General features: G+C 41.5%; 1 protein-coding gene across 1 annotated transcript; it reads left to right on the top strand.

Moving 5' to 3' along the window:
- The first annotated feature begins 44,221 nt into the window (after positions 1 to 44,221).
- On the top strand, positions 44,222 to 46,255 carry Adrb2 (adrenoceptor beta 2). Its single transcript, XM_027949377.3, has one exon. It carries the CDS (start codon positions 44,459 to 44,461, stop codon positions 45,707 to 45,709), a length of 1,251 nt encoding a protein of 416 aa, XP_027805178.1. The 5' UTR covers positions 44,222 to 44,458; the 3' UTR covers positions 45,710 to 46,255.
- Positions 46,256 to 72,089: the final 25,834 nt, after the last annotated feature.

The following is a 72,089-nucleotide window of genomic DNA, read 5'->3' as shown; positions in this document are numbered from 1 at the left end:
CTCAATGAATATAACTCAACCATAAAGAAGAATGATTTTTTTTGATTCATTTTGTTTGAATCTTATAATAACACTATGAGATAGGTATTATTTTCATCACTTTTTAAGGGTGATGAAATTAACCTTTAACAGGATTAACCTTTAACTGTATCAGTGGCCAAGTCTCACACATCTGACAAATGATGGAGCCCAAAGTTTAGTCCAAGTTGGTCAAAGTCCAATACCTGAACTCTTCACATTGTATATAATAATGCCTTGTTTTTTTTTCTAAATGATGTTTTAAAGTCATGTTTAAAATTGTCTACATCTGTGTATCACTTCTTCCAGAAAGCATCCCTGCACCCATCTAAGGAAGGTGAGTTCAGCAAGCATAAGATATTTCATTTACCATCAAGTTTCATGTCTGAGGGGCAAGACATTTATACTCAAGTACATTTTATACCCAAGTCACAGCAAATTCATACTTGTTCCAACTATATATGTGTATCAATGTGTATATATATATATATATATATATATATATATATATATATATATATATATACATGAAAAGGTTCTGAGCAAATATACAAGAAACTGGTGAAAGATTTTGTCTTTAAGGCAAGGGACTAAGAATCTTCAAGGAGAAGAAGGTGTGATTTTCATTGAAAATGTTTCTGTATTATCTAAATACCATACCATGTATGTGTATAATTTGTACAATATCATAAATAATCAAGCCAATTTATACAATAAACTTATCAAAATGTATTTTTAAAATAGTTGACTTAAATTATAAATGATTGGGGCTCAAATTAATCTTATGCAGAGACCCAACTTGAGCTTAAGTTGTGTTTTCTTTAGGATTCAAGAAGACAAATTGTGCATCAGGTCTAACAGAAGTTTATTTTCATGGAATACTAAGAAATCTCCTGAGAAATGGCAAGAGAAGGATATAGGAAGTGATTCAGAATTATAGTGTAAATAAGAGAAATAGCTAATATTGAACCAAGGCAAAGATCTAAACTCTTTACATGTGTCATCTCAATTAAGTAGCCTAGTGAATAGAGATGCAGCCACTTCATTGTTTATAGCAGCTCAATTCACAATAGCTAAGCTATGTAATGGTTCATCTAGGTACCCTTCAACAGGTGAATCGATAAAGAAAATGTGGCATATATACACAATGAATATTACTCAACCATAAAGAAGAATGAAATTATGGCATTTGCTGGTAAATGGGTGGAAACATGATTATTTCTCTGGGAACGGAAGCTCTGAGAAGTTGAATAACTAGCAAGTAGCAGAATTAAGATTTCATTCCAGGGAGTCAAAAACCAGAGCCCAAGCGTTTTACTTATACATTTTGATAGCAGATGCCCTCCAGGTAGCAAAAGCAGCTCCATCAGGGACAGCAGCAATCAAATATCAACAACAAAAAAAATATGCCCATCTTCCTTGGCCTCCTCTTATCCTAGTCTTTGGATTGAATGTGAGACACTTCTTGAACTTCCAAAACTACCTGAAAAAGAACTGGTGTTTTCACAGAGAGAACAGAAGGGTAAAGTCAGAGAAATATTGTCTTGTATTTTTTCCCATGAACCTAGTTTTACTTCCTGAGGACTGAGAAACACTTCTACATAATGGTGTTTAAAAGAAATGGGAAATGTCAAAACAGAGGCTCCCTTCCCTAAGTCTTGAGAATAGATTATCTTAATTTTTACAGTGCAAAGTGAGCTGTAGTTTACGTATGGAGGAAGAAAAATATGTGCCCTGCAGAAGTCCTCAGTCTGCTGTTGCTGATTATCAGAATCTAGAAACATGGGTTGGAGGGGCTAGCCACCATTCTGATGCTCTTCAGTTTTCCTCTTGGAAAATATAGTGGAAAGTGGGCTTTGCATCTCCCAGGACTTTGCAAATAATGATGTAAATGATTGCACTTCCATTGACTATGAATCTTAACACTGAGCCCCACAGGAACTGAATATGCAGAATGTCAAACAACTAGAGCTAGAACAAAACTTGAAGTTCATGTAGTTCAGAGATTTTCACTTGTGTTTGTTGCTCACTTTGTTTTTCCAAATGTAATTTTACATAGAACCCTACCACAGAAAAACTGATAAAGGCTAACTGCTCGGGGGAAATGGAAGACATACAGCTCTGCTGGCTCATGGTCCCTGGTGCCTAGCCTCTGCACCTACTTCTTGTAGAGTTTTGAGGTGGTTCCAAGTAACTGAGTCACATAATTTATTGTCCAAATCTGGGTACTTTTGAGCATGTAAGAAAACTCTGTTAATACATTGGTGCAATGACAGGTATAAATTGGGACTGTTCAGGCCAAGTCAGGAAGTACAGAATACAGTACAGAACCTTTTTGCTTAATCCAAACTCTGAATGGAAGAGATGCACATTCCATCTTCCTAGATGAATCTTCCTAGAGTCATATAATGACTTAGTGCCAAGGGCAGCATCAGAACTCGGTGGTCTTGGGTTGATGGGTGGCAGTTCATCTTGGCACCCCTCCACTAATTTGACAGTTGGATTAACCCCCATGACTTGCTCCAGTAGGGGAAATCATGAAATCATGCCTGATGAGAATCAGGAAACCACAGAGCATATGATCCATCTAATTCACTAGATCCAGATGTTCTACCCCAAAATAAACAAGCAAGGAAATGACTAAATTTTTTTTTCCAAAAACTGAGTTAAGGTTGGACATGCTGAACCTCAGTGATCCCAATACTACCTTTGTGCTTTCTTAACTGCATGTGATCTGTACTTTTATTTACCTCACATTGTTTTTCAAAACAAGTCACATCTTGCTCTCAGATATCTACTTTACCCTCACCAAAGTAATAGCATTTGTGATGTCATGGAGCTTGTGTGCTAGAACCACTTAATTCACAATACTCATTAAAATTCTAATATTTATTGCATTCAAAATTACTATTAGATTGTTACTATTAGATCTGTGCATTTCCAAATTTACCAACATGGCACATTTAGCATGTCTAGTGAATTTGGGAAGCTACTCATATTTAATAAACAAACATTTCTGAATTTTAAGAACCAGTCATTTTACACTATCAGCTCCACAATTCTGGTCTATACATAGAATATAATTTGACATCTGATTCAGCGCAGCTCACATGATTTGATTTTTATGTTACATTTAGGGTAGCAATATGCAATCCTGTTCTATAAAAAGCATTATGATTTCTAGGAATTCTGAATAGTACTATTATTTCTAGGAATCAGTGAACTTCAAAAACACAATGGGCACTTTGCTCCATCTAATTGAGCCTTTCTAATATGGGCCTCAGTGTTCTATTTGATGCCTGCTTTTTCCCTGTTATGTATTTGTTCATAGATGTGTTTGTGTACTGTCTGTTAATACAGAAAGTTCTTCCCAGTTATTTTTAAAAACGCACATCTTATATGTGAGGAATAAAGCTACTGACATTTAATAATCCTACAAATATTTATTGAGCATCTATCGTGGGCCAAGTCCTATCTAAGCTGGGATAGTCAACAGCATAGCGCCTGGCTTCAGGCTCCTTCACTTGAGTTGGGCAGATAAGCAAACAGACAGATGCAACCCACAGTGCTGCACGCTACACTAAGGAGGGGTTTGGAAAGCCTCTTCCTGCTGATCAGCTTGGGGGGATGATGCCTGTGTTTGGAACAGGTATGAAAACTATCCTCAGGCAATCAGATGGGCAGGGTATTCGGCACTGTAAGGGGATGCAGACATGTGAGATGTGTACTTGAGATGCTCAGGCACAGAGCATAAATGTTGAATAATACAGATGTACAGAAATGGATATTTCTTTATTTTTCTAACAGAATTCTTTTTTTTTCTTTTTGAGTCCTTCTCTCCCCCCCCCAAAAAAAAAATAGTTACAAAAATTCTAGTTCACTTTAGTTTATCACTTAGCTTCCCAACCAAAGTATAAGCTGAAGTCACGTATAATTGAAACTCTGCATTAGGATTCTTCCCCCCCCCCCTCAGGGTTTTCCACTCCAGTCCTGTCCTGTGATGGCATCTGCATAGGGGGAAGCAGCAATGGATGGCACTATGAGACTGGGGAATAAGAGTGCTCATCCACGAACTGGGCTCCAAATCCTCACAGATCTCCACCCCAGGCTCTGGGTACCTTCCATTGGCTTTGGCTGAATGTGATTCCCCTGACCTATGTTTGGGGTTGTGACACTGGCCTCCACTATTGATATCCATGAACTGTTGGACTCTGATCATGACATGTCTGCAGTATAGGACCTGCTCAGCTTAACCACAATCCCTCTGATCTACCCAACCTCTCAACTCTTTCCTATCTCCCTTTGGGTCTGGGAACTCTCACCATGCTGAGGTGATCAGGACTCCCCAACTCTCAGACCAACCCACCCACTCACCTTCTCAAGCATGGCTTTTCTGCTGCTCTCTGCCACATCAGCCACAGTGTCTGTTCCATGCCAAGCTTATACCCTTCTCACACACATTCTGCGATCTACCCTCTGCTCCTGAGTACCTCTAAACCTTCTGAGGTGCCCCTACAACCCAAGTTTTGATGCACCACCACCCAGTCTTGCAGGTACTGCCCTTCTTTCAGGCCCTTATCTTTCTTAATCCATAGTCAATATAAAATCTGTGCCATGACTTTCCTTATTTTCTTCATATGTAAAGTCCAGATTTGAATGACCTTTTACTTTTTTCTTTCTCAGTAAGATTGTTTTCCCCCAAATCAATAATGTTCCTATGCATGTATTACTTAAGTATGAACTATAAAAACTCTAGGAACCATTAGGATTCTACTGGGAATAAAAACAATTGGCTTAATATTTTTTTAAGAAAAAAGTTATTTCCACAAAACATTCAAAATTATCAACGCAGTTTCCTCATAATCATTTCATTCTAACCCCTGTCTAGCCTTTCTGCATTTAAGAAATTAAGGGGAATTAAGGGAAAAGGCAGAGATAGGTAAATTACCTTTTATTGAATGGCACTGATGCCAAGGCACAGTTCTAGATATTTTATATTCCTCATCTTAAATCCTCATATTATACCCTGTGTGTACATATAACTATCATTTTACAGAGAAAGACATTAAGAGTTAGAAGATACTATATAACTTTCTGAATTATCTGGCTAGAAGTGATGAAGTCAAACTCACATCTGGACCTACTACCTGCTCTCCAAACTCTTTGAATTTCCTTTTTCTTCCTCCATAGAAAGCAAAATACCACCATTGAATGTCAATCTAACAGTATAGTTAAGTTTCAGGCCATGGCGTTATTTATAGCATATGATGTATTTGCAGTAATCAATGGATATGATATCTTTATGACTGTTTTCCTGGGATTTTTGTTTGTTTTGCTTTGGTTTTTTTGGAGGAAGCATGACGTACTAACCTTGAATGTCAAGGGCAGTTGATGGCTGTGCTCTTTTTGCATTTTAGAACTTTGGTTGGTCCTACTTTGTATGATGTAGAATCTGTAGTTACTAACAAAGAATCAATAATAACATGATTGGGGAAATTAAACCTGTGTTTAATGACTTATTTTTCAATGCATTTTGCAAGAGAGATTTATGGTGAAGAAAGTGCACTGAAAAGAAGACTCTGGGTAGTCCCAACTCAGAGGAGAAGTTGCAAGTCCCAGCAAGAGAAGAGGACTTGCTGAGTCTCTGATCTCACTGAGAACACCTTCATGTGGCATTTAGTAAAAAGGCTCAGCTGACATCCTGGTGACTGAGCCATGAGCATGCCCAGGGCTGAAAGTTGCGCAAGTAAATATCACTTTCTTACCACGAAAATCCTCTCAGGCACTTCTGGGTTGTCTGTGACATAAATCTTACCAACGGAGGCAATGGCATCAGTGAAGTATTTCCTGAAGAGTTGAGAGCTAAGACTCCCAGATCACAGACAAAATAACCGGTCCAGATTCAATGATGAGCAACTCGCCTGTTTCCCAAAAGGGAATTCAATAGCTTATAACATAGGCAAAGAGCTGAAATTGTATATGTGCTCTTCATATATGAGTGTGAGCCAAAGTTTAAATTGAACTCATATTTAAGCATCTATAGAACTATAGGTACACAGGTACGCATGTGCATTGCTGTGTGTGTGTGTGTAAATCATAGTTTAGAACAGGGCACTAAACTAGGAGTCAGATTTAGAGTATAATCTTGGCTTTTCTAATAACACAGTACCAGTCATTGAACTTCTCTGGGCATCAGTTTTCTCAGATTTAAAGCAAAAATAGTAGACTTCCTTTAGTGCCAATCAACGCGTATTAAGCATAAGATATGCTACATGTGCTTACACTAAGCCACTGTCTTCAGTTCTCCCTGAAAACCAGGTTAGATTGACCTTCCAAAGTCTCCACTTTTAAGTGCCTACATACCACTTATTGAAGGTAAAATAAAATAGTAGTTTTATAATTTGGGGGTTAATATTTTTTAATTTTTTTAAACTCACTATCAGTCACAAGAGGACAGGGATTACACCTTTGCTGTTCCTCACTGTATCTCTGCACAGGATTTAGTACTAGCTAGTGTTTTTTTGAAAGAACAAATAGCTGATAAAAGACAAAGGGAGGGGGCATGGGGGTAGAAAAGACAGTGGAATGAGATGGACATCATTACCCTAAGTACAGGTATGAAGACATGAATAGTGTGAATATACTTTGTATACAATCAGTGATGTGAAAAATTGTGCTCTATATAAATTGTAATGCATTCTGCTGTCATATATAACAAATTAGAATTTTTTTAAAAAGGCAATAACCTGTGATAAGTCCTGAGATTTTGTCAAATGACACCTTAACTCAGTAACAGGTCTGTGGCACTGTCCTCATACTTCAAGTCATCTCTGACATCAAGTGTGTAATCCAAAAAGCCCAAACCCTGGTGTCTTGATCCCTTTACATGCCTCGGTGGTTTTCAGCTCTGACCACCAGCCTTGTCCTCTGGGTTTCTTCCTCCTGGCCTCTGTGATAAAAGCCCTTCACAATCCTTCCTGTGTTCCCAACCACTCCTCTGTCACTTCCTCAGACTTCCCCAACCCCATCCCCTTCTCAGTATCAGTATTCTATATGGTGAGCATATTGCAATAAATACATCTGATTCACCCCTATAAGATATGCACCAAAAAGGTGTTCAGAGGTAAACATTTGTTGAATGGATTTCCAATTAATATCTGTAGCTTCGATCATCACTTCTTAACATTCCCATCCACGTTTCCAACTCTCTGCCTCTTTCTACAGTCCAGATTAGTGTTATAATTTACCTGGGACAGTCACAACAAACTACTACACATTAAGTGGCTTAAGATATCAGATATTTATTCTCTTTCAGTTCAGGAGGTCAGAAGTTCAAAATCAAGGTGTCAGCAGAGTTGGTTTCTTTTGGAGGCTCTCGGGGAAGAAACTACCCTATGTCTCTGTCCGGGTCTCTAGGGGTTTCCAGCAAATATCAGTATTCCTTGTAGGCACATTAATTCGTTCAATCTCAGACTCTGTCTCGTATCACTTTCTCTGTGTCTCCTTTTCTGTGTCTTACAAGGTAACGTTCATTGGATTTAGGGCTCACCTTAATCCAGCATGTTCTCATTTCATCCTTACCTTAATTATATCTGCAAAAGCCCTTATTCTAAATAAGACCTTGTACTGAACTTCTAGGTAAGCACTAACATTGTAGAATATCTTTTGGACCCTGAAAATTTATGTCCACCCCACATGCACAATACATTCACCCCATCCCAACATCTGAAGTCTTCATTCCAGAATCAACTGAGTCTCAAATCTCACCATCTAATGCAGATAAGAGAGAGATCTGAGTCTCTGTGGCCCTCTAAAACTGTAAAACAAGCAATCTACTCCCCAAATGCAGTCTTGGGGAGAGAATAGACATTTCCATCCCCATAGGGGGGAAACAGGAAGGAAGAAAGGGGTTTCTGGTTCCAAGAAGCTCAAAAATGGGGTGGGGAGATAAATACCATTCAGTTTCAGGGCCTACAAATAATCTGTGGCTTAATGTTTAATAAATAAAATATAAAATGTCTGCATAGCAAAATAATGAGAAAAACTGTAAAACAAATGACACACTAGGGGACATACAACTTGTGTAATAAACCACCTATTGTTTTCTTAAAATATAAAGAACTTCTGAAAAATGACAGACCAATACCCATTATAAAAAGGAACAAAGGAAAATTAGATATTCACAGAAAAGGAAATTCAAGTGGCATTTTGGCATCCTACAAAAAGTTGTCCTAAAGCACTCAGAAAGATAAATACACTTTCAAACTTCTCCAAGAAAAACAATGTAAGTTAGACTACTTCTTTGGAGGGCAATTTGATAGTCTCTAAAAAAATGATAAATTCACATGCTCTTTGGCCTAGCAATAGCATTTTTTTGGAAATATATCCTACATATCCATTAGCAGAAATACAAAATGTCAAAGAACAAGGTTACTTACGATAGCCCTAGTCATAATAGAAAAAATATTAGAAAATATATGGGTAACCATTAACAGAGAACTGTTTAAATAAATCATGGTTTATTATGCAGCCACTGAAAAATAAAAAGGTTCCTCACATAAAGATAAGAAATGTTCTCCAACATATATTATTAAGTGAGGAAGAATCAGTGTGCAGATCTCTGTGTGTAAAAAGGCAAAACTAATGAGCCCATGAATTTGCATATCCATGCATAACATATTTCTGGAAGGCTGCCAAGAAACTGTTGACTTTGGTTGTACAGAACTGGTTGGCGTGGTGCCCTGGTGGAAGGGAGTGTTTTCACTCTAAAACATTTTGTACCTTTTGAGGTTTGGACACTAAGAATGTTTTGCTTATCATAATTCATTCATTGATTCATTCATTCATTCTTTGAATTTTTTTAAAAAACTATTAGATTATCTGTTAAGCCTTGCAGGTTATGAATATGATTTATCTTCCTTCCCCCATAAAACCCACTAACTCAACAGTAAAGGATTTTTTAAAGTCCTATGTCAGCAAGGACAAAAGAGAAGATAGTCTTTGACATTTTGTGCCAACAAAATCTTGGAAGAAAAAGGAAGATGTGGAAAACCTGTCTAGGAACAGGGACCCCAGGATTTCTGAGAGTAGGGTACAGGGCAGAGCGAAAACACAGGTAGATTACTTCAAAAGGTAATGAAAGTATAAAGGTGTTATCCAGAAATGTTGTGATAGATAATAGACAATAGAGTTAAAAAAGTTGAAAGAGTTTCTCTCTGGGGATGAAACTAAGATATGGAAGAGTACATGTACTATAGATGCAATTTTCAAACTATATGTATATATCATTACCTTGAAAAAATGCCTTAAAGTTATTCCTCAATGTCATATTAATGCACTTGAATTTTCTTTGACATGGAAGGATCTTTATAAATGACCAAAATTAACCCTTTGCCCCAAAGAAATGAGAGATATGAACCAATTTATGAACTAAGGAAGAAGCTGGAAGAAAGTTTAAAATAACTGTTATTATTATTTTTACCATTGCAAAGATAATTATATTATAGAAAAGTGGGGGAGGGGATTTTTTTTCTTTCTTTTTTTTGGGGGGGGTCAATTTTCACCAAATAAATGCCATGTTTTTGTTTTTTGGCACTGGGGATTGAACTCAGAGCTTTATACTGAGCCACATCCCCATCCCTTCCTATTTCTTATTTTGAGACAGGTTTCTTGCTAAGTTGCTTAGGGCTTCACTAAGTTGCCCAGCCTGGCCTTCAACTTGCAATACTTCTTCCTCAGCCTCCTGAATTACTCAGATTATAGGCATGAGCCATATTTTCTGACAAATGCCATTTTTAAAAATAAGAAAATTGCTATATGCTAAGCAATTCATTTCATTATGGGATTATTCTAAACAGAATCTAAGAAAACAGAATTCATCCATAAACTGAGAATTATTCTCTGTGACTAAAAATTAAAAGCTTATCTTACTATTACAAAACAAGGAAAAGTTCAAAGTAAACCACACACAATAAACAAAAGCAAAAACCATGAATAAGACTTTCAATAAAAATTTCTATCAATCTTTGACATAAACCAGACTAGTACTGAGGAATTTTTTACACAAGAAAAAATAAGATGTGTGTTCTGTCCTTTAGGGATTTGTATTTTATATTAAAAGGGGGTAAAAAGAATTCTTATTTAACGCTCAAAAGAACTCTTCATCAAAAAAATTTAAAATATTGTAATGACTGTTAAAACCATCCACTCATTGAGCAAATAACTTTGGAATGTCCATGAGGCAGACAGACATTCTTGGGTAATCGGTTGGATGGAGATGAGTAAGATTGTGGCCCTGATCCTGGACATTTCCAGAATACGTTTCTCCACTACTCTTTATGTGATGAAGCTGGAAATCTTAGCGATCCTGACCAGAGGTTCCTCAGCTACTGTGAATTAGCCTAGCCAGACTAGTAGGCCATTGGGTCACAGGAGGGGACAGAGGGAACTGGGAGGAACCTTCTAGTCAGGGAAGAAGACCCAGTTTCTCTGCCTATTGGACATCCCAGCTCCAGAGCCCCACAGGGGATGGGCTGAGGCAGTTGTGTGAGAACCCCACAGCCCACGCCCCCCCTAATCTGCTTCCTTCCTTTTACCCCAGCTGTCGTTCCTAAGAGCACTGCAAGCTAATCTCCATCTTAAGGTCCATTTCCGAAAGAGCCCAGCCTGGTTCCTGCGGAAGAGTCCCAACTGCAAAAGGAGCAAATGGGCCAGAGCAAAGACCACATAGATAAGAAAGCTGGAAGGAACCTGTACAGCACCTGCACACCCCCTCCCTCAATTCTTCTCTTCTCCAGAGTCTTCTGACCTTGCATAATTACAGTGGATTCCAACCTGATGATTCGATGTTCAGACCTAAATGTAATTGGCCAAAGGTGGACTTGCTGGGCCAGCATAAGGGAAGATTTTATACTTGTTTTACTTCAATTAATTCAGCTGAAATTTAAGTCAGCTTTTAAGTAGCCCAAAATTCTCTTGCTTTATTGGAATTTGTGTTCCACAAACACTCCCACATTTCTTCAGTCAAGCCAACTCCCTCTCCCTGCATCTAGACATCAATTCCCCTCTCAAAGAACTGCCTACACTTTATGGCTGGTGATATTTCTTACAGCTTTTGAACATATGCACCAAATATGAACAAAGACCTGAAAGGGGTTGAGAGGAAGAGGAGGTAGTAGATGTTTTGGTTGTGGCGTAGTGTATGTGTATGTGTGTGTGGGGGTGCAGTTTATAGTATGAAAACAGTAAGCATATAAAATACACTTTTCTAAAACTGCACAAACTATTCACCCATCCTTATTCAGCCTCCTTGAGAGATGCAGAGGATATTTCTTTCATGACAGCTTGATGTTCTTATTCTTATTTGGAACTGTGTTTGGTACCTATAACAAAAGTCCCAGAGACATTCATTTTGAAAATCATGTGACTATGTCTGAAAATCAGATGTCCTGGTGATTCGATCCCACTGAGAAAAATTGAAGTGAAGACAGATTTGAGCAAATTTATTTTCTTTAATTTCTAACCATAAAAGCTAGGGAAGAAGGGTGAACATTCCTCATTCTCCTGACACTTAACCCACCCCAACCCTGCCTTAAGGGCCCCTGATAGACATTGCTAATCAAACCCAGCACTCTTCCCAAGAGCTCCTCTGCTGCTCCATTCCCAGAGGATCTTCTTCCCCTGGGGCCCAGATGGTGCTCCATATTTCTTTGCATATCACCTCAGACACATACTACCAATTATTTGGTTCTGGATAACTCAATGAACTGTATTTTCTTTCCCTACTCTACTCTCCTAAAGGGAGTACAATTAAGGATCCAAATTTGTGTCATGGTTAGTGATTGAGCTTCAGCTCCTCATTCCAAATTCACTGCTCTCTTCCTCTTCCCCTTTCTGAAAAATGTCCAGTCATCTCAATCATCACAACCCTGCAAACTGGCCAGGTATGCAGAATTCTGGGCCCAACCTCAACAGGTGTGTCCTCCATTACAGAATGGGTACGTAGCCATTGTTCAGCATGCTTACACCATTTATGGGAGCGCTGAGGCATCTAGAGGAAGAAAGGGGGTCGAGCCAAGCCTCCAGGATCCACAGGACCTGAGACACTTCAATGATATTACTAATAAAATGTTGACAGATAGAAACATGCTCTGTACCCACTGAGTCATCGCTCTCAACTAATCCCACAATGGCCCCGCCCCACTGTTAAAAACATGAGAGAGAGAGAGAGAGGAAAAGTAAATTCTATGTCTGTTTGGTAACCACAACAACCAGCCATAAATGGGAAGTAACTCCTGACAAATGGTTTTGTGTGAAGTCAAGACCAACTCTCTGACTCCTGAGTTGTCACCAGAGGCCCCGAAGAAACAAGTAGCCTTCAAGCTATTTGGACTCTTAGAAAATGCTAAATGTCTCTAGTCCTAACACCATTTTCCTTATACCTGGGGGATGGTAAAGCTTCAGGCAGGATGGAAAACCACCCTCTGGCATGAGGTGCCCTGGGAGCCATTCAGAATTTATAGGATGATGTGTCAGGATTCAGGAAATGACAGATGTAAGGAGTGGATCATTCTTTCTCCTGGGTACAAAGAACACACCTGAAACTCAAGCCATTATCAATGAAGGTCTGAACCTTAGAAACACCAGAAACAGTCATAATGGATTTTTAGAATGAAGACCAGAGAAGGAGGAGATCTAGCCAAAGTCACACAGCGATTATGACTTACGTTTCCAAACATAGGTTCTTTGAGAACTAAAAGGAAACGAGCTAGAAACATGTACACATTAGGAACAATCGCAAACGGAAAGGATCCATCCAGTGAAATACCCCTTGGTCTCTACAGAGCTCTCAACACAAGAAGCAAAAGTCCCCTCCCCTGACAATATCCTGCTACTGTGGGCCCACAGGTCTCCCTCTACCCCAGCAATGACTCTTACCAAAGCAACATGTTAGCTATGAAGTGACTCATTTTGGAAACAGGCTTTGTGACTCAATCTGTGCTCTCTAACCACTAGCCTAAGCTCCTGGAGAAAAAGGAGGTTTCCTTCATCTCCTAACAAGCTCGCCTGGCGGGGTTGGGTGGGGTCCTCCTTGCATTACAAAGACACAGGTGGCTTGTGGATCAGAGACAGATCACATGAAATAAATGCAAAGCAATGCCTAATTAACTAAACTAGGCCCAGTGCCAGCGCACTAGCCCTTTTGTCTTCAGGATACCCCTGTGGGTGAAGATGACTGATGGGCAGTTAGTTTCAGAAGGTAAGGGTCAGAACTGACAAGTGACTAGAAAGGCAGCACTGGAGGGATTGGGTGACTTGCCCAGGTGGGCAGAGCCAGGAGTCAAAGTCAGCCGCCCTGGTTTTGTGGGCTCCTCACATTTGCCTCTCCAATGCCACCCCCCACTGCAGCACTTTTCATTTGGTTGAGGTACAGCTTCCTCTATTTTTTTTTTTAAATCGACCCAAGAGTTCAGTGGAGAGTTGGCAGAGTATTTGTCACATTTTTTAAAAAGACAGACTTTGGAGGTGGAACACCCATAGGGCTTATGCAGTATATGAGCCTCAGTCTTCCTCATCTGCACTATGGGGGTAAAGAGAGCTTCTGTCTGATAGGTTTGCTGTAAAATGAGATGAAATCAAGTAGCCAAGTGTCATGTCATTCCTTCCAGGTGCAGAGCACAGTGTCACCCACTCAGGAGCAGAGGGAAGTGTGGCAATTCTGAAAGGGCCAAGGGCCACCCTGCTGCAGAGGACCCAGCCCTGCCACCGTCTCCCCACTCCGTGCACTCGGCCAAGCCCCTTGCTTCTTTCTCATTTTTCTCCCCAACAGATTTTCCCACAGTGCTTTTTCTGGACTTCTTCTTTCCTTAAATCCTCAACTCACCCCGGAGGAGCCTGCCTTCTTCTTTCTCCCTAAATCCGCTTCCCAATTTTCCAGCAAGCCTGTGAGTCACGCTGTGAGTTGACTGGAAAGGGCGGCCCCAGCCTCCGTGGCTGCCCTCCTGTGCCTGGGCAACCAGGCAGCATAAGGGTTAGAACCAACCGGGGTCCACATCCAGGCTCCACTATTAGGGGTTGTGGGACCCTGAACGCACAACTTGGCCTTTATATCAGATTAAGTGACCACTGATCTCCAAGGACCAACATGCCATGAGAGGAAAAATACTTGACGGAAGCCTATGGCAGAACACCTGCATTCAATGTGCTTGGGAGCAAGACTGATTCAGCCACTGTCTGTCCTTCTCCCATCCCACCGCCCATCTCTTTTCCTAAGCCTAATCCTCCACATACTCATGCCTTCCAGCCTCCCCTGGGAACCCAATCTCAGAGCTACTCTTCCTCCACATCATTTACTTCCTCTCTTCACCCTCCCCCGTGCCTCCTCCTGGATACCCCATCTCTGCTAAAGACCCCACCACTGCTGTTGGAGCAATGACTGAATCATAAGTTTTGAACTGTCCTGGGACAGAGGTGATGCCCCTCCAAGAACTCTTGGTGCAAAGATGCCAATCAAGATAGCCCAGTTGGGGAGGGGGCAGGGGGTTAGAAATGATGCTGGAATGTGATGAATATTATTATCCAAAGAACATGTATGAAGACATGAATTGGTGTGAATATAATTTATATACAACCAGAAAAAAAAAAAAAAGATAGTCCAGTTGCTATGGTGACGCCCTGATCAATAAGAGGTTCTGTGCCAGACACAGAGATATTCAGTTCTTAATCTTGAGTTTCAGACACCCACTGCTGGGGGTAGAAAGTTAGGGGTGCAAGTTGATAATCATAATTAGGCTGCTCATACTCATGACCTTGGCTCTGCTTGCTTTGAAGAAACTTTCTCACATAACCCTTTTAATGATAAATATATATATAATAAATGTGCTGAGCTGTCTCATGGTCATTGCACTCCACCAGGGTGGAATGTCCACCAGGTTCCAGGTTTTTATCTTGTTGTGTGTCTGTGTTTCTAATCCCCCATTGTCCCTCACCCTGTTTCGTTTTCTTGAATTAACTGTCATGCAGATCACAACACACTGTCACAGCCATGGCAGGGCACCTGATGGCCTGATTTCGCCTCCAACCCCTCCCTCCCACAGTAGCCACAGTCCCGGGATCCTTCCGCATTGTCTCCCTAGCTTCCTGCTCCTTGCCCTGGTCACTGGCCTCCTTGTTGCCACCTCAAGCCCTTGCCCTTTTCTACCAGACCACTACCTTCCTGACCGTTCCCCTTGACTCCCTTGATCCCTATCCATGAGGGCCCTTTCCTCTCCCTGCATGGTAGGTAACATTGTCCTTTGAATCATGACCAATCTAAGTTTCTCATTTCCAGTAAGTTTTCAATTCTCATAGTCTGCCCACTTTTCAAATTATATTATTATACATTTATGCTTTGTCCCTGTGACACAAGCATCTCCAGTACACATCTCACATGTCTATGTGTTCCCTTATAATGTCTAATAGAGTGTCAGGGACAGAGAAGACCCTCAGAAAAATAAGCATTGATGGACTGATAATGAATCAGTCTTCAAGCTTTAGGAAAGCAGATACAAGAGTTAGGAATTATGTTAGCAATATTTACTCAGTCCCTACGATGTGCTAGGCAGTGGATTTAATGATGGAAAAAATAAAATGAAATGAACACTTTCACTGATTTTTTTATTTCATCTTCACTATATCTACAAGCTGGAAGTTCCAGCAGTATGCCCACTTTGTAGTCAAAGAAACTGAGACTAGAAGAAGTTAACTGACTTGCTGGTTTAGTGTATTTTGTGCTGCTATAACAGAATATCACATCCAGAGTAACTTATAAAGAAGAGAAATTTATTTTTTTACAGTTCTGCAGTCTGGGAATCCAAGATCAAGATGCTGGCAAGGACCTTCTTCCTACATGAGTATACATGCACAGAGGGAGAGATGGAGGAACACACTGGGGAGGGCTGGATGTGCTTTTCCCTCAAACTCCACTCCCACAATAAAATTAATCCATTCATGAGGGCCAAGCACTCGGGACCTAAGCACCTCTCCAAGGTCCCACCTCTCAATATTGTTGTATTAGGGATTAAATTCCCAGCACATGAATTTTGGGAGCATATTCAAACCACAGCACTTGCCCATTGTCACACCAGAAATGACTGTCAGAGCTGGGTACATTCCTTTTACTGAGGAATTCAACTCAATGTTTATTAAGACCTCCCATTTTCTTTCTTCTTTTTTGTTTAATTTCAAGACTAATTCAAGATCTCTAGAGTTCTGGAAGTGATTTCTAGACACCCAGAGAAGCCATGTACATGTACAGCCAATGGCTCTCTCAGACCCAGTGCCCATGCCCCCTCTGCCTGTGGATCAGGATATGCCTTAAATGGAGCTTGCAACTAGATTTGGAAGCAATAGAGGCTGTTTAGATTCTTCATAAAGATCAAAGTTGATATTTGGGTGGTTAAAGTAACATTTTGCCTTGAAAATAATAAAAGGGCACAAAAGGGTTTCACTGCTATCAACCAAATACTCTAAAGAATGCTGGGTACTGGGCGTGGTGATCCACACCTGGAATTCCAGTGGCTGGAGGCTGAGGCGCAAGGATCCCAAGTTCAAAACCAGCCTCAGCAACTTAGCAAGGCCATTATTGTGACCCTGTCTCAAATTGAAAAATAAAAACAAGGGCTGGGGATGTGGCTTGGTGGGTTAAGTGCCCCTGTGGGTTCAATCCCTGGTTCAAAAAAAAAAAAAAAAAAACCCACATATTTCAAAATGTTTAATAAATTGCTTTAATCAGAACAAGAGAAAATCAATTCTTTAAGTACCTTTCATTTGTAAAGTCCTACATTTGTGCCTATGAGCCACAGAATGATAAATAAAATATTTTATTTTTTTCTTTAATTTACATTGTAGCACTTAGGCTATTGAAATGAATGGAAGAAATAATCAACACAGTCTCACTAAAACAGTAGCTCTGTAGGAGGGAAATATAAATAGAGGTTCAGTTATTCCACTAAATCATGTAATTAACCATTATTTGAACCTTAACTAGACATTTTTTCCCTTATTCAACATATATTTCTTGCATTCCTACGGTATACTAGGCATTCTCCCAGGCTGGAGATATGATAATGAAAAAGACAAGCAAATACTCGCCCACACTTGGGTCTCACATTCTAGTGAGGGATACAGATGAGAAAATAAGTCATCCATTGAGTATGTACCAAAACACAGGGTGTTAAGAATAGAGAATAAAGGCAGCAGAGGATAGGGCCAGAAAGAAGCAGATTAAGAATGATCTCTCAAATGGGTGGTTAAAGTAACAGGAGGCACAGGATGACATGACCAGGAAGGTGATATGTATAAGACGTCTGACTGAGGGGAGGGAATGAGCCAAGGGGGAATCTGGGCTAAGAACAGCCATATGAAAGGGAGCAAGTACAAAGGCCCTGTGGCTGGGAAGAGCTTGTCATCCTTGAGGAGGGTCAAGAAGCCAGTGTGACTGGAGAAATGCAAGCAAAGAGTGGTGTGGCAGAAAATTAAGTTAAGAAGCAGAAAGGATCCTTGGGTCCTAAGAGTCTATTTTCTTCTACATGTTTGGGGAAGATATAGGAGGGTCTATCTGAGCAGGGGATGACATATATAATTTGTGCTTCTGAAAGACTACTGTCTAACCCATTGTAATATGGACCTATGGTTTCTGAAATAACTGGAGTTTTGTGGCTGGTCCTGGTTCATGTGGGGTGATTTCATGAGGGAGTGAATGCAGATCTGAGCAAAGAGAAGTCGATCTGTTTCCCCAGAAGGGGAGAACTTTCTCGGTGATGTGAATACATGTGTGGTGATGTAGGCAGAAGTCAGGAAGTTATGTAAGCTAACATTTCCCAAAATAGCTTCTGTGAACACTGGTTTCAAGGTGTGTGGATTCGTGTTACACAATGACGGGTTGAATCAGCGTGGGAAATGCTCTGTGGAGCAAAGCTAGCCAGACCTCTTTTCTGGGGAATTGCAGGATCTCGGGTGCTCATTTCCCTCTGGTCTCTTCAAGATGAACTGAAGTTGACAGGGCTTCTAATTCTTATTGGGCTGTAGGACCCTTTTCACATAAAATACACATTGGGAAACCCCAGTGTAAAGACTTCAGCCTAAAACCAGCTAAGCTTGCTCAGAGATTAAGACAGGCATGTGTTGAGTATAGACTTTGAAGCCAGGGATGTGGCATTCTGGGTTCCTATGAGGCCAATGCACATTGACTTATATGATAAATTTCAAAAAAAGACCATAAGAAGGTCACTTTTGTTGTCCTGCTTAGAAATGCAGGATAAAGCCGAGGTCTCCAAACATCCGAAGGAGTTTATAAGATGATTCATCAGAATGTGGGAAGAAAATATCATGTTTTTTCATCTGTTTATATTTGTATTGTTTTTAAAATTATCAAGAAATTCATATTCTAATAGTCCGCAGGAGTTGCTAATTCTAATATTCCACATGAGCATGGTTTATGAGTACATACCATAGCTTTGGGTGTTCTGAAGTGTCATTTGATCACAAAAGTCTGGAGACTGCTGGATTCCATGACTTGGAGATAGAAGAGTGTGCTTACCCCAAGGCTCAGGTTTGGGGACGTGAAGAAGGAAGAATAAATCAGGAACTTGGTGGAAGTGGGATTTGGGGGGAAAGGGTACTAAGGAGCTGAAAGTGGTCATGAGCAAAAGCTAGGACAAAATGAGTGTGGAATGGAATGAATGACAGCTCCAAGGCCAGGAGCTCTGCAGAGGGGCTGCAGTCTACCACTGACTGTGTTGGCAAAACTAAGGTGCAGAACAAGAATGCAAAGCAGCCATACTATAGCACTAATTGTAGTGTGCAGCCAAGTGTCTGGGACATAATAAGTGCTTGATAAATGTTTGTAAGATGAGAAGTGAGTGAATGGATCAATGAATGAACAGATAAATGCAGAGGACTCAGCAAAGAAATGTAGAGTTGGAAAAAATACAGATGAAATGAAAATGTCCTTCCAGACCAATATTCCACAAAGTGCCATTTCCTAAAAATAAAAATAAATCATAACCCTTTATCTGTCCATTTGTTTCCAACGTAAGATTGATGATATTTTCAAAAGAGCAATTTCTTGTATGCGTCTCTGCAATGTTTTTATGACAGTCTTTTGAAAATGTTGTCATATATGTTCACTGGAGAAAATAGAAAATATAAATAAGCAAAAAAAGGAAAAAGATAAATCTTATCATACCACCACTCAGATATGACGCAGGAATATATTTACAAAAATAAGGCAACAGTATATCTACCACTTGGTAATTTTCACTAAATGATATATTCTCAGTATCTATTCAGATCAATAATATGATTCTATGAATTTTTTGACATCTGCATAATACTCTTATCAAATGTAAGTTTTAAAATATACTTAATCAATTCTCTATTATTGCTCCACCAGGTGATTTTTTTTGTTTATTTTCATTATAAAAATGCTGCCATAAATATACTGTCAATCACATCTTTGCTCCTATTCTTAATTAGTTGCCCAGGCTCAATACCTGAGTCATTTTAAAGGCCTTTGATATGCATTCTCAAATTGGCCTCGTGATTTGGAATGAGATTTCATAACACATATGAACTCCTTAAACTGTACTTTGCTTCCACTCATACCTTACTTGATTTCCACAGCAACCTCTTTAGCAGCTTCTTGTCCCTGTTTCACTGATGAAAAAGAATTCCAAAGCAATTAGAAACCTTTTTCAAATTTATGGAGCTTCAACAACAACATACTATGAGGGCTTTTTCCATACCACTGGATGGATTGCCAGCTTGTCAATGGATGGTACCAGTACCCTGGTCTACAGTTTTCTCCAACAGCAAAATACATAAAATCAAGATTCTAATGAGGGTGTTACAAAATTAAACAATAGTTAGCTACTGCTTGTTTGACACTAAATTATCCTTCCTTGTAAAAAATACTTTCTGACATCTTGTCAAATTGTTAACTTTGCTTTTGCATAAATCTCTTTGTTATATAGTTGCTTATAACTGAAACCTGGCTGTCGGTAATATTTATGATTTTTGGGATATTCTTGGTTTCCTATAAGCGAAAAAGGATCAGAGAAATACAGAACTCAAAAGAGCCTAGAAGATCACTTCAATTCCCTCTCAGCTAGTGGAGGTAAGGAATCCTGTCTGTGTCTAATGCTGTGGTTTGAATGTCTCCACCAAAACCCATGTTGAAATGGAATCCTTATGGTGAGACATTAAGAGGTGGGACCAGGTGATGAGGGCTCTGACTCATGAATGGGTTAATTCATTCATGAGTTAGTGGGATATTGGGCTAACTAATGGGTCATCTCCAGAATAAGTCTGTTATGAAAACCAGTTTGGCTCTGTCCCTGGCATACACGAACCCTCTTGCCCTGTACTACCTCGAATCTCTAAAGAGAGTTCCCACTAGTAAGAAGGCCTTTACCAGATGTTGCCCCCTGACTTTGGATGTTCCAGCCTCTAGAATTGTGAGCTGTATAAACCTTTATATGTAAATTACCCTCTCTGCTTTAATTCAGCTATAGCAACAGAAAACGAATTAAGATAGGAAGTGACTTGCCAGCATCACAAACTGGGCAAAAGGCAGAGGTAAACATCAGAGGGAATATCCCCTGATCTCCAGCTACAATTCTGATCAGCATCACAAAGTTTTGCAATTAGTTTGTAGCTTAAAGTCATGGGGCTTAGCCACATAAATTCGCATTTGGAGAAACTGGAAACTTGGAGAAGCAACTTACTCAATAACACACAGCTTAATAGTAGAGCTTAGATGAAAGCTCAGCTATGAGGTTGGCCCCAGAGCACACGCCAAAAGGTCAGGACTAGGGTGATGGAATTTGCAATGAAGTGCAAATCTTAATTTGTGGCTAAGTAATATCTTTTTTTAAAATTTTTATTGTTGGTTGTTCAAAACATTACATAGTTCTTGATATATCATATTTCACACTTTGATTCAAGTGGGTTATGAACTCCCATTTTTACCCCGTATACAGATTGCAGAATCACATCAGTTACACATCCATTGATTTACATATTGCCATACTAGTGTCTGTTGTGTTCTGCTGCCTTTCCTATCCTCTACTATCCCCCTCCCCTCCCCTCCCCTCCCCTCTTCTCTCTCTACCCCCTCTACTGTCATTCAGAGTAGGGACGAAGAGCATGAGAAGAAGATTAACATTAAACAGGGATGAGAGGTGGGAGTGAAAGGGAGAGAGAAGGGAAATTGCATGGAAATGGAAGGAGACCCTCAGGGTTATACAAAATTACATACAAGAGGAAGTGAGGGGAAAGGGAAAAATAATACAAGGGGAGAAATGAATGTAAGTAATATCTTAATATGATATTTTTTGAGAGGGTACTGGGGATTGAACTCAGGGTCACTCAACCATTGAGCCACATCCCCAGCCCTATTTTGTATTTTATTTAGAGACCAAGTCTCTCACTGAGTTGCTCAGTGCCTTCTTTTGCTGAGTCTGGCTTTGAACTCACGATCCTCCTGCCTTAGCCTCTCAAGGTGCTGGGATTACAGATGTGCACCACCACAACCGGCTTAATACAATAATTTTAAAATCAAAATTAATACAAAACCTCCATAATGAACAGAACAGTCAAAATTTTAATTAGAGAGACAATTTATTTATTTTTAAATTTTTTAAATTTATTATTTAAAAATAAATGACAGTGGAAGGCATGACAATTCTTATTACACATATACAGCACAATTTTTCATATCTCTGGTTGTATATATCCAAAGTTCATGTATGAAGACACGAATTGGTGTGAACATACTTTACATAGAGAGACAATTTAGCCTTTCACTGGTATGATTCTCCTCACTCACTTCACCCTAATTTTGACCTTGTCAGATCCTGTCTTTACACAAACCTTTGATATTTTGCTCCTAATATATTTATATTAATTTTTGTGCCCAAAGCAGGCACTTAATTATATCACCATAAGCCCAGCCCTGTCCAGAGAACTCCAATGTGTGGACCATAATGTGCTAGGATGGGACAGATTGCTCCCAAAAAGCTGCAGAGGATACCTGTCCATGTCCATCCCTAGGGCTCATGGGTTTGATCTCATGGCTAGAATTTCCCTCCAGCTGGGTCCTGGGGGGTAGGGGGTCATGAAGAAGAGGAAATTATTTATGGATCCAAAGCTTGTAATGACTCAAGTTCTCATGATAACAACTTGAGCCATTCAAATATTAATCATTAAGGAATCTGTGTATTGTGTGGCACTTAGTATCATAAAAACAGCTGTTCAAGCATTTGATATATGAACTGGCTTGTCAACTAATGTGAAAAAGATATGGACCTTTTAATTGACCACAAGCTTAACATAAGCCCATGATGGGAGGTGACTGTCAGAAACACTAATGGAATCTTGGGCTGTACTCATGGGGTGGTGGTTTTCAGGAGCTGGAAGCCTCATTCCATAGGAGCCAGGCTCAGAAGATTGTATTCTGATCTCTCTGTAGGGAAGGTTCAAGGTTGTTATTTGAGGCTATAAGAATGCTTTCCATTGGCTGATTTGCATCCCAAATAAAAGATGTTAATGTTTCTTTAGTTGCTTCCAGTACCTATAAGTGTCACCTTATTTGGATATAAGAACTTCGTAGATTATCAAGTTATGAGGAGATCATCTATATCCATTACGACTGGAACCCTTACAAAAGAGGAAATCTTTATGGACCCAAAGTTTATAATGACTCAAGTTCTCTATCCTGTCTATTACAGGGCCTGGCGCATGGGAGACATGCAATAAATATTCACTGAAGAAAGAAATGAATTTCAAAACAGTCCACTACTTTCAAAGGAAAAAAGATATGGAAACACCAGATGACCTTCTTTCAACTTCTCCCTTATACCAAGCATGAGCCATGTTATCCTGATCTATTTGGGGGGAATGAATCATAGGATATCAGACCATCCACCATTCACACCACAGATGAGGAAAATAAGACTTCATGAGGAAAGAGTTTCTTTCCATATGTGTGTCTCCCTCTCATACAAGGAAACCCTTTCCTCTTTTTTTCCACCCATCGTATAATTTACATTACTGTCATCCACAGCTTAAAATTCAAATGAGAAATTATTTAACCCTAAAAGAAGTCAGGAAGGATCCAAGACCCACTGGTAGATCTTATAAAGGAATAGCAATGTCTAATTTCTATGGAGAATGTATTCGGGGCTAGGTCCCCTACACAAAGTGCTTTAATTAAATTATCTCATTTTAGATTCACAGAAATGCTACCAGGTAGTTTTTATTTTATACTTGTTTTATAGGTGACCCAAACATGTTCAGAAAAGGAAAGCAATTTGTCCAAGTGGTAGAGTTGAGATTTAAACCCGATCTGATTGTTTCTGATGTCTATGTTCTTAATCTACTTTTCTGAGCTGGGGTTGGACAAAGTTGGAAGGCAACCTGAAAAGAAGTTTGGGATGGAAATAGGGGAGTCCCAGCCACCAACCTACTCTGGGACCCTATAAGCAAATATAGCAAATAGCCTTACCTATCTAGTACATAATTTCCTCATCAACAAATTGTTATGAATGAATTAAATTGTAGATATTGAAGTTTTTCAACAGTCGACCATAATTTCATTCATTCATTCCACAGTATTTATTGAGTGCCTCTAACTTGCCAGGGTTACTATCCCAGACACTAAGAATATAGCAATACTAAAAAAAAAATCCCTATAATTATAGAATTTGTATTTTAGGGGTATTGGAATAACATAAAGTAAGTAGGATAAAAGTTTTAGAAAGAGATATAGTACCTATAAAGAAACTAAGCAAGGTAAAAGATAAAGCAAGGTAGTCATGTAAGGTGACAGGTACAGGATGACCACCCTATTTTACATGGGGTGCTCAGGAAAATCCACCCTAGGGGGCAGGAATCTTTGAGCAAGATATAAAAGAGGGAAAAGAAGACATAGGAATGAGCATCCACAGGCCATGCAGAATTAGTACTCTTGGCCCCATGAGGGTCCATAGCTGGTGGCTACTGAAAGTGATTCCAATTTGTCAGATGCATATGGAAGCTTTGTTGAAGCCTCATCCCTCCAAACACCACATTGTCAGGAAATCTTTTAGCATGAACCCAATTTTATAAGGTAGCTTCAAAATTACATAATTTACTCAAATTCAATTGCAATTTCATATTGTGCTAAGCTGAATTAGGTGATTCCTGACCAAAGCAGGCTACAGCAAAGACCTGCAACAAGGCAGAAGATGTTATCTGTGATATGTAACCTCATTAGGGGCTTTTTTTAAAGTTTTTATTAAAATATCTCAAAGAACTCAAGGGTCATTAATACTGTATCTGATCCATTTTTACATGTCAAAATGCTCAGGAAGAAATGGCAACTAAGGTCCACTGATTTCCCCCTCACAGTGCTTTCCTACCAGTTTCTTTCTCTCCATTGTGTGTCACTACTACTCCAGGCTGGACGACTACCATCCTTATCTCTGTCCTCACTCTTGCCCCTTCCAGCCCATTCTCCATATGGTAGCCAGGATGACAGTTCTTTTTTTTTAAATTTTAGTTTAAATTTATTTATTTATTCTAATTTGTTATACATAACAGCAGAATGCATTTCAATTCATAGTACACATATAGAGCACAACTTTTCATGTCTCTGGTTGTTCACATAGTAGTCACACCATTTGTGTCTTTATAACATGTATTTGGGATAATAATGTCCATCTCATTCCACTATCTTTCCTACCCCTATGCCCCCTCTCTTCCCCTCTGGGTGACAGTTCAGAATGGAAAACTATACCATGTCTCTGCTCTCCCTAAACCTTCCAGTGGCCATGGTTCCCAGCTCATGATGGCAGATTTACTTTGACTGTATATGTTTGTCAAAATTCACAGAGTTGTATGCTTAGAGTAAATTTCATCATTCGTAAATTTAACCTCAGTAAACTCAGATTTTAAACACGATAGGCATTGCTCTCAAGATAAAAGTCAAACCTTTCTCAGGGTAACTATTATGTAATGGCAAAATGTTTATTCCCAGCCTAGATTCCAAGCCCAGGCTCACAACAACACTTATTAAATGACTACACTTGACCATGCCACCTAAACTCCCTATACCCATCCTCCTTACTTGTAAATATGAGATGATGATAGTTAGTACCTATCCCACAGAGCCTTCATGAAGCTTAAATTAGTTAATACCATAAAAGCCCTTAGAGTCCGGTGTTTAATAAGTGCTTGTTAATCATGGAGTTTTACTAATGAGCCTCATAATATTCTTCATGACCAGTCCCTGTGCTAGTCTGCTGGTTTGTATTAGCTCTGCCTAACAAAGTCCTTCACACTGGGTGGCTTAACTGATGGAAGGGTTTTGTCTCATGGTCTGAAGGCTAAGAGTCTGAGATCAAGACATTGTGAGGATTGGTTCCTTCCGAGGCCCATGAAGAAGGGTCTAATCTGCCACATGGATCTTTCTCCTGGATTCTGTGGCTTGTTGATTGTCTTTGGTGTCCTAGACTTGTAGAGACATCATTCCAATCTCTGCCTTCATCTACACGTGGTGTCCTCCCTGTCTGTTATCTGTCTCCAAATGTTTCCCCTTTGGTAAGGACATAATCATAAATCAAGTCAAATTGATTTAGAGGACCACCCTATACTTATGACCTCATCTTATCTAAGTACATCTACAATATGTCACTTCCCCAAATGGTCACCTTCTGAGATACTGGTGGTTAGGACTTAACTTACAAATTTTGGGGTGGAAGACAAAACTCAGCCTGTAACAGACCTGGACATTTCTCTAACATCTCTGCTCATAATATTTCTTCCAGCATCCCCTGTGCCCACGAACTTGTTTGAGAGAGTCCTCCCTAACATTGTGCCATCTCATCATTTTATATTAGGGCTCCTTCTCCTGTCCCCTCAGTGTCCCATGTACTTATATCTCTCACATTTACCACTTGGCACTATATCTGCCTGTATGTGATCTTTCTCCCTGCAAGACTTCAAATTCATTGTAGTCAAGGCTGCTTACTATTATGTTCCAGAACCTATGAACCTAGGTTAAGATCTGTTGAATGAATAAATGCTAATGTCTTCTGGATACTACCTATTTTATGGACCTATGGATAAGGAGAAAGCTGCAAAAATTAAAAAGAAAAGCTTTCAACTAATATATCAGTTGAAGTTCAGTTTGAAGATGAGAAAGCATACCAAGTATTTTTTGTTTTATTTTTTATTTGTTATATATATATATATATATATATATATATATATATATATATATGTGTGTGTGTGTGTGTATGTGTATATATATATATATATATGTATATATATGTGTATATATATATATATATATATATATATATATATATATGACAGTAGAGGGTATTTTGACATATTGTACATGCATGGAATAAAATTTATTCGAATTAGGATACCAGTCGTGTAGTTGTACATGATATAGAGCTACACTGGTTGTGTATTCAGATATGAACACAAAAAAAGTTATGTCCAATTCATTTTATCCTCTTTCCTATTCCCATCCCCCTCCCATTCCTTCATTCCCTTTGTCTAATCCAGTGAATTTCTATTCTCTCCTCCTTCCCCCTTATTTTGTGTTAACATCAACATATTATAGAGAACATTTAGCCTTTGTTTTTTGTGGATTGACTTATTTTACTTAGAATAATAGTTTCCATTTCCATCCATTTACCAGCAAATGCTATAATTTCATTTTTTTCTTTATGGCTGACTAATATTTCATTGTGTATATATATATACACTCCCCATTTTCTTTATTCATTCATCTGTTGAAGGACACCTAGGTTGGTTCCCAGCTTCACACTAAGTATTTTAAATAAAGCATATTTAATTCAGGGAATTAAGAAAGAGTTGTTGGAAGCTTATTCAGACAAAATGAAAATGCTTGGAAAATCCAGATATGAATAACTATAGGAAATAGCTACCACCCATAGGAATGAGAGAAAGAAAAGTTACAGAAAGTAGGAAGTCAGAGGAGGGACCCACACCTGGCTGATGCTTAGATCTCAGACCAAAAGGGGAGACCACACAGTTAGAGCTTGAAGTTCTGAGCCAGGGGACAACCAGAGCTTATCCAGGGGTGCTGAAAGGAGTTGGAGGATATACTCTCTGCTTCCATAAGGTAATATCAAGATTCCTAGTAAGAAACTCCAGGAAAGGTAGCCAGCAACTTTCCAGCATCAACATCACAGACAAGGGGGCAGGAAGGTTGCATAGGAGCTGAAGAGGGAGTCGGTACAGAGCAGGCACAAGAAAAGAACATGACATGACACGGAGGCATAAAGAAGTCCCAGAGTTAGGAAAGAGTCCTGATGATGGATTTCTATCCCTGGCTGTGCCACAGGTCCTCTTCTGAGATTCAGATTCTGCATCCACTACAGAAAGAACTAGAGGAGGGCCTTGCCCAGTAGGCACTGGGATTTGACAGGAGAAGCACCAGGGAGCTGCAGTCACTCTAGAGGACCCTATCTCTGGTTTTAGCCATCAAGTGAATGCAGCATTTCCTGTTTCTGGTTCTGTGGCTACTGTTTACATGCTCCAATAAAGGCAGAGGAAGGAAGCCAGGACTGTATTTCTCCAAAAATACAGGAGCGACTCTCTTGGCCAAACTGATTTCAAAATGAGCCATTGGGGGGACTGTTTCACTGTGAACTCTGAGCAGTAAATGGACAAATAACCCAAATGGCATTGAGAACGAGGAGCAAGTTGAAGAGCATGAGAAGAGAATGCGATTCCAACATTCAGGGCCTGAACTTGCTGTGCACCTGATTAAATACCTTCTCCAGCCCTCTCTTCCTGGCACTGCCACTCTGCCTCCCCTGGCCCTTGGGGACTTTCATCAAGACATGGGAGGTGAGGTTCAAGTCTCAGTGCCTCCACGTACCAGGTGGGAGTCCTGAAGCATGGTGTTTCATTTTGCCTTCTGTCAGCTCCATTTCTTTGCCTGAGATCCCACCTGCCTCTCATGAAGTTCAAATGAGCTAATAAATGCAGAAGTTCTCTCTTGATCTGGGTTTCATTTACAAAAGTATAGTCATTTTACAAGTTTGCTTAAACATTAAAATACGTTTACAAAAATACTTGAAATTTTCACTTATATGTATCTGTTATACTACAATAAAGCAATTACAGAAAAAGATAAAAGTGCGATTTAAATTTGTTTTAACTGACACAAATGGTAATATCATGTGATAAGAGGCAACCTACTTAGATAACAGAGCCAATGATAGCAATAAGTAAAGGGGAAATTCCATGTTTTATATACACAGCTAAAATTCTGTTGGTGTATCCCCTACTTAAATTGTAGCTTTGTAAAAGGAAAAGTATGTATATATTGCAGAAATTTTTTTAAATATAGGAAAACACAAAGAAGACAATTAAAAATAATCATAATTTTAGCCTTCACACACAAAATAAAAGTGATCTGTGAATTTTAAGTGCTAATCAAGTATGAGAGACTAACTGATAAAAAACTTATTTCTCTATTTTTTTTCCTCTCCTTTTTTTTTTTTTTGATACCAGGGATTGAACTCAGGGGCACTCAACCACTGAGCCACATCCCCAGCCCTATTTTGTTGTATTTTATTTAGAAACAAGGTCTCACTGAATTGCTTAGTGCCTTGCCATTGGTGAAGCTGGCTTTGAACTCGAGATCCGCCTGCCTCAGCCTCCTGAACCACTGAGATTATAGGCGTGTGCCACCACACCCAGTTCCTTCTCCTTTTTGACATGCTCAGAAGCTGAGAATTCTTATAGGTCACATAGGGATAGCAACACAAGGGCCTATAGCAGGCAGGAAGTTTGCACAAATAGAACACTCCGATGAATCATAAGCAAGTGCAAACTTAATAGCAGCTGACCACTTAGCCTGAAAGTCTAAGGACTTTAGGGAGTGGTGGAGACTGCAGCAAATTGGAGACCATGTGCCCTAAAACATCAGGCCCTACTCAGCTCTAATCATTATTTTTCTATTCCCTGTGTGGCAGGTCTCTGATATTTTTAAAAGAAGCTAGGCATCACACAATTTCACGTGAAAGCCCCCATTTTTTAAATGTTAGAGCCTAATTCATTTTTTAAAATCTGCAGGCCAAACTAAAGACATCTGTAGGCCAGATGTGGCCTATGGATGCCAGTTTGTAACCACTGCTATAGGCAAAAGGGTTGGGAGGAGAGTTTGTTGAGGATCTCAGTCAGGGAAGTAGCAGGAGCAGATCTGCAGTTCAGGAACTCTCTGAGGCAGCTGGGGCAGAGGAGGGCTGGAGTGGGGGAGAGGCTGGACGTGGTGGAAAGAGTGCATTCGGAGTGGGCGAGGATGACAAGGAGTAGAACAGAGGGACAGTGGTGAGAAGAGGAAATGTGGTGTTGGAAAGTTGATGCAAGAGGGGTGTCCATGTTGCAGATTTGCCTGGAGCCCTGGGGACCCACTGTGCAAGTTTGAGGAAGGAAGTGCCTTGTTTGACAACAGACAACGGTAGAGGAGGAACTGGTGGGTATTGGAGATGCCTCCTCCCAAAATAGCAAAAAGACTAAACAGGCCACTGAGTGTGGGGCTTGAAGGTGGCTGCGAGGGAAGGGAATGTGGGCAGGGTCAATGGAAGGGAAGAGAACGAATATGAAACCAAGACCTACACCTCGGTGGGACTGGTGATGCGTCATCTGAAGAAGAAAAGCCACAAGGAAAATGGAAGCCTGCTTACTTGCTGGCAATAATTATTTATTGAGCATCAATATTTCAGGAGTTCAGCTGGTGCTAAACTTGGGGGATAGGGGTGATAAGCAAACGCAAATGAAATCTATGTTGCCTGTGCCCTGGAGAAGCTTTTTGGAAAAGATAGGAGTGGAATAATCTCACAAATGAAAGCAAAGGTGCAAAGCTGAGATTAGTGTTGGGAAGGAGAGGAGCTCAGTGATCTAAGAGTCCCAGAGGTGGAGACCCAGACTTCCAGAGAAATGAGTACACTTAGAAGTAAGAGAAATGGGGAAAGGAAAAGATTTTAGGCATAGAGGAAAATATGTGCAAAAACCTGCCTGACTCATGGGAAGGACTGAGACCACTGGCGCTGGAGCACACATGGAGGGGCAAGCAAGATTATTTTCAAAGACCCTGGGTTCCCTGAGGGGAGGAGGGACGAGCTCCATTCCATTCCCATCTCTGCAAAGGCATCCATTAGAGGTGCTGCAGATACACTTTCTCTAAGAGACATGCAGTGGAGTTGTTTGGGATTTGTCTTTAGCTCATTAAAATAAAGAGCCTCATCTATTCAGTTTCACTGTGTGCCAGGACCCAGTTCTAAGTAGTTGTCTCAGGAATCCACACAGTAGTCTCAGGAAGTTAAGTGTCTCCCTTACCTATTGCTCTGTGACGAATAAATCCCAAACTTAAAAAAAAAATATATTATTTTATTATTCTCTCTCTTGGTTTGGGAAGAAGGTTTAGCTGGATGATTCTTGCTTGGGGCCTCTTATGTGTTTACAGCCAGATGGTGGCCTGGGAATGGAACCATCTGAAGTCTGGGGTTGGAATAGGCAGGGAGATTTCTCTGCAGGAGTGTGCTCTACCACTTGGCTCATCTGGGGTTTGTTCAGTGGAAATATCTGGATAGTATTCTCCCATAGTGAAGGTCTTTACATAGCTCAGGGGAGACCGGCAGCTGTTGCCAGTCCTCTAAGGGACTAGCCCCAGAACTGGAAGTCCATTGTATTCATTGGTCAGAGCAGTTGTAAGTCAGACCAGATTCAATGAGATGGAATATTACACTCCACCTCTTGTTAAGACAGGTGCATACAGGAAGGAAGCACTCACTGAGCTACCTTAGAGGAAAGCCATCGTGGTGATTAGTTACCTTCCCCAATTTACAAAGGAAGGGATCAAGGTTAAAAGACAAAACTTGCCTCAGATCACAGCCACAGCCATAGGCAGGACTGGAATGCAAACCCAGGTCTATGTAACTACAAAACAACTTGTGTTTAACCACTGTGACATTCCTTTTGTGAGGTAGGATGAAGCAGTGGGAAAAGTGCTAGGCTGAAAGTCCTGTCTACTGAGCTCAGCATAGCATCTGACTTGCTATGTGACATTGATAAGCCCCTTCTGACCCGTGGGCCTCAGGCTCCCCACTGTGCAGGCAGGACCAGGCCCCTTGATCTTGCATGACAGCTAGGCTCTGGGATTCTAGAGTCCTGAGGGTCTATGCTGCACCTCTGGGCTCCTTGGTCACTCACTGACTGGCTGCTTCACCTACTTAGTACATCAGCATGTCCACCCCCTGCAAGGGGCAGGAGCCTCTGCTTTGCCTCTTGCCAGTTCATCTTAGCAATCTGCCACTTTGCTCCCCTGGCTACTCTGTTTACCTGACCTCTCATCCACTTTCCAGTAAGCAGCAAACAGTGCACTTACATCTCCCCATCAAAAGGCTTCCTTGAGCAGCTGGTTCCTTCTTGACTCTGAACTTCATGGTGGCTGAGATGAACATCTTTTGATGTGAGACAGGGCACATCAGGCTCTGTTGCACTTTGCAAATAATTGGAAGCTCAGAAAAGTTCATTGAATAAGTGAACAAACATTCATGTAAGTGATTCCATGCTTTTGTTTTGTGCAAACTGCCCAACTGTATTCTAGACTACAAACGGTTGAGGACAGAAATGTCTGACATGCTCATCATTGTGTCAACAGTGCCTTAAAAAGCAACTGACCTAGAGTAAGTAATCAAACCATTATATGTTTTGGTTGCATCTGCAAAATTTGTCTAAGTCCTGCCATTAATTTTTTCCAACTTCCATTTTGTTTCAATTCACCCATGAAAACATTTGAGCACAATTTTGCTCTTTTGTCTATTCTGTTTAGTTCTTGGTTTTATTTTCTTTATTGGTTTTAATCCTGATTTTCCACCCCTAGGAAGATTCTAATTTACATTAAGCCAACAAAATTTAAACTTGCATTTAGGCCTTTTCCTCTTCTTTTCCGGCTAAAATTAAATGAATGGAAAAAAAAAAAAACATAAAAAGAGATTTAGGTTCTAAAGCCCTGAGTTCTAGACACAGTCTTCCCAAATTCCTTCTTCTGAGATGTTTTGCATTTGTCCTAAGACAGAGTTGGAATAGCAGTGGATAATTTATTTTTTTAATAATGGAAGATATACACAAATACAGTTCTAAGCAGACACAGCTGGAAGTGGGGCAGTGCTGGTTGGGGTGCAGACACCAGGCCTCTCATTGCCACCCTTGCTGTCTGTGGCCTCCTCTGAGACCCCTTTGCTGAAGTGGAGCTCTGCTGAGCAAGGTGATCCTTCAGGGCACTCCAACTCTGAGATAGAATGATTTATAGCCCTGTTAATCCACTGGACTGTCAAAAAGGACCGCATCAGCAGACACATGCTGAGATAAAGCACTTCCACACACACACGAGATGGAACAGTGGCTCCAGAAGCTGTTTAGCAAGCTCAGTCTTTTCTCTCATAGCTTCCTCATTTGTTCAAGTTTTTGCCCTCTTTATTTTCATTTCCTGGTTTCTTCTCACATCCTTCCTCTTCCCTCCCCAAAAAGGGTTACCAAAAATTCTAACCGTTTCCATTTTTACTTTTTTTTGCTCTTGTTGGTGGTGCACTCCCTCCACACCCTCATCCTGGTCTGTGCAGATACAGATTTATTGCTGAGTTTATTAACTTTGGCTTAAATCACATCTCGATTTCTCCACAAAAGGGGGGGCAAAGGGGAAATGAAGACTTTTGTGGCCATGATAGTATATTCTAGAATTTCGTTTAGTATTATGTTTTGATTTGTTTTTTACTCAATTGAGCTTTTTAATAAGACTCAGTAAAAATTCAAACAGAATAGATGAGAACCACAATATATAACTAAAAGAATACTTCTCAGCTTGCCTCACCCATCCCAGCTCCCAGTCTCTATCCCCTTCTATTTGACATATGCTATTAACTACTTCTGAGCATCTTTTACATTGTTTATGAAAAAAAAACTTATATTATTTATTCAAAAAGTTTTATATTATACAAAGTTTTGTTTAAAATTTCACTTAATATCCTGCAGATCTTAATGAAACAGCACATGTCCACCTCAATCTTTTGAACAATAAAGTTGCACTGTACATTTATACTAATTTATCAAATTAATGCACACATCTCCCTATGGGTACACATTGAAATTGGGTAGATTCCATACAAAAATGTTGTTTTACGCAAATGGAAATGTGCTGCTTATATTTTTGCAGTTACCTATTTTACTTTATGACATGTTTTTGGTTATTGCTTCATATCAGCTAATACAGAGCTACCTTTCTTATTTAATAAAGGACTTTATTTTTTTAGAGAAGTTTCAAGTTCACAAATGAGTGGAAGGTACAGAGTGCTTGGTGCTTGCTCTGTAGCTATTGCCCTCACACATGCATGTCCTTTCCCACTGTCGACATCCCCCACCAGAGAAGGATATTTGGTACAATGGATGAACCTATATTGACACACCATAATCACCAATGTCTATCATTTACTTTATCTTTTACTATCTTTCTTGGTGTTGTATATTCTAAGGGTTTTGATAAATGTATAATGACATGAATCTACCATTATGGTATCCTACAGAATAGTTTCACTTCCCCCCTGTGCTCCTTCCTATCCATCCCACCCTGTCCCCAACCCATGACAACACTTGATCTATAGAGTGTCTCCATGGTTTTAACTTTTCCAGAATGTCATATAGCATGCACTCTTTTCAGATTAGCTTCTTTTACTTTAGTAATATGCATTGAAGTTTCCTCCATGTTTTTCTATCACTGAATAGAAGACTTCCATTCCCTGGCCATACCACTGTTTATCCATTCACCTACTGGAGGCCACCTTGGGCAATTATGAAGTAAAACATCCTTGTTTGCACAATTGTTCATCATGTGTTAATACATTAATCTATTCTGCCATTCTCCATTGACAAACATTTAGGATATTTCTTGGGGTAGTGTCATTATGTCAATACTGTCAAAGAACGTCCTTTACACATAACTTTTATTTATCTGTGCACATATATCTGCAAGAGTAGGTCTTGGTAATGGAATTGCTGAGTCAAAAGATATGTGCATTCTACATTTTTGTGTAACAATAACTAATGGAGTGTTGGTGTCTGATTCTGATCCTGAGTTTGTGTTAGGCATTAAACTTTTCCAATGTGGTAGATATACAAAGATTTTCTTGTTGTTTCTGGATTTTGCACATTGATCCACTCACTTCTCTTCATCCCTCATTGCCCAGATGACCACTCCATATGCTACCACAGCTTGCCATGCCTCCCTCCCCCAGGTCAACCTGAATGCTACCTTACCTGAGATCTGTCCTAGATTTTCGTGCCACAATAGTCATAGTCCCCTAGAGGAATGCGGCCCCTTTTCTGGCTGTCAGCCCCAAAGCTGCACACACATTTGTTCATTTGATTCTCACCACCATTCTGAGAGCAGGTAGGAAAAGAGCAGAACTCTGCTTTACAAATGAGGAAACAGAACTGGCACAAGCACAGACCCACGGGAGCAGTGCCATATTGCTCTCCTTGCCAAATTCGCGTCTCTCCTCATCTGCTCCTTTGGCACAGGGCTCCTGAGCACATCTCTGTGAAATAGCCTCGTTTATCTCCCAGCCGGCTCTTTTCCAGATTGCAGCTTTCCCTGGCCTGCTCCACCTGCTTCTGCGGTCTCTCTGAAGCCTCAACCCATCATCTCAGACATCCAGTGGCTTTCAAAATTTACAATCCACCTACCCCTAAATGTTCCCTCCTCCCACACCCAGTGTCTGAGCTCTCCTGCAATATTCACAGTTTCTCAGGCAGAGTTGAAAGTCTCCCACTTTTACACATCTGCACGTGCTATTGTCCTGGACATTTCCTCCTTTCAAGCCTGACTACCAAAGATCTGTGCAGCCTTCGGGCCCAGTTCAATGGCCACCAACTGAATGAAAAAACTTATAATGCATTCTTATCTTTCCTGATACAACAAAGAAAACTATCCCTCTGAGTGCAGATCCCTTTTTTATACCTTTTATAGCCTTTCTCTCACACAGTCCATCAAATCATAATTATGTGTCTTACTGATGCTATGTTACCATACATTAGAACTTGCAAGTAGTCGCTTAGCAGAACCCAAGCTTGCATGCTTTTTTTTTTTTTTTTTTAACAAAATTAAACTGGAGTCATTTTTCTCCTGGATGACAAAGTGAGGGCAACTTCCCGAGTCAGCGCATATAGGTCTGCCTACTCCATCCTTTTTAGTAGTTATACATCACAATACCATATATGGGTTTCTTCTAATCTGTTTAGTCATTTCCCTTTCTGAAATTTAGTTTTTAAAAATCTTTCTTTATTACAAGCAACCTTCCATCAAAACTTCACATATATACCTGATATTTAAGGAACAAATTTCTAGTCATGGAATTTCCAAGTGAAAAAACATTTTATATGCTAATGAATTCTGCTAAATCACTCTCCAAACAGCCATGACAATTTATTTTCTTTTTAAAAATCCCATTATTATCTTGGCTAGTGATCCCTTGTTATCTGGTGCTTACCTACTCTTCATGGAAAACTTCCTCATGCCTCCTCCCCAGAGTCTATTTGGGGAGATGGGTACCGAATGGGTCCTTGATCACTGATAAAATCACATCTATAGACCCAAAACAGTAGTTACTGTTATACATGGAAGTCAAGTTTCGGTACTTGTGTGTGCACTATTTAAAGGTAATGATCTTATCTCCTTATTCATTTTCTTATATCCCTTAGCCTCTCACACAGTGCTTTAAGAATATCTTAAAGAATGTGTGTGTACATGCACAAAATATCCCCTTCCCCGATCATGTGGTACTACTTGCCTTTTTTATTCTGCATTGGGGTGTTGGAGATACAAACAGGTAAAGAGGTATCAGCAGCCAGTGGGGGGATAATAACACAGGTGAGCATACTGTGGGGTGAGCATTCAGAAGAGTCATCTAACTAGCCTTGCAATTACTAAGTCTTCCTGGAGAAAGCTGTGTGTGTGTGTGTGTGTGTGTGTGTGTGTGTGTGTATGTGTGCGTGTTATGGGTTAGAAACCAGTGAAGGAGGTGAAGAGAGTGGCAAAGCAGGTAGACGGGGGAGAGGACTGTGAGTAGAGGAGGTGGCATGAGCAGAGCCCACAGCCTCAAAGCGGGTGACTACCAAGCTCCAACATCCTCTCTCTCTTTTTAGAAATCATGACCAGGATGCTGGTCCTCGAATCTTGGTCATTTGGCATGTTTCCCATCAGTGATTGTAAACTGCTGCCTCTTTGCTCCAGTAGTCTGGTAAAACTCAAAGGTGAGACCCTGACAACCAGAGAACTTCCTTCTCGGCAGGCTGAACCTTTAGCCCTCTTACAGAGCCTGGGCTGCTACCTCTGAGTCCTGAGTTAGTGGATTAGAGCAAGGCTTGTGTGCAGAGGAGGTCAGAACCCCTTCCTTCTTCTTACCATAAAATCTGGGGCAGGCTGCTTCATTTCTCTAAACTTCTCATCTGTAAAATGGGAATAACTACTATCTCATAAGGTTGTACAGAAATGAATGTAGAATATAAGATGAGAAATGAGAATGATGTGCACATTAAGCCCAGTGCCTGATATGTAATATACAGAATAAACAAAAACTACACCTTTTATCTTTTGCGTTCCTTAACAACTGTCAATTAAATACAAGGTTCTGATATTAAGGACTTGATTTCACCTTACCACTTTACACATGAGGAAACTACAGCCCAGAGAGGGATAGTCACCAGTAGGAGGGAGGCCAGGACATGTTCCACTGCCTCATCCCCATTATGGCAGTGATTAGACTTAGCTATGCATCCCGACCACCTCTCCTTGACCCACAGACATCTTTCCCTCTTGATCCTCAGCAAAAGGCCCTGCTTTGGAAAGTGGCCATCCCATTTTCTTTTCCTGAGGGTCTTTTCTTCCTCAGACTTTTCCTATCATCTATTTTATCTCCAGTGGTTTCCCATTAACCCTGCTTCCTCCCTCCTCTTCTCCACCAGATACTGCTTGATCCTCACAACTATTTCACTTCTTTCTTCCAGGTCCCACAAGATACTGCGCTTCCTTGCCTTGTGCCTCAGTGTGGGATAGTTTGCAATTAGGGGTTCTTCAGTCCAAGAAATTTCATGTATAGCTTTCCTTATGGGATGCTTCATGATTGTCATAGCTATAGACCTTTCCACAGCTCCTCTGGATTTAATATCAATAGTTAACTTAGCACTATGTTGAGGACCAATCATGACCACGTTACAGATGTTAACTCATTTGATCCTCATAGCAACCCCATGAAATTTTGAGATATTATCAACAGCTCCAATTTACAGATAAGGAAAGCGAGATGCAGGAAGATTAAGTAACTTGATCACGGTTTTACAGCTAACAATTGGAGGAAGCAGTTGGCTCCAGAGTTGTTCCAAAGCTGCTCCTAGACTCAGGCTCTGCCTGGGTCTTTGCCTTTGCTTCATCCCCTCCCCGGGCTGCTTCTTCCACTCTCTGCCTGGCTTCTCTAGGAATCCCTTCCTTTCCCAATCATTTGCACACAACTCCTCACCCCAGACACAGTTTCCAGTGAATCCAATGCAAGACATCCCCTCAAATCTAGCCCCAAACTTAACACCATTAGTAGTTGGATGTACACAAAAAATGGTTTCCCTATTGGATTAATTTGTTTTTCTTAAATGATTGTCCTTAGAAAAATTCACATAGTTTCCGGAAATGGAAGCTGCCCTAGACAACCCAAGATGATGATGACCCTGATGACAATGACCACGATGACAATGATGATGATAAACACCTCTTCTGGAAACATTGTGCTAAGCTCCTAAATGCATGACTTGGTTTGACTACCCAGCAACTTCTGAGAATACTGATATTCTCTATTCAGGGAATGCCTCCATCATAATGGCCACCACCAACAGCCACAGCACTCTAAATCTATTTATCTTCTAATCATTATGATATTTTTAACTTCCATTTTGATGACCAACAGAAACCTCAAATTTGATACAGTCATATCTGAATTCATCACCTCTTCTTGCCCTACGGCCACAGTCAGACCACTATGCTTCTCTGACCCTGTTTGGTAATGGCCCCACCCCTTTGGCTCATTTCCTCCCCCCACCAGCCCTTGCAAGTTATGCCAATCTGTTCCCTTATCACATCTCTGGGTTCTCTCCCTTCCTTTCCAAACCTAGTGTTTTCTACATTCTTTCTATTCCCTCAACAATTATTTAAGACTTTGTCCTCATCTTGCATATGAACATTCTGAGACCCAGAATGCTAAAGCATATTGCTTGAAACACACAATACTTCGAAGGCAGAGCTAGGATTGGCACCCAGATCCATCTGTCTCCAAGCCCTTGCCCTTTCTATCATGGCACTGGGTTCCATTCACAGGAAAGTGTCTCACTAGCAAAATTCTGGGGCTGAGATACCTTTAGGTTTCTTAATAAGAAGAAATTATTATAAATAACTCAGTATAGCATATTAAGTAATACTCACTATCCAGAAGTTATTTCCTTTTCAATTTCTTTCAGTGTTTTTAACATAGGTGGAGAAAGTCCCATTTGGTACTAGAATATCATGAATATCTCTATAGCACTTGCTAATCTTCCCTTTCAATAAAAAGAGGGCATGCCTCAGGCACAGAACGTTGGCAGGCAACAAAATCAAACTAAAATGTACTAACGTTGTTTTGTTTTCATGGTTACTTTCTATTTATGGCAAATGACACTTGTTTTCCCCCGTGTGGTAATGGCAGTGATATAAATTTTTTCTTTAAAAATAAATGCTTGGAGTTTTAAAAGTGAGTCAATAATCTAGTAAATCATAGTACACCTGTTACTTAAAATAGCAGAAATAGTGATGGTAAAATGTGAAGAGCAGAACATGACAGTGGGAGGGGAGGGTGACCAATAAACACGTCATTTTGTAGGATACAAAGTTATGCCTGCCAACTCCACAGTGGCTCTTCAGAGTCAGGAACTCCTCTCCTCAATAACCCTCAAGGCACTTCCTCCCACTACAGCCTTGTTCACTTTAGAATGGAAGGCCCTTGGATGTCACCAAGCCAAGCTCTCATTCATAGATGAAGACTGAGGCTCAGAAAGAAGGAGACTTATTAAGATTCCCCGGGACATGATAGCTGTATAGGGCCTAGAACCTAGGTCTCCTGGTCCCCCATCCATGTGCTGTCAAACTGCTTCCATGGCTCACAGACATCCCAACACACACTCTTCATTCCCCTTCCTGAAGGAGACTCCTAGCAATCTCTCTCCTACTCAGCAAGAGAACTGAACCCTGTGCCCTGGGGCATCCATTACATTGTATTTAATGGTTTAATTTCTCTCTTATGTCCCTAGGAGGGCAATAGTTTTGTACCACCCTTGGGAGAGTTGGGAAGAATAGTCACTCAAATAATTTTCTGTAAGGTTCAGTTCTCTTGCAAAATCCCAGCTGAGAAAAGCTGCCAGAGTTTAGCCCCTTTGAATGATTAATTCTCTTCAGGCCAAGGAGTTCTTTATATGGCCAAGTGAAGTTCCCTGGCTTTAATTTAATGTCATCTCCCTTTGTTCATTGCCCCTTCCATGTGGAGGATTTATTAGCATGTCTCTCATAAAACTCTAGCATAGCAGGAAATTAAATTCATCTGGTATAATCAGCTACTCAGAAAGCTTTGGTGGTTGCTCTGCTTTACTTTATGGTTGCCAAGGTGATTGCAAAGTGATTGTTTGATAACTTGTTCTAGGATCTTTCCAGGTATTGATGTTAAGTTTAGACATCAACAAACCAAGCCATGAGGCCATGAGGCAGAGCCAGACTCCTGATTCCTACCACCTTGCACCGGACACTTCTTGTTTCTCTACCTCAGGTTCCTCTTTTGCAAACTTGTGTGTGGGGGGGTGATACACTGAAGAAAGGGTTCATTAAACTCTTTCCCATTCTAATTGCCTCTCACTCTAAATTCTAAAGAGGTCAGAGAAAAGAATCTTGGTGAGAAGACAACATCTTGAAACTCCTACCAGTTTTGAGAGAGCAAGGGTGTGGGGTGTGGGGTGGAGAGAGAGAAATACCACAGCTTTCTTTTTATTCATTTGTCAAGGCTGGTGGGCAAAGTCTTGAATAGAAGACATAGAATAGAGATGAAAAGAAGAGATCTTCTGTGATGGTAAAGGGGCTCTAGACTCGGGAATACTAAACATGAAGAGGAGAGGGCTCAGGAGAGTTTCCCAAAAGCTGAAAGACAGGCTTAGAAGAAAGAGGGAAGACTTGTTTTCAGTGACCTCAAAGAGGCAGACTTAAGATCCTTGGGCAGAAGTTGTAATATAGATTTTAGTTCAAAATCTGGACCTACCAAAGGGGCTGTTGAGTTTGCAGTCACTAGAGATGGTTCTCTAAGAATTCGGGGATGCACTATATAGGGAGCTGCCTAGAGATTGTGAGATGCTTCATCCCCAAACCCCTGTCACTCCATCTAGATGTAACTCAATGTTAATGGTTATTTTCAGAATCATTCTTCTTTCTGAGGAATAAAGTTTTGTTCTTTTTCTCAATTGCTTTTCATAGCAATTTAAATTAAAATAAATTACTCATTATCCATGTTCAAACAGTCCTTTCACACATGAAATGGTGCAAAAAGTGCATTCTTTATGTACATTTTAATTCAATTATAATGATAACATCTATCTCTTTTCTAAAGCAGCATGCTAAACAATTTACATGTATTAATTTCATTTACATTTAATGAGATAATGCTTTACAGAGATATTATTAAAGACATATGTTTAAAACCAAAGGAATCTGTAGATGTTACTCTACTCAAGGATCATAAAGATGGAGAGACTCTTGCATAAGCCAAGACCCAAGATAAGATTCACGTAAGCCATCCGTCCAGTTATAAGTGTACTGGCATTCTCTGACACCACTGAACTTTACTCCTGTTCAAACAATCATTAGGGAAATTAAACTGTGGTTTTTATTCCTGTTTGGTGGCAGGAAGTGACAGATAAGTGTCTTAAGGGATTGACACAATATGCAATTAGATACTATCAATCACCATAAAAGAGCCTGCTTTTTCTTACAACAGATGAAGGTGCATTTTGTCTACCAAGAGCTTTCTAGTTCAGCTGAAGCATTAACTCTCTAAGGCCACAAGTTCAGTAGGCTGTTCTGGTCAAACTATTCCACTGGGAAATGAAATAACATATGTCAGGCAGTGAAAACATGTGAGGCCATGAGGCAGAGCCGGACTCCTGATTTTCCTACCACCTTGGACCGGACACTTCTTATTTCTCTACCTCAGGTTCCTCTTTTGCAAACTTGGGTGGGGGGATACACTGAAGAAAGGGTTCATTAAACTCTTTCCCATTCTAATTGCCTCTTATTCTGAATTCTAAAGAGGTCAGAGAAAAGAATCTTGGTGAGAAGACAACATCTTGAAACTCCTACCAGTTTTGAGATGTAGGAGAGAGAGCAAGGGTGTGGGGTGAGGGGTGGGGAGAGAGAGAAATACCACAGCTTTCCTTTTGTCCGTTTGTCAAGGCTGCTGGGCAAAGTCTTGAGACTTCCTAGTTGACATAAGCAGTTTCCCCTTCTTGATTTAGTGCCTGTGGGTTTATAGAAGGGTGTTTCCCCAAACATTCAGTTAAATTTTTTAGTGACTTATGTGTGCATCTAAATAAATGATCGATTAATGTTTGTCTTAAAAGGGTTTTCTTAGTTCTTTTTTGTTGTTTTTTTGGGAAAGATTAAACAATATGCTTATTTATTCCATAGTTTCACAAACAGGAAGGGGGTTTTAAATGGTTTAGTTCCACAATTCAGTGTAGATGTATATTTAAAGAAACATTGCATAACATGCACCACCTCTTCCTAAAAATGCATCATACCAGAGCCAATTTTGGAAAACACAAATATGGGGTGGGTATATTTTGAAAATTATGGGAACATAATAGATCCTTAATTGATATCTGTGGCTTTTATGGGAAATATTTGTTTTTATGAGGCATCTGTCTTGCAAAAAGACAATTTCTGCTATTGACTGAAGTTCATGGAGACATAGATTGAGTTTTGTTTCTGAGCTTTACTTCCAAAGTGAACATTCCACTTAATTCCTGAAGTATTTTATTGTTCTGATAAAGAAGAGTAACAGTATATTCTAAGTGACTACTAAGTAATTTATGTAAACTTCACCAATAATCCATATTTGGGTGACAAGAGCACTTTCATGTTCATTATAGCACTTGATTCTCACCCCAATGAAAGTGACTTTATCCCCCACGTTTTAGAGATGAAAGAAATTAGACTCCCTCCTTGCAATTTTCCCAAGGCAAGTGAACAGCAAAGTTCCCTGGCAGATGATTCTGGAATCTGGGTATTTAATTCCAGCCATAGTGCTTCTCTCCTCTGCTCTTTATGCATGCCATAATGCAGTACATTGAAAAGATTTTAAAATGGGCCCTAGTGTTAGGCAGATTTGGGTTCGAATCCAGCTTCTATCACTGCCTGACCATTGCCCCAGGGCAAGCTGTTTGCTTCTTTGAGCTCCATTTGTGAATTAAGCTAAAAATAGCCCCCCATGGGACTGTGGGAAGGATTAAATGCAATAATGCACAAAAAGCACATAGTGGAATGTTTCATAAATGTTACCCATTGTTATGTTGTTATGTAACCTGCAAAGTATGTTTGGTTACACTACATGAATACTTTCAGTTTTTCAAAAACACCACTAATACATGAGAAATCAAACCCTGAAAATTAAATTTTTTCAACAGTAAAGTCATATGCCAGATGCAAAGGATAATATTTAATGGACAAAGACCTCAGTTTTAAGGCTTGATCCAACTTTGTTAGTGGAGAATTCTTTTGCTTTCTGTAGTTTCAAAATGTTCTTCATGCCAATACACTTTTAATCATATGAATTGCATGAAATTGCCATTTTTATAATTTAAATAGGGAAAATGGTGGCTATTTCATATGGCACAGCCCAACAGATGAACAAATTATCCATCAGATGAAGGGTGTTTTTTTTTTTTTTATGTTTTAGTTACAATGGAGTTAACTGAAGAAATTAAGTTTGAAAGGAAATGTACATTGTTTTCATTTTCAACACATCTCCAGAGGAACAGATAGCAAGGGAGTTAAAAACAAGAATTAAAAACAAAATCTCTTGTCCCAATATATATATATACACACACACAACTCAAGCTCCTAACAAAACCTAAAGGGTAAAATTATGTGCTCAATGCCTGCAAATTCCCAAGGAGGGCACCAAAAACTCCTGACAGCACGCGTGCTTGAGGAAAACGACAGTTGTTTAAGTCACCTCCTGAGATCTTGCCAACGCGTTTGAAAGGGAATATACTGGATGTCAGGGGATGGGGGGCGGGGGAAGAGATGGAACAGAAAGTGTCATTTGTGAATGCTGCAGATGAGGGCAGATGTGAGTACCTGGAAGGGGATATCCATGGCTGAGTCCGCTTGCCTGCCTCCAAGCGAGCCTTCTGTGTGTTTATTTCTTTTTGTGTGTGTTCATGCCTTTGAGCTTTTGGTTGCTTCTGTGTTTGTTTACGGATACCTCTCTGGGTTGGACAGCAGTGACTTTGTGCCTGTAAGTTGCTGCGTGAGCCCGCGCAATGTGCATGTTGGTGCGCTGGGCGGGTGTGTCTCAATGTCTGTGGCTGTGGTTCGGTATAAGTCTGAGCTTGTCTGTCAGGGTGCATTTGTGCCAGTATGTGTGTGTCTTGATGGGCATTCTCTCAATTCCGAAAGTGGTGGAGTATTCGGATGCTGCTCTCTGCGCTGAGACCTCTACTACCCAAGGCAGACAAGTAGCAGCCACAGAAGAGCCCAAAGCTCCTGAGTTGACTGGTAAGCACAACCTCTCCAGCTTTATCCTTCTGGGGCCAGCTAGGGTAGCCTGGAGGGAGTGGTGGCCCGCCCGCCCTGGAGCAGCTGGGCCCCGCCCGCCCGGGCTAGCTCCAGGATCCGGCGGGCGAGGGGAGGGGAGGAAAGGCTAGCGGTGCCTCGCCCCTTTGGGACTGCAGGCGCGCGATTGGCCAAAAGTTGCCGCACGTCACGGGGAAGGCAGTTCCCCTAAAGTCCAGTGCACATAACGGGCAGAGCGCACTCCGAAGCGACTTCTCCAGAGCGCGGGCTGCAGTGACCGGCTGCGCGAGGTCAGAGCACCCCACAAGCTGAGTGGGCAGGACGCGCCCCCACCGCACCCACCCTACGGCTGCTGAATGAGGCTTCCAGGGGTCCACTCGCTGCCTGCAGCGCCCCGCCGGAGGTGCGCCCGTTGAGGCGCGGCCAGTGAGCAGGCAGCCTGTGCGCTCACCTGCCAGCCTGCGCGCCATGGGGCAACCGGGGAACGGCAGCGACTTCTTGCTCGCATCCAATGGAAGCCATGCGCCGGACCACAATGTCACGCAGGAACGGGACGAGGCGTGGGTGGTGGGCATGGCCATCGTCATGTCGCTCATCGTCCTAGCCATCGTGTTTGGCAACGTGCTGGTCATCACAGCCATTGCCAAGTTCGAGCGACTGCAGACGGTCACCAACTACTTCATCACCTCACTGGCCTGCGCTGACCTCGTCATGGGCCTAGCGGTGGTACCGTTTGGGGCCAGCCACATCCTCATGAAAATGTGGACTTTTGGCAACTTCTGGTGTGAGTTTTGGACTTCTATTGATGTGTTGTGCGTCACCGCCAGCATTGAGACCCTGTGTGTGATAGCAGTGGATCGCTACTTTGCCATCACATCTCCCTTCAAGTACCAGAGCCTGCTGACCAAGAATAAGGCCCGGGTGGTCATTTTGATGGTATGGATTGTGTCGGGCCTTACCTCCTTCTTGCCCATCCAAATGCACTGGTACCGGGCCACCCATCAGGAAGCCATCAAATGCTATGGCAACGAGACCTGCTGTGACTTCTTCACGAACCAAGCCTATGCCATTGCTTCCTCCATAGTGTCTTTCTACTTGCCCCTGGTGGTCATGGTCTTTGTCTATTCCAGGGTCTTCCAGGTGGCCAAAAGGCAGCTCCAGAAAATTGACAAATCTGAGGGGCGATTTCACGCCCAAAATCTCAGCCAGATGGAGCAGGATGGGCGTGGTGGGCATGGTCTTCGAAGGTCCTCCAAGTTCTGCTTGAAGGAGCACAAAGCTCTTAAGACCTTGGGCATCATCATGGGCACTTTTACCCTCTGCTGGCTGCCCTTCTTCATTGTGAACATTGTGCATGTGATCAAGGACAACCTCATCCCTAAGGAAGTTTACATCCTCCTAAACTGGGTGGGCTATGTCAATTCAGCTTTCAATCCTCTTATCTACTGCCGGAGCCCAGATTTCAGGATTGCCTTCCAGGAGCTTCTGTGCCTACGCAGGTCTTCCCTAAAGGCCTATGGGAATGGCTACTCCAGCAATGGCAAATCAGAGTACACAGAGGAGCAGAGTGGATATCACCTGGGGCAGGAGAAAGAAAGCAAACTGCTGTGTGAGGAGCCCCCAGGCACGGAAGACTTTGTAAACTGTCAAGGTACTGTGCCTATCGATAGCATTGATTCACAAGGGAGGAATTGTAGTACAAATGACTCACTGCTGTAAATGCAGTTTGTTTTTCTTTTTTACTTTTTAAGACCCCCCCAACAGAACACTAAGCAGACTATTTAACTTGAGTGTAATAAATTTAGAAAAAAAAAATGTATAGAGATTTGCAGGAGGAGATATCCTTCTGCCTTTTTTTTTTTATTTTTTTAAGCTGTAAAAAAGAGAAGATGTATTTGAGTGAATATTTGTTTCTTGTACAGTTCAGTTCCTCTTTGTGTGGAACTTACAAGTTTATGTCTGAAGGGCGTTAGTCCTAGGACCCGGGTCTGTATGTTTTGATGACTTTTCCATGTATCTACCTCATTGGTCAAGTATTAGGGTTATTATATTGCTGCTGGTAATTTGTATCTGAAGGAAGATTTTCCTTCCTGCACCCTTGGACTTGAGAATCCTGAATATCTCGGACCTTTCAGCTGTGAACATGGACTCTCCCTCGCTCCTCTTATTTGCTCAAATGGAGTGTTGTAGGCAGGGATTTGAGGGACAGCTTTGTTTTCCTGAGCAAAGTCTAAAGTTTACAGTAAATAAATTGTTTGACCATGACTTCATTGCACCTGTTTCTCCAAAACCCCTTGACTGGAGTGTCCTTGCCTCTCCCACTGGAAACCACAGGTAACTATTTGTAATAACTGCCTAGTGGCTTAATGTGGAAGGATACAAGAATGACATGCACTGGCTGCTTAACCCTTTCATGTACCTATGAATCTGTGGCTACAAACATGTGTTTCTCCTAAACTCTCCTTGTGATCCAGATCAGTCCTGCCTGTTCTCAGCATAGCTCAGCTCTTCCTACAGTTGTTATTCTGTGTTGTTACCTCAGAAACACTGACTCATAGAAACAGAGTTATGGGCATATGTTTTATCCCTCCCCATGCCCCCGCCACCCACCTCCAGGTCTGCTTGTTTAATAACTGCGTATATTTATATCTTTGCTATGTCTTATAGTGGAGCCCTTTGTACTACATCAGGGCTTGGCATTTTCAGGATAAGGAAGATGTTCTTGTGCAAATGCCACTCAGCCGTAGCCTTGTAATTCCAAGGGACTATCAGAGGGCATTGGTTAGAGGGAGCAAAACTGGAAAGCACCTAACTGATGAATACCTCATAACCCAGAAACCAGATTCGAATCCTCCTTCTCCCATCCCTTTTCTCCTTTTCCATTAATTTCCCACACTTCAGTATAAACAAGGTTTCTTGTCTTCAGTACTGTTAACATTTTGGACCACGTTAACTCTTGGTCGTGGGAGAGCAATCCCATGCATTGGTGGGTGTTTAGCAGTTCCCCGCCTCTACCCATTACATGCCAATAGCAGCCCCCAGGTTAGGACAACCAAAAATGTCTGCAGACATTACCAAATACCCCCAGGACAGAGAGCCACTGATATAAACTTTGATCATCACAACTCATCTTCCGATTCCACCTAATGGAAGCACTGTATTGGGCAGAGCCTCAGTTCCCCCAGTTGGTGACAGACCCCAGACCGGCACTCCTGCTCTCCACCAGGCTGCCTTCTCACTTGCTTTGCTGCTGCCCAGATAGCAGCCGTGAGGCACTTAGAAGGTTTAGGTCTGCACACGAGAGTCGTTCGGGAGGATTTATCAGTGGAGGCGAGGCCTGTGGGCCCTAACTGCCTGTTTGTAGAGAGATTATAATACTGTTAAGAGGCAAGGAAGGGAAATCACAAAAGTAAACACATTTCTTTTCGCAGCCCCTTTCTATTTTTGCCTGTGTATCAGAGCCAGAGCTTGGCCCAGGTTTCATGGAGTGGATCGTCCTGCTTGGCAACGCCAAGCTGGGAAGGATCAGCCCACAGGGTTCATTGCCATTTCACTTGTTCACGAAGCTGACTCCTCTTCTGTCTTCCCTTCTGTCCCAGCCAAGGTCCCCAACCAGAGAAGCACTGGCCTTCTCTGCTTCCTGTCAACTCACTGATGGGGCATCAGGGCAAACACTGATCCCTCAGAAGAACATCAGGCACATGTTTTTGGAATATTCCATGGCAGATTGGAGAGTGCAAGCCATTCAGTGCTTTTAAGTTTTGTCCAAGGTTTTCATACCTATTATTACACTCTCCTGCTCTGGGCCCCACACCCAGAGATGCGGGCAGCTTCTGAGACTATCTTCACACTCTCGATAGCCTCACAAGAGCTTGGATTTGGAAGAGCCCATAATCCGAAGAGAACAAAAGCCTGTGAGGTGGAATGACATGCCCAAGGTAAGCAGCCAGAGATGTCAGGGCAGGACTAAGGCCAGGGGACCTATTACCATCCAGGAACTGCTGTCTTCTCTCTACCACCTTGTTATTAAATCCTGCCCTCACCATCAATTGTGGAAAATTTTCCCTGGGGCTGTAAAAATTTCACTTCAGCAGATGCTTTTATTTTTTCTGAATCCTTAATACAAAATTCAGGGAAGAAACCAATAATCTGCAATAGGGACAAGAGAAAGAATTGTTTGTTTTACTCTGCAAGAATCCACTAGGCTATTCTCTGCAGTTAGAGAAACTGAGAGATTCCTTAACTCTTTATGACCTACCAGTGATTTCAAACCACTCCAGGTAGAAATTATGCAGTCTTGATTAAAAAACAAAAGTTGGAAACTTGTCTGTCATTATTTGTCATTATTTTTAAGTCCCAAAGATGATAAACATTATTAATTAATCATGCCAATTTTATGTATACTTACTAAAGTACACGTAAAGTAATTTCAGTCAAAAATTCAGATATGCACATCAATTCAGATTCCCAGCTTAAAAGAGAATTAGCCACATATGGTTCCCTTTAGCAATACTTTGAATACAAGAACTTTCATCAGTTTGAAGAGTCTTAAAAGCAAAAGCATCCTGGGCCTGTCTCAGTTCCTGGCTTTTTACCGTCTTTTGTGTAGCTCTGTTTCCTTCTGTCCCTCTGTCTCTGTTTACTGACATGCTGGTTACATAACGTTTGTGCTGGATTCATCGTCATAAAGTTTTCTTTGCCTGGACAGCAAGTTCTCAGAGTCTGTCAAGTGAGAACTTTACCCTGAGATGCAAGCTGACAGGTGTGAACAGTGGAAGGACAGGGTGGGCCTGCCCACTGAGATAACACTGGGGGAAGGGATCTAGGAAAAAGAGAGCCTGGGGATAGGAACTGTCCTCACTTGGTGCTTAGAACATTTCTGATGGTGAACTTGCGGCCGAATAGAGCCAAGTCCAGAATCAATCAGGGAGTATTTATGGATCATCTGCTGTTTGCAGCAAGAGAAAAGTATAGGTATCTGTCTCTGTTTTCTGGACCATAATATTAGTAATACTACACAGGTATCTGTTATGGAAACTAACTAAATGTTGGAGACTATGTTAAGCACCTGTTAGGCACAATGAGAACTTTACAATCTTATAAGTGGGATAATTGTCCTCACCTAACAAATGAGAAAACTGAGGTTTAGAGGGGTTCAGTAACTTTCCAAAGCCACACAACCAGCTAGTTGCAGAGTCAGCACTAGAACCTGGGTCTGTGTGATTCCAGCGTCCATGGAGCCTAGCACCCATGCAAACCAGGAAGCAGCGCGAGGCAGCTTCCAGCGTGTGCCAAAACAAGTGTGCAAACTGGAAATGCAATACCTTGTTGAGAGAAGAGGGAGATTGCTGTGGGCTGGGGCCCGGAGGAATGTTCCCTTTGAAGCATGTGACTGAAGGGTAGCTGGGGACTGGGACAGGAAGCCAATCACTGAAGAGCCTAGCTTGCTTCTTTGAGTCTTTATCTTTCTATCAGAGAATCAGGCTACATTGAAAAAAAGGATATGAAACTAAAATGAATACATCAGGGTAAACTAGAAACAGCAGAAACACAGGCCACCCCACGTCCTAGCAGACTTACCCTGGGTTTCAAAGCCGGGAAGCTTTCCTTCTCAAATTGAACTGGTGACTGGACCTTAAGGAAATTTGGTCTGGGTGGTCCTACAGGTGCCACAACAGTGAGTTTTGAGCTAGCATTCTAGGGTAAGGGCAATTGTTTCCTGACCAGAGAGCTGGGAGGATTAATGTACTTTGAATAATCCTTTTCATTGATAGCATAATCTCTACTAAATTCAACCCTGTGTTAATCCCCACTTATTGACAGTACAAATATAATTTGAAGGAGGGATTTTTGAAATGCCTAAGAGAACAAACTTCCCAAGCACTTTCAAGAACTTGAGAAATACTGGTGTGTCTTGATCATGGGAAGCAGGGTGAAGTAGAAAAAGAATCCTCAGTTGGGATTCATAAAATTGAGGTTCAGGTGTCATCTCAACTAACTTACTTTCTTTATCTCTCTCTCTCTCTCTCTCTCTCTCTCTCTCTCTCTCTCTTTTTCTTTCTCTCCCTGTCTGTCTTTAAAGTTAGGTAAGATGGTTTTCCTCAGTTTCCCCATCTGTAAAATAATGAGGCCAGTACAGGTGATATTTAAGTTCTATTCAACTCTAAATTATATAGCCATTAATTTAGGGGCTGATTATAGAGAGAGCCATCCATATTTCTAGAGTTAATGATATTTGACATCTAAATAATAGTTGAATATTCTGGGTAAGGTCAGTCTGAAGGAGAGAACACCATGAAGGACTATTGGCACATAGTAATTGCCCTCAAATAGTTGAGGACCATCTGGGGAAAAGGAGATACTGGATTTTTTTTGTGACTATCAGAAAGCAAGCTTAAGCTTATGAAAGGGCAGATGCAGCTCAGGTGAAGGAAGGCTTTTCAAAGACTGAACTAGGATATGTGTCAGAATAGTGAGCTTCCTGTCTATGAAAGCAATCAAGAGAAGCCTAGATGAAGCCATGTTCAGGATAGACCACAAGGCTTCCTGCACAGAGCAGGAGGCTGGACAAGCTCCTTCCAAATCTGTGCTCCTCTGACCTTGAAAATAATAGACCTGGATGTCCTTAAAAAAGTATTCCAACAGTTCCCTAATTCCAGCTGGCCTTCTCCCCAATTCCTCTGCATTTCAGAGGTTTCACTGCATTCCTAAATGGGAAACCTCCCGGGGAAATCAGGATCTCAACAATCCCTGGCCATGGGGGAACATCCAGAAATAGAGCAATAAGGTTAAGCAGTTTTCCAAACTATTAGACCTTTTCATCAGCTGCTCTTCCCATGCCTTTTGCAATTGACCTACTAACTCCCAAAGAGAGAATAATGAGAGCTGCAAAGTCCTCTCTGCAAAGGCTATTACATCCTTCTCCACCCTGGAAATCACTGCACTTCCTGTGGTCTTTCCGTCACCCCAACAGAGCGGGAAGGAAGGGAGGCAGGTCCCTGGCCAGCACAGAGCACTTCAAAGCCCTCTCGCCCAAAAGCCTGGAGACCTAGGTCTATAGTAGCCCAGATACTAACAGTTTAGGCGAGACGCCTCTGGCAGGCGACTTCCCTTCTCTAGACATTTCATCATCTCCAAAGAGAGGTACTTCAATTTATATGTATTCCTAGGTTTCCTTCTTTCTCCAAAGTTCTGAACCAGTTCAGGAAGCCTTCAGTACTGCATATCTGGCTTCATTGCTTTGCTTTTATTTTCTCTTTAAAAGAGTAATGAACACTTATTATAGAACATTTGAAAGTATATGAAAACACAAAAGGAGGTAAATCACGCGTCACATTATCACCTAGAGGTAACCATTGTTGAACTTGGTACACCTGCTTCTGATCTTTGCTTTAAATGTGTGTAAATATACTTTTAAATAAAAAATGAAATTAGAGTATTCATAGAGAATCCATTGCTAATACTTTCATAAACACCCCATTGGATGTTTTATATGTAATATGACCCAGATACCTTAATTCCTGCTCTTCCAGCCACTTGGTGATATAGATTGGCAGTTCTTGAACTAAGGATGCAAATGAATCACCACTCTTTTGAGAGTAGGAATTAGGAGGTCTGAGCTGGGGTTCAAGAATCACATTTTATCAAGTTCCTCCAAGTTTTTCCAAATCAGGAGGTCCATGGACCACGTTTTGTGGAGCAAGTTTACAGAAATATAAACTTAATAAATGAAACAGAGTGGGCCCCACCCCTTCCCTGCTGGTGGATGAAAAGGCTGCCTTTGTACTTGCTTTGTTGAAAGGGTGCATTCCACACCTGGGCCTGAATCTGCTTTCAGAGCCTGGGAAACTGACCACTGAACTCCCAGAACAGGGTTCTTTCCATGGCTACATTGTTGAATGCCTCCAACCCTGCCTTGTTGACCTGTGTTAGTCTGTTCACATAGTGACCAACACCTACTCTTTGAAAAGCACGGCAGTAGGTTTTATTCCCATAGAGCATGTTGTGATCATGGAAATGCTGTCTAGGGGTCACCTACTATAACTGGCCATCTTCACGTCTGGTCCTCCTGTAGCAGCTGCAACAGCCCTTTGAAATAATACTGTTATATTTGTTGTTATTCTACAAATACAGAAATTGAGACTTGAAAAGCCTAAGTTACCCAAGATCATACAGCCCTCTGGAGTAAAAACAAAACTCATGAACTTTGCCACTAAGATACTGTCTTTTGTCCCTTGAGAATCAGGTAAGAGAATAGGGGGAAGTTCATGAAAGCATATTTTAATGGGTTCATTTTGTACTAATCCTCCAGGATCTGATTCATTTTGACCCCCAGAACTAAGGGGCAAGCCCATGCCATCAAGGTTGATTGTGACTAAGTGTAGACTAGGAAACCTTGCTGCATCCAGAGACGGGCATCGCTGTCTTTCACCATGTTTGGGGCCTGGTTTGACTGAGCTTCGCCTGCCAGGGAGGAGGGCAGAGGGAGGCGCCTGGTGAGGGCATTTTGGTTTGCGCTGAGTGAAATCACCACTTCTGTGTCAGGAAGCCCTTGACCTCTGGAAATCAGTGCATCTTCCCATTTCTCTGCCCAGGCAGACCACGACAGAGCAGACGGAGCTGTAACTGTTAGGTGCCCCTGCTGTGAGGGGAAGACTGGAGTTTCTAAGTGTGTTCACATTCAGGAAAAGAATCTTTAAATCACAACAGCAACACCCATGACACAGCAGAAATGGAATCCTCGGGAGCTCCTTTTTTTTTTTAACCACATCACAGGTCTTGCAACCCAAGGCCTGTGCCCCAAAGCCACAACTGCCTTTGTTCAGGAACTTTCTTCTTTATGCCAGTTCTATCTCTAGTCTTCTGCCTGGGTTTTCTCTTTATCAGAAGCCCTTTAGATGGTTCTAAATATTACAGACTACTCTGGCCATCTGTTGGTGGGGTTCAGAGTTGGTTTGGTATTTTTTGTTTTCTTTTGATGTCCTTACAGTTTTCGTAATATGTATAACAATACGTTGGTTCTGCTCACAAACATTCAGACTCCCTTTCCTGTTTGATTTCCAATCATTCTGTAAATCCAAATACTCATCGAGCACCCTCAACCGAAGAGAATACAGACAAGCCTCAAGGACATAAGACTTCCAGAAGGTTCTTTCCATAGATTTTGAAAGGGTTAGTGATATCAGTTTAGGGATGAGTTTCTGGAAGTTACTGTAGTGACTCTTAAATCTTACAGGGCACAAAAAAGATTTGGGGGGAACTTCTGAGAAAAAGCATATTCCTGATCCCTATCCCTGATATTCTGATTCAACAAGACTGTAGAGACCAAAAAAAAAAAAAAAGGTATTTTGCCTCAGTTTCCCCTGAGGATTGTGAAATAGGTTCTCCAAGGACCACAGTTTGGGGCCCTGGGTCCTGGAGATCACACTGCTGTCCTTTCCCCTTCCTTCTCAGGAGCACAAAAACGTAGGCATGTAAAAACTGATCTTTTGGGGGCACATTCACACAAATTATTCTGTCAAATAAACAGAATCCTAGTTTTCCAATAAAACAATGTAGATGAAAACAATTTATAAATGATAAGACATGATCATAAAAGATGATAGTAAAATGCCTCAAGAAATTAGGCACCTAACTGAAATTGTGTTTTATCACTGTGTGGCATCTCAACAGTTACACCACCTGATAACAACACCTAGTCCCCAACCCTCTGCATGAAGATGGGGTAGTAGCAGCTCAGAAGGAAAAAAGGAAATTTGTTCTAGTGATAAGACTAACTCGTCCAGGGTTCTTTCCTCTACAACACCCTGCCTTGGCTAATGCCAAGGTGAGGTCTGTATGAATCAATTCACCTAATGTACATAAACCTTCTACTTAGAAATCTGAATGGGGACCCACCCAGCCACAGAGAATCGCATGACTCATGCATATGCATATACCCCCAGAGATGCACACGCCCAAATAAACACACACACACTCTTACCTTAATGCTGCTGTGGTTTTAATATAGTTTGCCCCTTTTGCAACTCATGTCCAAATTCAATTGCCTTTATGGTGGCATTGGGAGATGGGCCCTTTAAGAGGTAAATAGGTTATTAAAGGGGATAATATCTTTCCCAAAAGAGAGAACTCATTCCCATAAGATCACATTGTTATAAAGTGAGGCAGCCTCTCATGTTTCTATTTGTACCTGCCCACTTTCACTTCTTCTTTTCATCATGAGTCAAAATACCTTGAGGTCCTTGACAAGAGGCAACCAACCAAACTTGTAGTCTGCAGCCTCCAGAACCATGAGTCAAAATAAACTTCTTTTCTTTATAAATTACCTAGTCTCTGAACAACCCTGCCACAGACAGTCAGGGTCATACCATGAAGGACTTTTAGGCCGTATTAAGGATTTAGGTCTTTATTCCAAGAGCATTTAGAAGGCTCCTGATGAATGTATTTGAAGCCAAGATCAGATTTGTATTTTGAGGGACTATCTCTGAGGATATGCTTACTCACACAAAAGCATTTTCACATAGATAAGTGCACCTACATAGGTTCATACGGACACTTGTGTGCATTTTCTTTGAAACTATGTACTTAATAGAAGTATTCACTGGAAGACTCTGCTTCTCATAACACACGCCTCGTGTATTCCTCTGCATGGTCTATATAAGCCCAGTGAGCACTGGGAGGCTGGGAATGCCCTCACTGCCTCACTGGGCACCATTGGGCCTAAGCTAGTCCTTGGGGCAAGAACTAGGGAAGTGATGGATTTGAAGGGAGCTCTCTGCCTTTGGAGCTGCCTCTGTGTGTTGTTGCTTGGCCTCATGAGTGTGCCTCCAGCCCTGTTCCTCCTCCCCTTGGCTCAGAGCATCAACGACAAGGTGGGGTTTCTTCCAGAACACCATCATTGACTATTCTTGGCCTGGGCAAGGAAGGGAGGATGGGCAGGTCAAGTTGCATAAAGATTGCCTTGTGCCCTCCCAGAATTGTAAGCAAAGCCTCTGGCGCTCTGAGCCTGCAGTGCTCTTTGCACAGAATCCTCATGAGAACTAAACACAAGGAACAATGGGGGAGACCAGAGCTCTTCAGGACCTGATGAGGACTATGGTACGACTAGACGTAGCGCATCCCAACTGCTCCCTGCAATGTGCCTCTGGATGGGGGAAATAGCGAAAGCCAGTAGGAAAGCCTATTTAAGGCAAGATGTCCCTCTGTGTTCCCTGCTGCCTTGGTGCAGTAAGCCCGTGTACACACATATTTACACATTAGCAAATTTTCCTCCGGTGGGTGTAGCATCTCACGGCAGAGGAAGTAGCAAGTCATTTATCAGCCCCAACACCCTGCATTACTTACCCTTCAATTAACTAGAACTATACTTGCTTACACTTGGCTACTGTTTGCCAGCAAAGCCAACAAGGGCCTTGGACAGAGCCAGTGTCAGAGCTCCAGAGAAATTAATAGAAACATTCATGCAGAATTTAAGGCTCACCTTGAGCCTTATATCCTGAGGCCATAAAGATGTTCCCAAGGGATTTTTTGGATATTCTAAAGACTCCTACCCACTGACATTTTCTGCTTTCCAATATGAGCTTAGAAAATGTTTTCTTCCACAATTAAGAGAAATGCCATAGTGTGTTCATTTCACTGCAGGCTGTGCTGGGGACATGTTTCTCACCCCAAACCTCACCCCCACCATATGCTTTTATGCAATCCCGACAGCAAGCTACCAGATCCATCAGGCTGCTCAAGACTGTGGTGCTTAGGGAGACACTGTACTAACAAACGCTTGGGCTGATCCAGCATTTGGCACTTTACAAAGGGCTTTTATGTTTGCCACCATGTCTAATCCTCACAATGACCTTAAAGTCAGCATGGTTCTTCCCATTTCACAGATACAAAGACTGGGGTTAGAAAATCTGCCTAAAGACACAGAGCTAATATGGGGCATTAGTTTGAATTTGGGTCTCCATGCTCATACTCAAAGCAGCACGAGTGTCACACTCTGCTACCCTCCTAAGACCTGCGGCTCTGCTTTCTGCTACATTTTATCTCATAAAGTCAGAACTAATACTCCCAGCACTGAAGCCACAGGTGCCAAAAGGCAGATAAGCAATTGTCTGCTCCAGAGAATGTCCCCAGGATGCTTTCGATGTTGACAAGCTACAAGCTTGGGTGAACGCATGCCTGGGGGTGGGAAACTGAGAGCTCTATCCACTGTGGCTTAGAGCAAAAGGTCCACCCTTCGAGTTCCTTCTCCAGTCATTAGATGCACCCTTTCCAAGGCAAGACTCCGGGCTTCTGCTTCCTGCTTCTCATACCTGTCCTGCTGACAGCTCAGTCTCTCCTGAGGCTGTCCTTGTTCACTTTGCCCAATTCCTCTTGGATCAGGATGTTTTTTTGTGGGAAGACCCAATGTGATTTGCCCCAACCCCACACCCATTGGAGACTGCCCAGACAGTTCTAAGGGCCAAGTTCCACACCTCAGTAAAAATTGCAGGCTCCGGGAAGTAATTCAACTTCTTGAAAACAGCTTGTGTTGGGATGAAATGTTTTATTTTAGTCATAGCAATTAGATGTTCTTGTTTTGCACAATATATCCCATTAGAATTGGCCTAGCACAGGTGAGCAGCATGTACAGATACAGGTTTGGGAAAGTTCTAGGTGAATGACAAATCCCAACCATGAGGAAAAGGGTTGGCAATCTCTTTCCCTGGGAGTGTCAACTTACGTGGTTTATTTAGCTTTCTAAGCAATTTTGTAATTCACTCATTCGCTATAAAAAAACTGAATACTTTTATATGAGAAAAATCTGTGCTAACTACCAGAGATACGGCAGTGACCAAGACAGACATGGTTGATCCCTGCCTTTGGGTTTCTTTCAGTCTAATGGAGAAGACAGACAATGAAAGGAGAATTATAAATAGTCTTTGAATCTAGTTCCCTAATATTAACATCCAGGGAAACTTAAATATATGTATAAACAAGTACGAGGGACGGGAAATTGGCTTCTGGATTTTGCAAGTAGATTCAGAAGGCTGTCTGGTATCTGTCAACCTCAGACTGGCTTCTCAGCATCCATAAAAATGTGATTATCTTCCCTTTAAAAATATTATCAAGGAAGAGCAGAGGTGAATGTGGCTCTCAAGGCTCCCAATGTCTAAGTCTCCAGAATACTAACTCTGAAAGTCTAACTCTGAAAGAGAAGGGAAGAGGATAATGAGGGCTCTTCTTGGATTTCCTGATTTAGCAAACACAAAACAAACTATGTTTGAATTTTAGTGAGTAACAAATACTTTGGTCATCTCAGTATGTCCCAAATATTATATGGGACATACTTACTGAAAAAAAATAAACTTTCTTGCTTATTTTAAGCTCAAATTTAACTTGACATGGTATATTTTAATTCCACAGCCCTAAGGAGAATAAGAGTAAAGACAGTGAAAAAATCTCCACACTCTGTCTCAAAGTGAATACTTGGAGGAGATTTTTCTTTTAGCTTGGGAACAATGACTGTAAGAACTTAAACTTGTGTAGGAACACATTTGAAAATACTATTTCTAATAATAGGAAAACAGTAAGGAATGTCATGGATGATTTTTAATAAAAAGAATTTTGAAGTCAGAACTTTGAGAGGTTGAAAGTTTGGGAAACTGCACATCCAGTATTTCCCTTTTAACAATCATGCTGTGCAATAGCATCATAGAAGTTCTGAGAAGTCTTACAGGAAACATACCTGGTTGACCTGGTTTAACCTGGATTGCCCACAGAATGCTATTTAAGGGGTTTCTCTGTTTGTTTTGGTATGTTTGTTTTATAAGGACACCTAGTAACATCATGCAGACTTACTACTCTGCTCAACATACTTTGGGAACAATGGTATTTAAAAAAAAAAAAAAGTGGTCTTCAAATATCCAGTGTGCTTCTGCGTAGGAAGGAAGCAGACTCAGTCTTTGTAAACCAAAAGGTAGACTGCACCCAAGACACACATTCAGGAGGTAGATTTTCAGCTCAACATGAAGTCTAGAACTTTGTAACAATTTGAATAGTCTGAAAGGTAAGGATGCCCTTGTAACTGATGACATTAAAGCAGGAATGGAATGCTATCCGGGACACTGGAGGAAATTCTTTCTCTGTGTAGGAAGTTCTCTGGGTCTGCTGAGAAAGGCACATTCATATAAAACACGGAAAGGCCTCTACTCATAAACTTTCTTTAAAACTGCACCACATGTTCTGTGTCTTTTCTGAAGCCATGTCCATTCCTCCTAATCTCTCCTTAATGTGTTTCCTTCACATCTATGAGCCAAGCATATGTCATGTCAACCCCTCAAGGAGATCATTCTCTAGCAGGAATGATCTTTGTTTTGATCTGGGCCTTGTTCTAATCTAGACCTGCTATCTTGGGTCACCCACCCTGAGCCTCTGGGAGAGGCCTAAAACCTCAGATGTGCCTAGAGCTCACAGACCTGCGTGGCATCCCAGGAAAAAACAGGATCTGGAGAAATCCTGGCTCATGGGTCCATGGTACAGCACCCATCACCAAGCATCTGAGATTCGTGGCACAAGGCCATCCAACAGAGAGTCAGCCAAATCCCAAATCTGCCCCTCCTGGGGTCTGTGATCTGGAACTTTACTTCCTTTTGTTTAAAAACAAAATGGAAATGATGATAATTGCATCATACTATTAGGGAAATTAGAAGAGCTTAAAAGTACATAAAAGATCATCACCATCATCACAGTTACAAATTTCCAAAGAAGTGAAAAGACTTCTTAAGAAATTCTCTAATCGTTATTCCAAAATTTCAGGCCACAGCCAAAAGAATAAACTGAAAACTATCTAGATCTCTGACAACTTCCTCTTGAGACTATGCCTGAAAACAGAAGCTCAAAGTCTTGGATTAAAGAACACAGTTTTCCTCCTGCAGTGAAAAAAAATGCCCCGAGCTGAAGGTAGATGGCCTGGGCTCTTGACTCAGTAAATCTGTAGCCTCCTTGGTGGGTTCAGTACTCATCTGGGTTGAATCGGCCAGGGTTGCTTATGGGTTCCTGAGCTAAACCTTTGAATCTGAGCAGTAAATAAATATATTTAAGTAATCTACTGGTTCACAGTGCTTAGTGAAGCAAAGACCTCACAAACCTAAAGCTTTGTGTGTGTTTGTGTACACATGCATACACACATGTACACAATCAGAGTAACATATAGTATGCACAAGATGCTTTGATACCACTTTAATTGCCCCCCCTTGCTCTGGGGCCTGTCTTTATGGCAAACAGACCCAGAATTGGTTGTGGGAGAGTGAGATGACCACTGTCTCAGAACTAGACAAGCTGGTTCAAATCCAGACTCTGCTGGCCATGCCTGTTTGCTAGCCCCCACCCCCATTCCTAGCCCTCCCCATCTTTCACATAAGAGCCTTGATTCCAGCATCTCCAAGCTTTGTGTCTCTTGGGAAATTGTCTCTAATCTATTTTCGCTTGGATTTGCATGCACTCCACGCGATTATCATCTGGCTGAGTTGAGTTTGCTCCTCTTTTGTTTGATCTGATGTTTGATCTGATCTGGTTTCGTAACACAAGCTCCAGCCAATTTTAGCCCTTCTTGGATTATGGGAGTGTCAGAATTAAGGTATCATAGCATTTGTCACGGTTTCTGCTCAGGATACGTGCCCCCCCCCCCCTTTCCATTTTGGCACAAGCCAAAACCCTCCCACTCCCTACATGACTCCCTAAGTGGAGTCTGGTTTTCACATTAGCTGAGAGAAGGCCCTGAAGTCAAAAATCCTTGGCACATGAGTCACTTTGTCTCTTTGTGCCTCATTTCCCTCATCTATAAATAGGAGGAGTCTCGCACTTTCTCATCTCTCAGCATGGAGGTGATTTTATGCAAATCAAGAGCTCCTTCCCAGGAGCTGCTCTGATTCACAGGTAGCCCCTCTCCTAGGTCCCAGAGGGGGAGAGGAGGTGGGTTCTCTAGCAAATCAATGTATTTCTCAGTCTCCTTACTTCTTTTCCAGGCCCCCTGCAGAACAGACCCCCTTCATTACTGCCTGAGTGAAGAAGCTTCCAAAGCATAGGAGTCTGCCTGCTGCAGGAGCCCTCATTAGCTCCCTATTGCCTTCAGGGCAAAGTCTTCAGGGGTGGGTTCACAAGGAAGCACAGGGAAAACTCAGGCTGACAACTAATAACGCACCCAAAGATATTACCCTTATGGGGCCCAGACCCTTAAGGTGCAAGGCTGAGAATTCAAAAAGGAATATAATTGGGCCCCTGTGTTCAAGAAGCTTGCCCTCTTTTACAAAAAGTTGACAAGCACAAAAAAATAACATTTTACTTTTAAATACCGGAAGTGCCTTAGCAATCATTGACCTTGCCCAAATGACCCATTCTATAGATGGAGAAGCCAAGAGAGGTAACAAATTTTAAGGAAAAGCGCATTTTCCCTAATAGGTCTCCCTGCTTCCACTCTGCCCCTCCACTGCTAGAGGGAGAGTCATTCTTCTGAGCAGAATGTGACCTGGTCACTCTCCATGTAAAACCTTTCTATACCCCTTCCCATGTACAAAAGGAGCCAGACTTCTTCCTGGCTGATGGAGAGTAAAGAGAAGCCTTGCTTGAATCTCAGGCTTCTTGTGGCATTCAGCCTCAGCGCTGAGGGCACCCTTCAGGGCTGAGTCCCCCACCATCATAGGTGCAGGGAAGAGGTCCATCTCAGTTGCTCTGTCCCTGTCACCTGACTGGAGTTCTCACAGTAGGTGCGCATACACACCATCTCCCTTGCTTACATTGTTCTTGTTCACTGTCTGCAAGCACTGGCTAGAGGGTAAGTTGCCAGAGGGCCAGAAGTTGCCTCTGTCTCCAGTGTCTAGAACAGTGTCTAGAAAGTTGATATGTAAGAAATATTTCTGGAGTGACTTAAACAAATGAATACATACTGAAGGAAATCTGCAAATGCAGGATAGTATAAAGAAGAAAATAAAAACCACACATACTTCCTTCTGGGTGTTCCTTCTGTTAACATTTTGGAATATTTCCTTTTAATCTTCCCAGTTCTTTATATATCTGGTATACAGTATATATTTAATAAAATTGAGATGATGCTAATGTGTCCTCTGTATGCTGCTTTTTTTCACTTATGATTACATTGTATGTCCACATGTTGTGAAATAGTCTTTTAAAATGCTATGTTCAATGCTGCCAAATAGTTCACCAACATGTCAAAATTAAGTATTTGCTATTACGGATACTGATAACTTGATTTTTTTTCTAATTGATCTACCCTCTGGCTAAACCATCCTAATAGGACCTGACAGTTAATATCCTCAGGTAACTGTTCCTAGCTGTGAACAATTGGGTAAAAGATGTTAAGTTTCTTTCCAGGAAATGTCAACAGACCCATCTTTAATGTTGTTTTTTTTCTGCAGCCTCTTACAACGGCGATTGACCTTCTTATTAAGTCAAAAGTTTGTGGTTAGTTGGGGGTTGTGTTTCTAAAACTTCCTGATTGAAAGGTAAACCAATAAAGATGTTCATGAGTGAGTAGAGCTGATGGGGGGTGGGGGTGAAGGCAGGTCCAGATCATTCTTAACCCCAGAGTGTTTTCCGTTGAAATTACTTAACTCTTGGGGACAGAAGACTGAAGAGTTTCTAAATACTCAATATTTATAAAATCCCAGTGAACTGAAAGAAATACAAAGACAATTATCTCATTTTAAGAAAGAAACTGAGTCTCAAACAGGGACATTGTCTTGCCTGGGGGCAGTGCGGGGGGGGGGGGGGGAGTCCCATAGCAAACAAGGATGGTGCCCACACTGGAGGAACCAGCAGCTTTTCACAGGTCAGGCTGGGGTAATTTCTATGCAGATGGACTGCAACCCTTGCTGCATGATGCACTTCAGAGTTTAGATGAGCAAGTTAAAAGAGAGAATCAAATTATAATATTTTAGAGAAATCCATTAAAGAAACATTGCAGTTGATAGTCCCAGTATTAAACTCATTTAGGTGGATGACCCTATATCCTAGTCTCAGAACTTTTCTGAAGATGCACCCCTATCAGTAAAAAGTTGTTAGCAAATCTCATATATATATATATATATATATATATATATATATATATATATATATATTATGCCCAGCATCTAAACAGACTACTATAATAATATACTGACTATTTTTAAAAACATACACAAAAAATAAACATTTTACCAGAATGAAAGAAAAACATAAATAGTTGTTCTTTTACTTTTCCCTTTATCTTAGTAAGCGGTCTCTTATGCTCCCTCAGGGGCCCACAGCAGAGTCTGGAAACCATTGCTCAGGATCATTATTTTCCACATGAAGGGAAAGGTCATGGCTCATCAGTGGGCCATGAAGTCAATTCAGCAAACTGCACCTACCACATTGTAAATGAACTCTAATACGACCCATAGAAAACAGTAGCTGGATTGCAGGTGGTAATGGGAGCTGCTGTTGAGTAGGGCAGTTTTTTAATCATTTGTGTGAATTGAGTGGGGGCACGTAGTGAACTGTGAAGTATGAATCTATCTAAATGAGAAGTTTGATGATCGTGAGAGTCATTCCTATATTACTTCCATAAGCTCTCACTTCATCACTCATCTTTAGTTTGGTTGTCCCCAGCATGACTGTCCTTTTTGATTTAAAGTGAAACAGCAATCTGACTACTCTCCCGTTCAGAAACTCTCAGTGCAGAATGGAGTTCTGACTCCCCCACCTTGAGTCTCAGACTCCAAGCACAGTCCTAAGCCACTTTCCTGGTCCAGCTGTCTCCCCATTTTCTGTGTATTCTATACTTAGATCTTAATCCTCCCCTGAGAACTTTGGACAATGTGAATTGCCTCAGCCCTTTTCCACATTTTCAAATGCAGCCCATCCCTCTGTAGTAATGCTTCTCTATGAGCTCCCTGGGGTCTTTCCATCCTTTGAATGATCTCCATGCATTGGAAAAAATAACTTTTCTATAACATAGCTAAGTACCGTCTCAAGAGGAACTATAAGAGAAAGAGAGGCCTGGGATCATACCCACTAGCTTCCAAAATCCTTTCCCAGGCACCCTGCCCACACAGAGGACCCATATAAAAAAAAATCTCATTTTCATGCTGAGATTCAGAGACAGCCATGGGCTATAAGGAGACCATAATCCATCAAGAAACAAAGACAACAACTGGAAGAAGTCTTGGAGGTCAGTTTATTCAATTTCTCCATTTCACTGATGCTGGCAATAACCCTAGCAAAACTGTATGTACCAGGTTCTATGTGAGAATTTTCACAGGCGCTGACTGCATCACTGAATCCACACAATGTCCCTGTGATATAGATATTATCACACCCATTATGCAGGTGGTCAAACTGTGTCATAGAGATTGAATAACTTGCCCAAGTTTGTATCACCTGGAGTTGCAGGATTTAGACAGCTGAATTCATGAGGCTGCAGGTGAATCACTGCAAAGGGGAAACTGAGGGAAGTGTCTAAAGCCACGGGTGGGGTCCCACCTGCCATCAAGTTCATGAGCTCAGACTTTCTTCTTCTCCACTCTGGCCTGCCGACATTCCTCTTTCTGTCTCTTTCTTCCCTCTTTACTCTTTACTCCCTTCAGCGCTTCTTTTATGAACTAGATGTCAGAAAAGGATGCACAGAGCTAAAAGGAACCTAAGAGACAAACTATTTCAACCTCTTCTTTTTTAAAGCTGAGGAAATGGAGGTCCAGACAAGGGAAGGGTGTGGTACCAGATCACCAACAGCTGTGGCAAGGCTGAGGTGAGAACCCACTTCCTCTTCCTCCCTCTTTCTTCAGTCATCCTACTGGCCTGGCTTCCTCAGGCCCTGTTCACAGCCAACGCTCGGCAGGGTCTGCCCCTGGCCTCTCTTACCTTGAGTGCTAAGATGTCACCTTATTCCTCACGGACAGTGGAGAGATGGTAGCCTTCCACAGGAACCAGCCAATATAACAAATTAAAATAATAAAAAGAAAGAAAGAAAAAGAAGTTGCCAATACCCACAGAGTATTGGCTCAGAGCACAGCACTGTGATAGTGCTGGGGATAAAACAATATGTCCACCTGGACACCCTTTTATATCAACCCCACCCCTCCCTGCTGTGTGCACCCATGGAGCACAGGCCCCTCCTTCCTGGCTCTGACCTCCTTGGCTGTGTCATCTTCTGGGTGTCCTTCTCTCTCACTAGACTTCCTGAGAGTAGAATCCCCTTTTCTTACTTTGCTTTCTCGGGACTCTCTACCCTATTATACGAGTTAAGGTATAATAAATACTCCGTCAGGTAGCTGTTGAATGGACTAACAAAAGCATAGACCCTGAATTGGTTTGCCAGGGCTACCATTTCAGAATGCCACAGACTGGACAGCTTAAACAACAGAAATGGATATTTTCTCACCACCTGAACACTGAAAATCCAAGCCCAAAATGTCTGGAGCGTTGATACCCTCTGAGCCTCCCTCCGTGACTTACAGATGACTGCCATCTTGCTGCCTCTTGCACATCTCTAGTATCTCTCTGAAGGCTCTAATCTCTTCTTAAAAGGTCACCAGTCAGATTAGATTAAGAAGAACCATAACAGCTTCATTTTAATTTCATCACCTCTTTAAATGCCCTGTCTCTACATACGTTCACATTCTGAGGTACTGAGAGCGAGGGCTTCAGAAGATTAATTTTTCAGGAATAAAATCCAGTCCATAATAGTGCCCTGTCTTGGAAGGGTTTATAGTTTAATAAAATGAAATGATTAGACAATACAATAACTGCTTTAATAATAAAGTGCAAAGCCTTGTGGAACACAGATCATGGTTAATGCTCACAATCGTTGCATCACCAAGAATCTCTGTGTCATGTACTGTTCTAGGCACAGCATGTATTATCTAATTTAATCCCTCCCAGGATTAAATATCAACAAATATTTACTAGTGCCTGCCATGTCAGTCATTATGCTAGAACCCAGAGATCCAAAAATACATGAGCTTAGATCATAGTGGAAAGACTCTCGCTGTTTAATAGGAAAATATGTGTCTCACACACTCACACAGGCACACGCCACAGTAGGATAATGTAGCTGTCCATTACTACTACATTTATGGTTCTTAAAATAGTTATTCCCTAGCCAAGTAATTCAGTCTATGTCCAACTAGGGAAATAGGAATTATTCTAAGTATTTCAATCTAAGGAATTTAATGTAGGCATTATCAACATTTGCAGATGAAGGAACTAAAGTATAGCCAATAAGTAATTTGTTGCCTATCACCATCTAATTTATTACTGTTCCAGGGCTTATATTCTGACTCCAAAATCTACTCTCTTTACCAGCCCTCTTCATTGTCCTTCAATGACAAAGGGATTTTATTATTTTTTAAAATGTATTTGTTCTAACTAAGTATATATGACAGCAGAATGCATTTTGATTCATTGTACACAAATAGAGCACAAATTTTCATTACTCTGGTTGTACACAATGTAGAGTCGCACCATATGTGTAGTCATACATGTACCTAGCTAGGGTAATGATGTCCTTCTCATTCCACCATTTTATTATTTTTATCCCAACAGGAAGGGGGATCTGAGACCAATGCAGACAGGAGATAAACTAAGCAGAACCACAAAGTGGGGGGAAGAGAGCAGAGACAGGAAACAGAATAGGATTTCCAAGGCCAAGATCTGTAGGCAGCTGGCTAAGAAGGTGGCACAGAGGGCTGGCCCGTGAGGTGAGGCAGGGAAGGTAAGCAGGGCCAGATTAGGTGAGGTCTTATTTAATGTGAAAATAAAATTAGGCTTGATTCTCTAGATGCTGATGAGCTATTGGATATTTTAGAAAGAGATCATTTCATCTTATCTTCTCATTTTACCTATGAGGAAACAGAACAGGAGACAACAGACTTACCCAATGCCACACAGGTCAATAGCAGAACAGAGGCCAAAAACCAGGTCTCCTACGCCTCACCACTGCCCAAGTCTTACACTCTTCTTGTGTAAGATATGGAAACTGAAATAATTTTGAAGATTGCTTCTTTCCATGTTTTCCTATGTCTTTCATGCCTCACCCTCTTCCAAATATATATATCTTTATTTTATTTATTTATTTATTGTTTGTTTGTTTGTTTGGTGCTGAGGATCAAATCCAGTGCCTCACATGTGCCAGGCAAGTGCTTTACCACTGAGCCACAACACCAGACCCTCTACCTTCTTCCTTTTTTCATGCAATTGTACTTCTGCCCAAGTTTCAACCAATTAAAATCTCCCCATATAAAATAACTACATGTATCTAAAATAACGACCACAGGTCAAAGCCAGAATGATTCTATAGAAATTGCTAATGACTTGGCTTTCCTGTGTGGCTCTGTAGAAAATGGCAAAAGGATTTACTGGAATATTTAATGAACTCGAAGGACCTGTATTTCTATGTCTAAAATCTAATAGATACTTACAGATACAGAGATAAACTAAGCAGTCACTATGACTGGGTTTGTTTTGCCAAACAAATATATTAGGTCAGCAAATATTTATGGGTGCCTGCTAAATGCCAGACACTGTGCTGGAGCTTCAAGATCCAAAGATATATGAGCTCAGATCCAGACAAAGGTGCTCTCACAGTTTAATAGTAAAATACAGGAGCATACCCCTATCTGGTGAGCAGTCTTAGTCTGTTTCTGCCATCCTTATGAACCTCATAGTAGTGATTCCCCAGCCAGGTGATTTAGTCTGGGTCCAACCAGGACAACAGGAAACATTATAGGTCTTTCAACATAAGAAACTAATATAATTCTCCCTTTATCCACAATTCCACTTTCTTTGGTTTTAGTTACTTGCTATCAAACATGGACCAAATGTATTCAATGGAAAATTCCAGAAATAAATAATTTATATTGTTAAAATTGTGCACCATTCTAAGTAGCATGATTAAATCGTTCTCTGTTCTTCTCCATCCCCCCTGGAGCCATGATTCATCCCTTTGTCCAGCATATCCACACTGTATGACACCCCATCAGTCACTTAGTAGCTGTCTTGGTTATCTAGAGTGTTCAGAACTGCCAATGGTTTTATGTATCCATTGGAGGTCTTCAACATAGACCCCCATTGTTAAGGGGATACTGTGCATAAGGAATTGAATGCACAGGGGATGGGGCACCATAGAGATTAGCAATAGCAGGAAGATGTTACTGCTGCTGACCTTGGACGGACACAGGAGAAGGTGATGTTACCATATCCTGGAAGCCAAGTCACTTGGCAGGACCTGGAGGTGCCCAGCACAAGAGGCCACTGCTGGAGATGCCACTGGAGGCAGAGAGAGGAGAAACACATGGCATCTCCTCTCCTCTCCTCCAATCTTCTATCATCAAGTCCCATAGCTAAACCTGCCTCAGCTTAACAGGGTAAGGAGCCTGGCGCACACAGCTCCCTGGAGTTGCGAGCAGAGCAGGGGAAGCAAGAGGAAGTGAGCCTGGGAGCAATGGCAGCTACCCCGCACAGCAAATGACCTTGAGCAAATCACTTAGACTCTGAACTCTTCGTTTCCTTGCTGGTAATTTGAGAAGAATAATACCTCTCAGGTTTGTCATGAGACTTACATGAAATGAAGTACGTGAAAGCATTTTATAATCCTCAAAAAGCATGCATACAAACATAAGGGTTTTTATTCTTGGTTTTTATCCAACTTCTTTTGGAATTTAGAAAAAGTGGAGTGGTGTTCAGTGGTCCTCAGGAACTTCATATTGCCCAGCTGGTTACCTAAGCAAAGGGGAATATCTGCTCCTCTTACTGCTCATTAGCTCAATCTGTCGCTCTGGTCCATCACCTTCGAAGGCCACAGACTGATGTTGAATAAGTTGGCACACAGAGGAAAGGATGTTAGAGCATGTCCTCAGTTCCAACTGGCTGTGGTGATCTTGAATCAAAAAGTGACAAATAGGACTCTAGAAATTACTTTGAGATCACTTATTCTCTCTTTCTCATTTTACAGAGGACTAGAGGGGAATACATTTGCGTGATGTCACTTGCCAAAATCCTGGCAGAGAGCGCCAGCCCTGGAGGACCTCGCTCCTTCCCGACTGCTCCTCTCTTCCTTGAACCCTGAGGGCTAAAATTAGTCTCCTGTAACAGTTCATCCTTCAACTTGTCCTTTTTTTTTTTTTCCTTACAGTCTGTGCCTCTTTTTTCCCTTTTAGTCTTTTCTCTCTTCTAATGGTATTTGACAAGTCGATTTCATGGGCTCTTTCCTCTACACTATTTTGATGGAAAATGAAAGCTTAGCAATAATCTGTATCTATTTCAAGTTAAGATGGTATAAAATTTTCCTAAATAACCCAATTCCCCTTTAATATCAGATATGAAAAGGTATTACAGTGCTTTGAGACCATTTTTTCTGCCAACGTTGGTGCTGATGATAAAAATCAGAAGGTTTGATCTCTTCCTTTCTAGTGGAAAGTTATAATATAGTCCAGGCCAAGGGCAGATCTTCTGCCTACACACCAGGGCACTCACAGCTGGCCATGGGAATGGCAATATTTCTACCAATGGCCTAAGATGTTCCAACCCTCTAGGCATGAGTGGTCCCATCTTCTTTAACTTTGAATGTGATTTGGTGCCAACTGGTAAGCGATGTTTTGCTCACATCTTAAGAGACTGTGCTTCGATTGCCTCTAAGTTCCCTTCTAGCTCTGACTTTAAAGAAATCAGTCCCATTCCACCAAAGAAGCCCTATTATGGTCACAGAGGCACCAAGATCGTAATAACCCCCTAAGTGACTCATGGAATTCCCAGCGGCCCACTGTAAATTGACATTTCACTGATGCAGAGCCCATGGCATCTTAAAATGTCAAAATGGGAAGACTGTCCATCATCATTTGCTGTGAGCGCTTTGAGGAGTCTGGGACCTGAAGCTTATTGCTATCTATTCATTGATTCCTTCAAGAGAGATTTATTATGCTCATGCTATGTGCCAAGCTCTGAGTCCTGGGATACAGTAATGAATATGAAAGATGAGTTATCTGACCTCACAAGTACTGTGGGGAATGATACAGGATAACAAAGAAACAAATAAGATAATTACTGTTTGTAATGGTTGTTTGAAAGGTATAAATAATGTAAAGTAATGGATATTGAATAAGTTGTGGGAGAAGGGGAAGTGGAATTTAAGATGAAATCTAAATCTCAAGAAGAAATCAGCTGTTGAAACCAGGGTGTTAAAAAAAAACATTGCAGGCTGCAAGAATGGGATATGTAAAGGCCCTGAGGCAGAAAAGTAGTATATGTAAAGTCAAGGCAGCCAATCTTACTGGAATAAAATAAAGAAAAAGGAATATGGGGAGTAGTTAGAAGAGTTGTCTGGGGCCATATCAACCTTTGGGCCTGATTATGAACTTTGGGCTTTATTCTAAGAATGGGAAGTCTTTGAAGGTTAGTGACATGATCTGGCTTATGTGGTGTCTTTAAGACCCAGTAAGGAGTTTGGATTATAAAAGAGAGAATGAGGCTATTGAAACAGTTCAGACTAAAGAAGGAAAAAGACCAATTTTGCATAAATGGAGGGGGAAGAAGTAAAGGAGTTTGAGATATATTTAGGAGGTTGAGTCTGTAAGATGTGCTGATCACTTGAATACCTAAATTGAGAGAACCAAAGAAATCAAACCACTTCTAGATTTTTAACAATTGGGTGAATGGATATGGCATAATTGGTATTATAATGAATGTTGGAAGTGGATAGGATCAGAGAAATCTATATATTCTACAGTCAACCCTCCGTATCTGCCAGCTCCACATCTGTGCATTTAATCAACCCCAAAACAAAATGATTCAGAAAAAAAATTGCATCTGTACTAAACATGTAGAGACTTTTATCATGTCATTCACTATTCCCTAAGCAATAGAGTAGGAAACAACTACTGACATGGCATTTACACATATTATGTACTATAAGTAGTCTAGAGAAGATTTAAGGTATATAGGACAGTATGAGTAGTTATATTCAAATATGATGCCAGTTTTTATAAGAAATTTGAGCATCCACAGATTTTGAGATCTGTAGGAGGTCCTGCAGCTAATCCTCCAAATATTCAGGGAGGGCCATAAAGAGAAACAGAGATCCCAGGAGATACAAGGTAAATTGGTGGCATAAGAACTGGAATATTAGCACATTTCATCCATGCCTTAAGAGAATGTAAGACTTCAAATTATTTTAGAGCAGTTTCATTCAGTGGGCATGACTTTTCCTGTTGGGGACATAGAGGCCAACACTACATTAAAACATCCTTCAATGCATAAGACAGTCCCAAACCAAAAAATGAGCCAGCCCCAGGTGTCAAAAGTGCTGAGGCTGAGAACTCTGCTTCAAGGTTGCTTTTGGGCACTTATGCAAATGAAGCCCCAGATAAGAGGGTACTGGAAGTTTCACTCCAGATGGAGTGCTTGCTAGGCAGCAGCCTAGATATAATCCTGTGACTGAGGCTGGTGTGGTTTTCCTGTGAGTATGTCTGAGGCCCTCTGCAGCCTTGGTGAGAACAGAACACTGAGCCATAGGAAGCACTTAGCCTGTGGTGGGCCAGGGGGGCGTTCTGCTAAGCACTCGCTGACCTGTGAGAGAAGTGATGGGGATGAGTCTGGGCAACATCAGGAGAAGAGAAGGAGGCCGAGGCTCCTCGGGGGCATGAGGGCAGAGAGCAGGAAGTCCTCTATGACTTTGGGCTTTGGGGGGCAGGTTTCCAAACTGGAAATCATCTGAAGTCTGTTGGGTTCCATTTCTCCCCGCACAGTAAAATCACCTGAGAGGTGTTTTAAAGTCAGATGACCCAGGCCCCACCTTCACAGCCGGTGAACATTAGTCTGACTTAGGGCCCCAACACTGGAATTTTAAAAGCTCCCCCAGGTACTCTGGATTGAGAACTGCCAAACTAATCCAAGCACCACACAGTCAGGTGCCTACAGGGCCAGCCAAGGAAAAGGAAGAAAGGACCAGGCAGGTCTCTCCTATGCAGGCAGCCTTGGTCAGCCAAGGCCCACTGCTTCCTTGTAGAAATCTGGGCTTAATGTCGCCAGATCTTTCTGTCCTCTTTCGTGTGTGTGTGTGTGTGTGTGTGTGTTTTCCAAAAGCCTAAAATCCAGATTTTAAAATGTTAGCTCCAACTATCTCAAAATCCCATGCCAAACAAAACATGTCTGCAGAGTGCGTTGGGCTTTGGGGCTGTCGTTTAGCAACCCTTGATCCAGTGCAGTGGTTTTCACACTTCTTTTTTAGCCACAGGAGGTTTTCTCCAGACAAGTTATTTTGTGAATTGCTATTAATTAGATAAATCTAAATGAAACTTTGGTTGGAGCAGGACAGAGGCCTTCTTAGCCTCCTTTTCCAGCCTAAGGTTATTCTTGAGGATGCAGGGGGGTCCCTCAATTTCTGAGGAGCCTAGTTAGTCCATTTGCCACCTGAGAAAACTGAGGGCTTCAGAACACAGTCCCAGAGCAGAATCTTGCCCACAGGGCCACTTAGAAATATGTGGGGATGCTTAGGGTTGTCACAGTGACAAAGTGGGTTCTATTGGCATTTGTGGCTGAGGACCAGGAATGCTGAACTTCCTGCAATGTCCAGGACAATAAAGAATTATCCCACACAAAATACCAATGGTTCCCCACTGGGAAACAGCCGATGAGGAAGCAAGAGCCACAGAGGCAGCATCAGCTGGCAAGATGATGGTAAGTACCCCCAGGGACTTTAGCCCCAACCCCAGGGGCTTGAGGATTTTTACCTGTGCTTGTACTGATTCATCACTGACTCATCTGGGTTGTTCAGACTTTAGACACAGGGGAGAAATTATTTATAATTAAAGCCAAGTAGCCTCTTGAGGAGGGACAACCACTACATCAAATGCTAAGCCAGGTTTTGAGAAGCCAATTGGGAAGGAGATCGGGACTCCAGCATCTCTTCAGCCTGGCTAGGGGCCAGGGGTCGGCACTGGGAGAGGCAGAGCAGCTGCTACAAGAGCAGAGGTGCCGGGACACTCTGGAGTCAGGGCAGTGACACAGGTTTGTTGGCTCCATTGGTCATTTAATCCCTAGGCCACAACTCGCCAGGTTCTAAAATAGGATGTGGGAGCAGAAAGTGAAAGGAGGG

Source organism: Marmota flaviventris, chromosome 5 (genome assembly GCF_047511675.1).
Source record: "Marmota flaviventris isolate mMarFla1 chromosome 5, mMarFla1.hap1, whole genome shotgun sequence".
NCBI classification, from domain to species: domain Eukaryota; kingdom Metazoa; phylum Chordata; class Mammalia; order Rodentia; family Sciuridae; genus Marmota; species Marmota flaviventris.
The sequence above is the reverse complement of the archived record's forward strand: the minus strand, read 5'-3'. Positions and strand labels throughout refer to the sequence as shown.

What these genes read in the sequence shown, in the direction of transcription:
- Adrb2 (XM_027949377.3), top strand. Translation starts at nt 44,459, where the DNA reads ATGGGGCAACCGGGGAACGGCAGCGACTTCTTGCTCGCATCCAATGGA.